This window comes from Typopeltis vanoorti, chromosome 2, assembly GCF_054136105.1.
Source record: "Typopeltis vanoorti isolate ZY-2024b chromosome 2, IOZ_Tvanoo_1.0, whole genome shotgun sequence".
Classification (NCBI taxonomy): Eukaryota; Metazoa; Arthropoda; class Arachnida; order Uropygi; family Thelyphonidae; genus Typopeltis; species Typopeltis vanoorti.
Window position 1 is genome coordinate 72,452,206 of NC_143550.1, and position 72,089 is coordinate 72,524,294.

General features: G+C 34.7%; 1 protein-coding gene and 1 long non-coding RNA gene across 2 annotated transcripts; both read left to right on the forward strand.

The window, feature by feature from the left end:
- The first annotated feature begins 15,162 nt into the window (after positions 1–15,162).
- On the forward strand, positions 15,163–53,127 carry LOC150109165 (major facilitator superfamily domain-containing protein 6-like). The gene is made up of 4 exons (XM_090401769.1): positions 15,163–15,180; positions 26,032–26,150; positions 44,554–44,662; positions 51,590–53,127. The coding sequence occupies exons 2-4, from the start codon at positions 26,058–26,060 to the stop codon at positions 53,125–53,127; spliced, it is 1,740 nt and encodes a 579-aa protein (XP_090257895.1). The 5' UTR covers positions 15,163–15,180; positions 26,032–26,057.
- A 3,382-nt stretch (positions 53,128–56,509) lies between these two features.
- On the forward strand, positions 56,510–58,847 carry LOC150109166 (uncharacterized). The gene is made up of 2 exons (XR_016550046.1): positions 56,510–56,617; positions 58,684–58,847. It is a non-coding gene; the product is annotated as an uncharacterized LOC150109166 (long non-coding RNA).
- The last annotated feature ends 13,242 nt before the right edge of the window (positions 58,848–72,089 follow it).

Genomic DNA, 72,089 nt, shown 5'->3' on the forward strand with positions numbered 1-72,089 from the left:
CACTTACATGTGGAGCTACTTTATGATATATAAATGATATAGTCATTTATAGATATGATTTCCCTAGCATTCTAAGTATACTACACTATTATTTGCTAACGATCAAATTGTATTCGCGACATGAGAAGCTGATGTACAAAGATCAGTAAAATAGTAAAGGTTTTCAACGGCCACCTAACCTAAATTTCATGTTACGAAGAAGAAGAAAAATCATGTCTTCTTGCATTATGTTATGTATACAGTTTAAGGATGACAACCGCTATTGTTACTTGTTTCTCAATGACGAATGATGCAGTATTAAAAGACGAATTACCATATAATTAACGGAAGATTCTTCCGTCGTCTTCCAACGCTTCTTGTATAATGTTGTGAACAACTACCTTACAAATTATAGGTTCTTTCTCAGATTGTATCTGCAGACGTACATTGTTATTTCGGAGGAGTATTCCTGGGAAAAATGAGATATATTTTAGATCATCATTTTTAAACGTTTGATTTCATAAAGGAGATTGTTGCAACTGTAGAAATAGAGGAATTTACTGTAACTTTCAAAAGAATTCTATTGTCGTATAGTCAAGAGCTCTATAAACTGCAAGTGAAGGTATTTCTGATATTAGTTTGTATGCTTTCTTAATAACTATAGTATTATATGAGTATTATGTATAAGAACAATTTAAAGAGAAGAGTTTACAAATATATTGTTTTTGAATGAAAAGTATTGACACTATAAAACTGCAAAAGTGTTGGAGGAGATTATAAGAGTACCATATTCGTCATCGTGTTGCAAGATTGCGGCAATCCTATGTCAGAAAGTTGCATCTTTTATCTGTGAATTCTCTGGGGGGCACATAAAAAATTTAAATTGTATGGTTTAGTATCTCTCAGGGAAAAAAGAGAAATATCATATCCTTTCTAAAAATAGTGGCCACAATAAACATTTTAAGGTTCTTTTCTTCATAACGGTAAATACGGATGACCTTACGATCTATTCCGGTCTTATTTTTAATGTAATATCCTCCTTTGGGGTTTACCTCAGTCTTCTTTTCCCAGTTAGTTTATATTAGCTGTTTAGGATATCGGGTGTTGGCAATTTCGTTTACTTGTTGCATCAATTTTTTTACATTGATTTTGTTTTTATTTTTGTATTATTATTATTTTTTTAATTTTTAATTCTTTTAAAACATCTTTGTTTCTTTCTTTCTTTTTTGTTTTGTCTAATAATCTGTATTTTGCAGTTTTTTTCTCATGAATCTCATGTCACTTGTTTTTATTCTTTGTTTTTCTTGTTTTCGCATTGCCCAGATTTCGCTGATATATAATAATGCAAGTGCTGTTAAAGTACTGTATATTTTTAAGCGTGCCTCTTTCTTTACAACATTCGGATTGGGCTTTCAATTTATCAGGCCTATAACCTGTAAAGATTATTATTGTTTTAAATTTCATGCATTTCTATCATTCATATGATATGATATATCAAATTAAGGCAAATCAAAATTATTTTTCTGTTCTGTTATTTTATTATTAATAATCCTTTTTTTCTAACTGGAGTTTGTTCGCCAAATGTCATTATTTTAGATTTATGTAAACTAGCAATGCGAATTAAAAACTTTTTTGAAAACAACCAATGCTAGAAACATATCGATATTTTCATTCCTGACTCTTCTACTATAATATTTAAATTTTATATCGCTCTTTGTCCGCAAATAATAGCTTCTTATTTTATTATTCCGAGAAATTTCTATATCTAGATCATTGAAGTGTTCTACAACACAGGATGATGGAAGTTGCGTTTCCAAACGAGCGAGACTCCGATCTTTCAAGATGCATTTAATCCAAAATGCACCTGGTTTTCATACATATTAAGCATAATGGTATTAAATAAAATATTCAGTACGTATAAAACAAATAACTATTAAAGTAGTTGTTCTTTATTTTAACGATTAATATTTTAATAGTTATTTGTTTTATAAGTATTGAATATTTTATTTAATACTCTTATGTAACGAGATCTGCAGCAGCAGACTCGCCAGTCCTCTTGTGATTGCGGAACTCACAGCGGTTCAGCCACCCAAAAGTTCCCGCAAAACGTGTTGGTTGTTTTCATGTTTCTTCAGATCTTCATACACATCTTTTGCCTTCTTTTGTATGACTGCCCCAGACCAAGGCGTATTCTGATGCTCGATCCATATATCCAACATCCTTTCCATTTTCTCAACTGCAAGACATTTAAGATTTCGTTACTGTGGTCATGCTGAGATTCGTGGACGACTGAGGGCACTTCCCCGTCTGCCAAACCGATTCAGAATTTTTAACTTCACTGGTGGGATTTCCTAGGCCTTTTCTACACCTGGTCTTCATTCATATTCTCTTTTTATCACTTAGTTAGTTCCTTTAATTTTTCTCTTAACAGACATCTTACTCAAAGGGCGCAGACGATTTTATATACATATATATATATATATATATATATATATATATATATATATATATATATATATATATATATATATATATATATATATATATATATATATATATATATATATATATATATATATATTTTTTTTTTTACGGATATAGACAATACTGTATAGATCAATAAGGCAGTAATTAGGACACAAAATAGGCAGTCCTTTATATACATAAAATACACAAAATAAATATCCAAAAGTGTTAGAGCTGTCTTAAAAAGACTTAGGACATCCATGTCTTATATATGGATGTCCTAAGTCTAATATTATATGTCTAATACCTAATATTATACACTGTTTTTCATACATTTTCGAATTTATTTTTATTTCGTTATTTTTGCTTATACTCAATATTACTCTAGTAAAATATTAGGTACATTTATTATTTGTAATATATATCAAACAATACATGTCATTTTTACTTTATCAAGTGGTTTTTCATAATCAATAAAGAAAAGACGACTTTCTAAATTAAACTCTACATCAAATAAAAGATATAATTATATTTTCTTTATAAGTAATGTTTTTTAAAAAAAGCTGCATTCACTCTAGAGCACCCTTTTCTAAATCCATTCTAATCCATTGACATTCTAATAATATTTTTTCACAGTATATTTAAAATTTTTCATTAATTATGCTACCAATATTTTGTAGCATGTATTCAATAAACTAATACCTCTGCAAATAGCAGGTTTTCTTTTATTCCAGTTTTTAATATAGATATTACTATATTTGTATACCTTTCTATTCGAATTTGTCCATTTGAATAGATTTTATTTAAAATTTTTAATAATCTCTGATGAACTTTTTTTTCCCAGCAAATTTATAAAGCTCACAGTCTACCTCCTTCTTTTGCTGATTTACCATTTTTATTTTCACTTAGATTGTCCTTTAATTCTTATATTGTTATTATATCATTTAAAGCATTTGGAAGTTTTTGATGTTAGCATTATCTGTACAAAGATCTGTAAAGTAATCCAAGCATTCTCTTAAATCTATTTCGCAATGTATATATGCAAATTCTGTAATATCTGTATTGATGTGTTTTAGTGTTTTATACGCATTTGTACATGTCATTTTCTAGATATGATACACATTGTTCCCGGCTTTCTTTGTGTCTCTCTCTCTGGTTTCTCTTTTGGACATTGATCGTCTTCTTTATATTCAATTTCATCTTCTTGTTTTTGCTATTTAACCATCGTTTAAAGGTCAGCTTGTTATATTCGATTATTGTTTTAATTCAATGTCCGATATACGTAAAGTTTTATACCTGTGATATTTTTATATGTCCCTAAATTTTTATATGCTGCTAATGCAATAATTTGTTTTATCTTATACAATTCTTTCTCGGTGTATTCATTTTCTTGTATTTTTTCTAAATAGTTTCTTTATTAATCCTAAATTAATCCTTCGTTGGTATAAATTTCTTATACTTAAATTGCACAGTAGTCTTACTTGGTAATTAGATTTTGTTTCTCTATTTATTTATTTTTTATTTTTTTTTTGTTTTGTAACCAATTTTGGAAAACTTTAATTTTGCGTAGATTAAATAATGATCAGTATCTATATTTCTACTCCGCTCTTGATATTAACATCTAAAAAGAAGTCCGCTGAATTTTTTCATTGCTATAAAGTTGTTTATCATTAATTTGTATCCCCTTGCACTCAAGAAATCAATCGAAACCGGATGGAAAACATGAATTCGTTTTGTAATGCTTATGACATATGCACAGAAATCCAATAACTTTCTGATGTGAGATTCCAGCAATATTAAGATTTGAGTTTTTGCCAGGGTAAGATTTCGTTCTGTGAGAAGAACGAAATCGTTTGAAACAGCCGTCAGGTCAGTGAAAATCATAACGAAACCTACTAATAGAAATCTGGTGAACATCTGTCGTCCTTTTAAATAAAGCATAAACTTTGCAACTGTGGTGGCAAAGTTTGTACGCTCATATAAGCTCACTGATCATTCCAGAAACTTTATAGTTTCAACTAAAAGAAAGAACCAAAAGGCTTTAGTACGCGATGCAAAAATTATATAAGTGGATATTAAATCCAAGCGTTTATATTTTCGCCTTTTGTTAGTGTATTTTAATAAAGTTTCACTGACCTGACAGTCTTTTCGATCTGAATGGTTCTCCTCAGAGACCAGGCACTGTATAAGTATAAGGCCTCTCCAAAAATTAGGCGATCCCCAGACCACTCCCTACAGTTGACCGAAGGATCTTCCAACTGAGAAAAACCGCTTATATTCCGAGGAAAAGCATTCACCGACACGGCCCCGATAGAGGCAATACAGAAAACACTATCCCCGCAGACCTCAAATTGCTCTCTTAAAGCATAGTATATAAGTAAAATCCTTTATAAAAACTAAGCGATCCCCCCAGATCACTCTAAACGAGTGACCGTCCAACTCAGCTTTGGTTGCACTCAGTGACAGGCTGACAATATCACAGAACCGCTCATATTTCATGGAAAAGCAAACGGGGACTTGTCAGCGGACTATACAAGTAAAGATCCTTCTAAAATAAGCCGATCCCACAGACCACTTCCTACGAATGAATGTCTAGCTCAGCGTTGGTTCCGCTCAGTGATGGACTAACCCCGGTGACTCAAATTGCGCTCTGAAAGCAAAGCCTTCAGAAAGTAGAAAACTCTCATTCACTAACAAAGAACTTGAACTTGAACTTGAACTTAATTGGTTGATGGACTGAGTCCTTGACTCTTTATCCCTTCATCTGGATTTTAGATTGTGGGTGATGAGATTATTGTGGGTAATTTACCCGCTCATTGTGAGCATTGAGGCTGTATCAGCTTTCTCTTGCGATGGAGGATTTCGGTTTTTTATGTTTGAAACGATCTGAGGGCTTGTAGTCCTCTGCCTGTCGAACTAACTGATTTGGGTGATTATCTGTGATTGTGAAGAATTTCTCTGCAATGTTTGTCATGTAGGTCTTAATATCTGGAAGATTGGCTTCTTGATGTAACTGGATGTTTCTGATGAACCATGGGGCATTAAATGCCATTCTTAGGCATTTATTCTGTATTATCTGAAGTCTGTTGATGTTGCTTTTAGTCGTGTGACCCCAGGTTGGAGAGGCATAAGTTAGTTGCGGTCTGATTACCGATTTGAAAAGTAAGATTTTGTTGCTTATGCTTAGGAAGCTGTTCCTGTTCAAAAGTGGATATAGCTGTGCTATAGTCTGACTTGCCTTAGTGGTAACACTATCCATATGTGACTTGAAGTTTAGACGTCTATCAAGATGAATTCCCAGATATTTGGTAGAATTGCGCCAAGGGATGATTTTACCAAACATTTGTATGCTTGTATTCGGTTCTGCCTTACGTCTGGTGAAAAGTACTGCAGAGCTTTTGTTTGGATTAATTGCGATACGCCACTTGGTGTACCAATCCTCCAATTCATTGACTGCTCTCTGCAGCTTGATTGTGGCCAGGTGTGGACGGAGGGATCTGGCTATAATGATTGTATCGTCGGCATACAGAGCGGTGATAGCTGGAGACAGGTTGGGGAGATCTGCTATGTACAGGGTGTTCGGGATAAATTTGACAGTTTCGTAAGGAAAAAGAAAATCTTCTTTGTATCTATTAAATTTAATGAATTGACAAAAAAACATTACAGGCAGAGTTAATTACAATACTATCAACAAGATTTACTCAAAATAACCACCATTAGCATCGATCACAGCTTCAATTCTGCTTCGGAACCTCGAACAAGCTGATGCTACAGTCTCCCTGGGAAGGGCCGCAAAAACTGTTTTAATTTTATCCATTAACTGGGCTTTTGTATTACTGGAAGTGCGATTGGTGTCTTTTTCAACTGCGCCCCATACAAAATAATCCATGGGGTTAAGGTCTGGGGAGTTTGGAGGCCAAACATTTGGACTGGTGAAGTCGTAGAAATTTTCAGACAACCATTTTTGACTTTTCCCAGAGGTGTGGCAAGGGGCCGAATCCTGCTGCCATACATACGGCCTACCATTGGCTACCCTTGTTATCCAGGGCTTGACTACAGTTAGCAACTCCACGAACAAAGCCCGAATTCCAATGCCAGGGTTCTTCAACACCTGTTCCTGCAGATTTGCGAGGAATTCTGCTGTACGAACGCAATCAGATCGTCTGCTAGGGATCTTTCTTCTTGCTACATCCTCGTAGTCACCATTGCAAGTCTCTAGTTCATGCCTGATTGTTTTTACTGTATTCAGGGAGCATTGGGCAGCAGTCGTAATATCCTTATTTTGATGGCGGGCACGAATCATCATGATACAAGTTATTCTCTTCCATGATTCAGGTGGGTTCCAGCTATCCATCCTTTCTGACATCTTGTATATGAATGAAGAAGGGTCCAAACTTTTAAATGAAGAGAAGTGTGTGTTAATACATGTAACTTACGGAAAAATATAATTAATTATAAATATGTCAAATTTATCCCGAACACCCTGTATACGGAGAAGAGTAGAGGAGATAGTAGAGAGCCTTGAGGTACTCCGGCCGTGATTCTACTCTCCGTGGATCTGATACCGTTGAGTTTTATTTTAAATTTTCTGTTGTGTAGATATGATTTGATAAGTAGCACTAGTGGCAATGGAATGCCAACTTCGTGTAGTTTAAAAATTAGTCCATGATGCCATACTCTATCAAATGCCTGAGTGATGTCTAGAAAAACTGCGCCAGTGTGTTGGTGCCATTCACACCCTTGGGTTATATGTTCGATAACTCTGTAAATTTGTAGCGTTGTGGAGTGATATTTCCTAAAGCCGAATTGTTCATCTTGAATTATATGGTTGATATCTGTTGCCTCTTGAAGCCGTGTGAGAATAGCACGTTCGGCTATCTTACCTATGCATGAAAGAAGGCTGATTGGTCTGTAATTTACAGGAAACTGTGTATTTTTCCCAGGTTTGGGAATTAGGAAAACGTCGGCAATTTTCCATCGTTGTGGGAAATAATTTAGCCGGAAGATGGCATTAATGATGGCTACTAGATGCATAACCCCTTTGCGAGGAAGTAACTTGAGTACCTTATTTGTTATTCCATCTGGACCTGGAGCCTTTTTGTTATTTAGTTTTCTTAAAATCTCATATACTTCTGTTGGTGATACGGATTTGTTATTGGATTGGAATGAGCCATTTTGAGTTTTTTTACGCACTTGGGTGTGAATTTTACTTATGAAATTTATATCTGTATTGATATAATCGGGGCTGCATTGTTTTTCTAAACTGTCAGCAAATGCTTCAGCTTTTTCCTCGTCGTTGTAGACAACATTAGATTCACCTTGGATTGGAGGAAATGTAAAACGCTTTGAACGGAGTGATTTCATCATTTTCCATATTGATTGATCCTCTGTGTTTAATTGGAGAATTTTGTTATTCCAGAGTTGGTTACGGTGGTCCTTTAGGGCATATCGAACCTGGTTTGTTGTTCTATTGACTGCTTGTTTATCCGCTGGGTCCATTGTTCTCTGATATTGTCTTCTTAATCTGTTTTTCTCTTGGATAAGACGTTTTATATCCTGTGGAAGTTTATTTGATGGTGTACATTTGGTTATATTTGTTACCTGCGTTATAGCTGTCAGTAGTTGTTTTTCAAGATTCTTCACTGCTTTTTCTACATCTTCAGCAGATGTTATATGCGGTATTGGACCAAGGTTTTCCTGGAAGGCCGAGGGAAGTTGTTTCCAATTTATAAATGCGGTGGTGTTTTCTGTTATATCTTGTATGGTGCCTAGTTGTAATATGATGGGGTTATGATCAGAACTTAAGTCGTTGATTGCTTGTATCTGATAGCTGTGCGCTATGTTTTTTAATATAGCTATATCTAGTACATCAGGACGACCGGTAGCTCCATAATGTGTGGGTTCAGTGGGTCCTATTACTGTTATATTTCTTGAAGTGGTGTAAGAGTTGAGTATTCTTCCATTAATATTTGAGTTTCTGCTATTCCAGACTGAGTGTTTGGCATTAAGATCTCTGGCTATAATCACTGCTCTGCCTGTATTTAGTATCACCTCTAAGTCAGATTCAAGGAGTTTTTTATTTGGGGGGTTGTAGGCTGCATATATCGTAATGCTGCTTGTATTTTCCATATGTATTTCTATTCCTGTAGTTTCCATGTGTTCTGTTTGGGGTTCTGCTATTGAATTATGTTTTATGTTACTTTTCACAAAGATGGCAGTGCCTCCACCTCTAGCAAAGCATCTGTCTGTTCGGTAAGTGCTATAACTATTGATTCTGATTTTGTCACTTGGACGAAGATGTGTTTCATTTATGAGGATGATGTCTGCTTGAGTTTCTGCTGCAAACTCCTGCAGCTCCTGTAATTTGAAAGATAGACCATTTGCATTCCATGAAACAATTTGTAATGATTTCGGTTTTCTTTTAGATTTATCCATTAAGAATTTCCATAAAGAGTGATTGTGTGTGCCTTAAGATGATATCTTTGGCTTCTTGAGTTGGGTTGGTTTGTTGGAGTTCAGCAAGCATTTCACCTAAGTGGCTTGTTATGTTCAGTAGGATAGGTTTGTTGGTTTGCTGTGACTGCTTTGGTTTTGGGTCTTTTTGGAAGGTCGATCTTGTAACTTCAGCATACGATCTTCCATCCGTTGTGGAGACTATGGTTTGATGGGAAGACGCTTGTTCTTGAAGAGGTTTACTGGTTTTGAGTTGTAATTTTTGGTTTTGAGGAAATGCTATACAGCCCCTATAGTTTGCAGGGTGTGGTCCTCCGCAGTTTGCACACTTTGCTGGAAGTGTACGAGGTTTATGGCATTCATTTGATGCATGTTTGCCACCACATTTAACGCAACGAAATTCAGCCTTGCAGCATCGTTGGGCATGCCCAATCTTCTGGCATCTATGGCACTGGGTTGTAGTTGATTTGTGTTTCAATGCCTCAACTTTTATGACTAGATCACAGATGGTTTGGAGATTGTATATATGATTTTGGTCTTTGCTTATTTCCACTAGAATTACGGGATAGGGTGTTTTATCAGCTCTCCGCATTCGGCTGACTTTAATTGGGCTAAATCCCTTAAGTTGGAGGTCTGCAGTGAGGTCTTCTATTTGTAATGTTTCAGTTACTCCCCTTAACACTACTTTAAAATTTTTTTCACTGTTGAGTGCAAAAGTGTGATATGGCAAGTTGTTGTTGTCTAGAAGTTTGGTCATTTTTCTGTAATCTGATGATGTTTTAGGTTGTATGCGAATCCCTTCTTCTGTGTTTGTGGCTTTAATGAAGGTGATATCTGAAGATTTCAGTGTGGATGCAACGGACGTCCAGTGCTCCTTGGCCCTTAGGACGACTGGGGGTACCCTTTCTTTAATTACATTATCTGGTTCTATCTCCACTGTTTTGGGTGTATCTGCAGTAGAGGAGATTTTCCTTTTCTTTTTGACTGTTTGAAATTCTGTGTTGGTTTCCACAAACTGCGGAGTATTATCCTGAGATGCAGCATTCTCTGTATTCGTGGAGTGACTTGATTCTGGTTCAGTCAACATACTTCCTTCATTAGAATCATCCATCCTATCTTCTGTGACTGCTGTAGGGGGGAATGTATCTAACAGCTTTACTTTCCCTGGCCAGTTGTCGCTCAAAAGTTTTCCTAATCTTAGGAATTCTTTGTAAACTTCTTCAAATATGCCTTCATTGAGAGGTTTTGTCATGATTAACAGAAGGCAACAACTCTATTAAAATAAAGTTTGAGAAGTGGGACCTAGAGCCCAATATAAATATCCCGTAGATCAAGTCGATCTACCAGCAAAGGTAGTAAATGTTTCACAGAATGAAGAACACTTACCTCTATATATAAATATCCAGTAGATCAAATCGATCTACCAGCATCAGTAGCAAATATTTTACAAAATAAACTTTTCTTCAGAAAATCATAACGACTATTAAAATCACTGATCACATATATAAACACTTGGCAACCGCCATTACGCCACTCTGTCCTCTATCTTAGCAGAAAGAAAGAAAAACACTACCAAAGAACTTTGAAATATCAGAGAAATGTATTTTTCGTAGGCGAAAGGTCGGTCGGTGCGTAAAGGTATTTACTAAAATAAAGAGCCCAAAGGCTTCATTTCGGGAATGCAAAATTATATTAGTAAAGTGGATATTAGATCCAGCATTATTTCAAAGAGGAATGTAGAAACTATGAAAGTTTCTTAAAGTAAGTTGATCAGAGTGCTCACGAGGATACACTCCCTGTCATTAACCAGTTGCCTTAGCGTGGACTACTTAGAAGACATAGGCGCCTATAAGTATCTCTATTTTCGTTCTTTTTAGTCCATTTTGATAAGGTTTCATTGGCCTGACAGCTGTTTCCAACTAAATGGTTCTCCTCAGAGACCAGGTTAAAGTAAACCAAAGTAATGGCCTCTCTAAAAATTAGGCTATCCCCAGACCACTCCCTACGAGTGACCGAAAGATCGTCCAGTGGAAAAATTAAATACTAACAAAATACTGACAAAATAACAAAATAAGGATGTAATATACACTTTACTTATACAATTTTTGCATCACTGATCTGAATCCGTTTGGCTATTTATTTTAGTAAATCCTTTTACGCATCGATCGAGAGCTCCTCTACGAAAAATACATCTCTCTGACATCTCGAGTTCCTTAGTACTGAACGAAAGTTTAGTACTAAGGAACTCGAGATGTCAGAGAGATTTAAGGTCTCTGCCTGGTATCGAAGGAGATCCAACCAGTTCGAAACCGCTGTCAGGCCAGTGAAACCTTATCAAAATAAACTAAGGAAAGACGAAAATATAGACTCTTGGGCGGCGCCTACTGTATGTCTTCTGAGTGGTCGGCGCTAAGGCAAACTGGTGAATTTCAGAGAGTGTATTTCCGTAAGTTCTCTATTTAACTTATTTTACGAAACTTTCATAGTTTTTACTTTCCGCTTTGAAATAATGCTGGATCTAATATTCGCTTTACTTATATAATTTGTAGTTACAATATAACTGACAAAGAAATTTTAAAAAATAATGGATATTTTAACTTCTCTGAATAGTATTGCATAAAAAGGAAGCATTTACGCCTTTTGGTGAAAATATTAAGATGCACGTTAACTCTTCTTTATCTACCAATTTTGTATTGCTGCTGAAATCAACAAAAATAATGAGAAAATATAACATACTAAATTTTCCTCAAATATAGAATCTTTCTGTTTCTCTTGTTACCTTTTTTCCCGTTTATTTTACAAAGCATGTTTGTGAGAAGGAGTAGAATGGGCACTATTCTATATTGGCGTTATTTGATTTCTTAGAGGAAAATGGGATTTCCTTTCTGAAGACTGCCTAATTAGATTTTGAAATTTATAATTTTCTTCCGTTTTTGGTTTGATTTTTTTTTATTTGGCAGACAGTTACGATTTATTTGATAACTATATACGTATAACTGATATATAAGGCCCTTAAAATACTGCATTTATTCTCAAGATTAACTCCGGTGAGTCTATGAAACACTGAAGTATTCTCTTCGATCTTGTTAGATTTCAACATGATGAAGTTAAAATCGTTGTGGAACTGAATAATTTCGTACTCAGAGATGTGTACGAAATTATTACTCTTATTAAATCTTACCTTGAATATAATTAACGTAGAGAGAATTAAATATTAAATCCCTGCAGTAGGTGAAGCGAATACTATCTAAACAAAGCAGCTGACGAATAATTTCAGTTAAGAAAAAGAAGAAATGTAGATCAATAAAATTTAACTTTTCAATATTGAAATAAAATTTCAATAACACTTAACTTTTTAAGATCGAACAGTGCTAGAAGTTCGGAAGATGAATTAACATATCGAATGACGATTGTGAGTCTCTCGTTTACAGTGTCCTGCAGATATGTTCTCCATAAATAGAAATAAATACAATTCGATTCTTATTCTTAACGGTGCTAAGACAATCTACGGAATTTACTCTTCTCCTCGTTTACCACGAAATCCTTCTATATGTGATAATAGGAACAGTCATTTCAATTGCAGGGTGATCAAAATTAAAGTACCCCTGTTTCAGCCCTTATGGAGCGTCAACCAGTGATCAAAATGCTGGGAAACTTTGCAGGAATACATTGGGAGTCAACCGTAAGCAATATCTGAAAAAAAGCGAAAGTAGTTAAAAAATTCACCACCAATGGCGTTCTAATCACCAAATGCATGGAATTTGCATACCCCGCAACTGGGCAGGTGTCAGGAAGGTTTAAGAAGATGGACACGGGATTTTTTTTTCTGCATGCTGGATGTTAATACCGTCCACAATCAAAGCACTAATCTTGCTCCAGTGCGCTGCTTTGTTCATGATGTCGTACTACTTAAATTATTGCACTCCGCGAATTTTGTCGCATAAACAAATAAGGTTCAGTATCTCCATGCGCTCTGCAATGAATGATTAATATTTTTGCAGAAACGGGATCGTTGGGTGTTCACTCAATTAGTTCACAAGCGAAGTTGCTACTGCCGTTGTGGATTAGGTTACGAATAACAGCGCTGGTACCTGCATTGCACGTGCTGTATCAAGACACACATAAATATGCCTTACAACTCTGTGGAAAATTCTACGGAAGATTCTACATTTCTCCCCATTGAGGATAATTCTGATACTGAAGTTGCGCCTTCAGGACCTTGAAAGTCGACTGATATTCACTTTAGCATTCCTTAATCAAGTGGAGTTGAACCCTGCGTGGCCGTCGATGATTTTATGGGGGGGGGATGAGGCTCGGTTGCACCTCATGGGAGCGCTGTGAATAACACAATTGCCTGGTATGGGCTACGCAAAAATGCACGCAATCCAACAAATTCCGTTGCATTCATTCCAAGTTGCTGTCTGGTGCGAGTTTACAGCTTCGTCTATTGCTGGACCATTCTTCTTTGAGGACATTCGCCAATCTGGTCCTGTGACCTATTCAGTTACTGTACTGCTGAGAGGTATTGCGATATGATAAAGCTGCAACAGCGCCTGTGCATGGATACAGTCATGTTCATGCAGGATGGGACCCCTCCGCATTGATCTGTACAGATAGTTCTGTACAAAATATTTCCTGGAAGATAAGTGTTCAGCTGAGCGTTTCCCACTTGCATAACCGCCTTTAACCCAATTTCTCAAAGAAAGGGTTTATTAAGATCATCCTGATAACTTGTCAGTGCTGAAAGACAGCATTACGCAGAATGTGCGCAACATTAGCTCTGCTGATGAAGACACTGTGCAAAGGATGCAGTTTATCATACCAGGAAGGGCAGCACACAGAGTAGCCCGTGAATGTACAATGGAAGTGAATAAAATGTGTTATTTATGCATGGGTCGGTTTACTCCTTATGCACACAAAAAATTACTACGTCTAGATTCGGTACGTCATACAGAGATCCCTAACGGTATATTTTGGAACTACATATAGTTCTAGCTTTACAAATTCCCCGCTTTACGAATTTTTATCTTTACGAATTTTTTGGACTGGAATTTTTATTTTAAACTGTGCTCGGCGAAGCGGATTAGGGGCGTGTACTTTGAACGATTTAGTAAATTTTCCCGCGAAATGAATAAAGCTTCTGCTTACTGTTGAGCTATTTTAAACGAAAAGAAGCGAAATTCAACGAAGCAGATGACACTCAAGGCGTTCTTTGAAAAAAGAAAAAAAAAAGATGCACCCAAGCTTCTTAGTACATCTCATACTACCTCGACGGCTGCCGATTCACTCGGTGATAGAGAAATGAACTAATTGCTTTTTTTTTTTTCAAATTTAATTACAATTTTTCGATGTTTAGGAACAGTGTTGTAAAATATATTACAAGACTGTTCCAAAACAGTTTGTAAAATATATTTTCCTAAGAAGAAAATGACATTTCTGTCGGTTTTTGTTGTTGTTTTTCGGGAATTTACAGCTACAACGTTTTGCAATTAGCTGATCTGTAAACGAAAAGAAGCGTTTTGCAATTAGCTGATCTGTAGTACTTAAATGGTAAGTACGCATCATTGCTTTCTGTCGATTGACTGTTTCGTTAGAGCACCTTTCAGTACAGTTCATGTAAAGCTGCTCGTGATTTAATTACCTTCTGGTTTCCAACAAGGATCTATTCAGGTAGGTGTACGACTGAACTAGAAATATATTCTTGCTTCTTTCTGAGGATTCTTTGCCATTTTGAACTGTCATACATATACTGCTTTACAACCTACCACACGATCTATAATAATGTTATCGAACACTAAATTGTGAGCTGTGGGGGTTTCATAAAATAAACAACATATTTCGATCGCATTCATCACACTCTCTTCAAAAAGGATCGCAACACCTTTGAAGTCAGTGATTGCCTCATTTCATTTCATCTATCATTAATAGTATTGTTATAATTAATTTGTAATTATTATAATGGTAATTATAAGCATCTTTCTCTCTCTGTAGGTTCCTAGTTTCTCTTATTGAATGGCAATTTGTTGATCGTGTCCGTAATGTTAAGGATAGGGATGACTTCCTTAGTGAGTGTTATACTGACATGTATAAATATACTTACAGTACTCCTTGTGTATTGTTAGGCATTTCGTTGATCAGGTGCCAGGATTCCTTTATGTTCCGCTCTGAGCTGTTGTTGATTTGTTTCTATAATAGTTCCTTGTTGCGTTTCTAATCTGTGTTGTTAAGCTATTCCGTAGTCTTTTGTATTCTGCTTGCAAAGCTGCACTGTTAGGCGAACTCGTAAGTTGTTTCCATAGGGCATATTTTCTTTGTATATATGTTGATATGTTTTCCGTTATACATGAATTCTGTCTGGTTTGGGAGGTAGTGTTATTTTTATTGTTGCTTTACTATTTTTATTAAATATAAGTTTAAGATTAGTTACATACAGTATCAGCAGAGAATTATTATCATTAATACTATTATGCTGTTGTATTCTCAGTGAGTTTTAAGGCTTCTGGTTCAGTATGCAACTGTAGTCCTATCCCTATGACTTTAACAGATCTTTAAGGCCCACAACCTAACAAGGATTCTTGGATTTCGTAATCGAAGTACGAGGATAGGATGGTCACCACTATGCCTCTAAGTATTCCTGGCTGTATGCTTATATGTTCACGAGGCCGGTTTGCCCTGCTTGCGGGATGAAAAACCTCAGATAAACTGGCGGAAAATACCCTGCTGTCCACGCCCAAGGCCGACTAATTTGGCTATGGCTGAGGAAGATCCTTTAGCTCCTCACGTCGGCGACGAGAATCGAACCTAGGACACCCCTTCCCCAGGCATATGGTTGCGAAGCGCAAAGCCACTAAGCTAACCGCGCGGACATATGCAACTGTAGTGCAATGGCATAATGATCTGCCAGGTTACGCATTATGACGGCTGCTAATAGCTGTTTGGAGTGACTCGTGCATTTAAGTGGTCAATACAGCATGAGGTGATTGTGTTTTCAGCTATCTCTTCTCGTGTATACGAGTAGATAGGGTTATGTTATATGCTGATCTTGGTTGTGTGCTGTTGATATTTAGGTTCACAATGTTTATATTCATGTCACCTATTATTATTAGGTATTCTGAGACGCCTTCTTCTGTAGTAGAAACCCATACGTTTAATTTATCAAGAAATTTTATGGTGCGCTTAAACTGGGCGGTATTTTTTATTTATTTTTTATTTTTATTTTTTATTTCGCTGCATATATTTCCAGAACATTCTAATTTATAGTTTAATTCTTTTACTTTTATGTTTACTTGCTAAATATTATTATTGCACCGCTTCGTTTTGTTTGTCTGCAGTGTTTGTGTCGTTGGAAGTTTGGCAATGGTAACTCGTTGTATCTTCGTTCGCTGTGGATGCTTCTGTTAATACTAAAATGTCTTTGTTCTCTCTATCTTCCTTCAGATAAGTGTCAATGTTAGTCAGTATTTTTGAATACTCCTGATGTTGATATGAAGAATAAATAGTCCTTTTTTTTGAGGAGGAGTTAGAATGTTACAATTGTTTTACTGAGGGATGCTTATCTCTGCTTGATGGTATGTGCTCATGCAGGTTGGTATGTTTTTCCCTTCTTTAAGTGTTTAATGTGGCAGCCTGTTCAGATCTTCTAAGGATTTTATTTTATTCGGATTGTCTTCAATTCTTGTATCTTTTTAAGGAATATTTTGCTGTCACTTATCCATATAAACTGGTCATTTTTTTTCCTTTTTTTACTTTCCTTGTATGGTAGAATAGACTAGACGAAGCCATTTGGTTCGATTCCCATCAGTGACGTGAGGAACCTTCACCTGGTCTCTTTCGACGAAAGGTGACTTTTAGGATCATGTACGGAAGTAGGTTTTTTTTCCCCTCTGGAAACTCGAGTTTTTCATCCCTACAGAACGGGCACACTGGTTTCGTGAACACACACGGCTACAATCACAAATATACTTATGGTAAAGAAGGCAACGGGAAACCCCCTTGTGTCATATCTCCTTAGTAATCAGTTGCAACACTATCAAAGAGAGGTGGTAATAAGATTAGGATTAGGTGTTAAGTACTCGTCAGATAAATTGGGGGTGCAGGTCGCAGGTTCTTTTCAGATACTTGGCTACTGGATTTTTGCTTGGCTACTAGAACTGAGGTTTAAATAAAAAAACTTTAATTACACTACTAGTTTCGTCTGAACTTAGACTTCATCAGATGTGAGATAAACATACGAATATCAGTAACCAATCTAAATGAATTGGATTTTTAAAACACAGAGTAACGTATCTGACACTGTAAAGAATAAAGGCTTGAGTTTAAATAAAGCAATGAACTCTGACTGTATCATTATGCACATGAGTGCGTTTAAGGTCTCGAGAGCGCCAATATTGAATGGTAGATCTGTGAGAGTCTAGCAGGCTGTTGCTTAGGTTGTTATTAATATGGATGGAATTGATAACTATTTCCTTAGACTCAAACATTCTTGTCTCTAACTCATCATGACATCGGTGTATGTTGACAGTTTCATCCCAGAGTATCTGATGTGGCAAACCTTCATTATTTGAGTTCCTTCAAAATAACCCATGATTTGACAAAGCACTGGCTCGAATTCTGTTGCAGGTAATGTCTCTCTGGTGTTCTTCTAACCAGAGATCGATAGATTTCTCCGTTTGTCCGAAGTATGGCTTACTACAGTCGAAAGGAATCTTATAAACACCCGGAAATTTAAGATTATTGTGTTTAGTTTTAGGACGACTTAAGATGGAACGAAATTTAGGTAGGGATGTGAAGAACATCTTGATATTATATTTCTTTAGAATTTTAGCCAATTTTGAAGATAAAGAACTGACTGATATATGGCAAGGAATGCTGCTCTTAGAAGTAGCGGTGTCTTCATACTGTCGTGGATTGAGGGTTGACCAGTAATCTGTCTATAGTTTTCTTAGAGTATCTATTACGTTGAGATGTAACTTGAAGATGATTAAGTTCATTATAAAGTTCCTCCTCGTCCAACAGAACCGACCAAACTCGGTAACCTAGAGTGGAGATGATACCCAACATCTGTGGAGGAAAATGGTGTGAGTCAGCATGAAGGTACCTGTCTGTATGTGTCGGTTTACTGAAAATAGAAAATTTGAGATGTTCAGCCGTCTAGGTTACTCTGCTATCTAAGAAAGCGATAGAGCCATCAACCTCCAATGCAGATGTGAACTTATTATTCGGGTGTATATCATTCGCATGTTCTTGAAAGAGTTTGTGGCTATCTAGACCATTGTCCGAGATAAGGAAAACATCATTGATGCAGCGAAGCCATACTTTGGTTTTAGGGGAGAAGATGAAATTGCTTTTTCTTCAAAATTCTCTAGATAAATGTCGCAAAGAACAGGAGACAAAGGATTTCCCATCGCCAGTCCTGAATTCTGTTTATAAATCGAGTCTTCAAATTTAAAATAACCTGAGTTAACGCAGTCCGACAGTAATTTGAAACTTTGTTCTTTAAAAGAGTAAGAACTTCTTAAGTGGGGACATTAGTGAATAGACTACGTCAAAACTAGCCGTAATATCCGATTCAGTGGCTTGAAAGTTTTTAAGTTTTGATATAAAGTCTGTTGTGTTTTTAATAAAGGAAGTAGAATTTCCAGTAAAACATTTCAGAGAAGATTCGAGAAATTTTGACCGGTTATAAGTCGCGCAGTCAATACCCTCTACTATAGGTCGAAGAAAAATATTCTCTTTATAAATTTTAGGAAGACTATATAGTCGTGGGATTAGAGGATGTGGTGATCGGAGGTAAAGGCGTACATTTCTAGGCAATTCCGATGTCGTTCTTAGTAGATTACTGGTGCGGTTGTGGAGTTCTCTGGGATCGCTATCAAGAAGTGAACAGGAATTAGAACGTAATAATTCAAAGATCTGGTGGTAATCCTTTTTGTTCAGGATTACTGTGTCATTACATTTGTCTGCTGGAAGGATAACGATGCCTTGGTTATTCTTTAAATGTTCGAAAGCCTGTCGTTCAGAAAGTAGAATGTTATCCGACGGAGGTCTAGCATTGTTAATGGCAAAAATTGACTCATTTCGGAGTAAGTTTGCGTCCTTGGTGGAAGGAGAGAAGAAGCCATTTTAATCTTTGTGAGAAACAATTCCTTAGGAATAGATTTCGGTGTAACAACAAAATTCAGTCATTTATTTCAGCGGGTGAGAAGTTATGCGCAGATTTATTTATAACCACTTTGTTTTGAATGAGGAATGGTTTGGTAAAAGAAGATTGTTCTTGTTTTCTATTTAGAAAATTGAATTTTCTAATTAGTTTTTGTTTTTGTCGTTTATATATATATATATATATATATATATATGTTATTACTTAGACTTATATATATATATATATATATATATATATATATATATATATATATATATATATATATATATATATATATATATATATAAGTCTAAGTAATAATATACACATTTGTGTGCATTTATATATAGTACAAATTGTGTAAATATGAAATATTATAAATAAAAATAAGATATTATTATTATTATTTAATCACATAATTGATACGCAGTCAAAACACGATTTAAACAAAATTATTTAAGCAACAATTTGACTGGTGATACAGAACAAATCAGAGTAGCCTGTGAGGTAGCATCGTAAAATATGGACTGTTCCAAATAATGCTATTTTTTGTTGGTCATATGTGGTTACGTAGTTGATGTTTATTTGTTTATTTGTAAATAGTTGAATAGCGTCTTTGAAATTGCGCCAAGTGCACCGATAACTATTAGGATGACTTTGGTGTGTTCATGCCACAGTCGGCCAACTTTGATTGCCAAATCTCGATATTTATTAATTTTTTTCTGTTAATGTTTTTATCATTGGGTGCTGCAATATCAATCATCCGGACCTGTTGAAGTTCGATACTTGTGATATCAGGTCTATTTTGTTCCAAATGCCGATCAGTTTGTATTCTAAAGTCCCAGAGAATTTTTGCTTCTTCGTTTTCCATTACAGTCTCTATTTTATGCTGCCCCAAGTTATCAGATGCAGGAAAGACCATATTTTTTGCATACATGCCAATGAATTATTTTGGCCACTTGATCATGGCGGTATGTATAGTCAGTTTGAGCCATTGTGCTGCAGGAACTGATTAGATGTTCTACAGTCTCATCTTTCTGATCGCATAATCTGCATTAACTGTTATATTGATGTTCAAAATTTTTGCTTTGATTGCATTAGTTTGTAATGCCTGTTCTTGAGCTGCTAGTATAAAGTCTTCTGTTTCTTTTTATGATATATCCATATTGTATCCATTGCGACGTCTTGTTCACGTCAATTTTTTCCTCAGTATATCTAAGAAATTGGCAATGCAAAAGATGTTTTTTCTAGCGCATACATCTGTTATTTTGCTGTTCTTTCTGTAATGGTATTGTTTCCTGTGGCTTTCAGAAGACTCTCTTGTGTAACTGCTTGAAGTATTTGCTCAGATCTATTGTTGATATCACTTTTTAAGCTAATTTCTCCTTCTTCTTCATCTTCTCCTTCGTCCTCTTCTTCTTCTTCTTCTTCTTTTTCGTCCTCTTCGTCTTCTTCTCCGTCCTCTTCTTCTACTTCTTCTTCGTCCTCTTCTTCTGCTTCTTCTCCTCTTCTTCTTCTTCTTCTACTCTTCTTCTTCTTCTACTCTTCTTCTTCTTCTTCCTCGTCCTCTTCTCCTTCTTCTTCTTCTTCTTCTTCTTCTTCCCTTCTTCTACTTCTTCTTCTTCTACTTCTACTTCTTCTTCTTCTTCTTCTTCTTCTTCTTCTTCTTCTTCTTCTTCTTCTTCTTCTACTTCTTCTTCTTCTTCTTCTACTTCTTCTTCTTCTTCTTCTACTTCTTCTTCTTCTTCTTCTTCTTCTTCTTCTTCTTCTACTTCTTCTTCTTCTTCTTCTTCTACTTCTACTTCTTCTTCTTCTTCTTCTTCTTCTACTTCTTCTTCTTCTTCTTCTTCTTCTTCTTCTTCTTCTTCTTCTTCTTCTTCTACTTCTACTTCTTCTTCTTCTTCTTCTTCTACTTCTACTTCTTCTTCTTCTTCTTCTTCTTCTACTTCTTCTTCTTCTTCTTCTTCTTCTTCTTCGCCTCTTCTTCTACTTATTCTTCTTCTTCTTCTACTTATTCTTCGTCCTCTTCTTCTTTCTTCTTCTTCTTCTACTTCTTGTTCTTCTACTTATTCTTCGTCCTCTTCTTCTTTCTTCTTCTTCTTCTACTTCTTGTTCTTCTTCTTCTTCTCCGTCCTCTTCTTCTTTCTTCTTCTTCTTCTACTTCTTGTTCTTCTTCTTCTTCTTCGTCCTCTTCTTCTTCTCCTTCGTCCTCTTCTTCTACTTCTTCTTCTTCTTCTTCTTCTTCTTCTTCTACAATCTCTTTCGAGTAGAGAATGTCACTGGTTTTTAATATTCCTAGTTATTTATATTGTTCGTCAGATGAAATTACTTTTATATATTTCTCTTCATCAAAATAACAATTTCTAGTGCATTAACGTTTCCTCGCTTAGTAAATAAAATTGCGCATTCTTCTAAACCAAATTCCATTTTGATGTCCTAACTGAAAATACGAACTGTGTTCAATAAAGAGTCTATTTGCTGGGCCCATTTTCCATATAACTTCAAGCCATCCATATACAATAGATGGGAAATTTTAATATTACATTTAAGAATTTCATATTAAAGTTTTGTTTTGTTCAGAATCATAGATAAAAGTATCAAAGAAATATTGAAGTGCAATGGTGACAAGAAATCTCCTTGAAAAATTCCACGTTTAGTGATATCTCCGAATATTTCATTATTCACTATTAAAGTTGTTTTCCATGATTACATAGCATTGGTCAGAAAGGAACATATGCTTTTGCTAATTCCAAATATTTTTAGTGATTTAGGATCTAGTAGTATGGGAGGGAATGGAATGCTTTTTTATGGTCTATCCATGCCATGTTTAAGTTCGTTTTTCGTCTTTTTGAATTTCTGAGGATCATTTTATTAATAAGGATTTGGTCTTTTGTTCCTGTACATTTTTCAAAATTGCCTTTTTGTTCAGTCGGATAAATCTGATTATCAGATACGTACTGGCATATGGAATTTGCTATAATTGCAGTGAATGCAGTGAACAGCTTCAGTATAGTTGGTAGCATGTTATTAAGCGATAGTTACGGGTCTGCACCTTATCTTTCATGAAGAGAAAAGTGCGCCCAGATATCATCCAGTCTTCCACTGAGCCTGACTGCAACAGATAATTAAAATGTTCTACCATTTGATCATGTAGACTGGTTAGACGCTTTAACCAAAATCCGTGTAGTTCATCTTTGCCAGGTGCAATAGAGTTTTTTTTAATTTTCTAGCTTGTGCTCTGACCACTTCTTTAGCGATAATGACATTTTGCATTTGTTTTTGTTTCATTTCTTATTCTATCTCCTTAACCAATGAGGAATCTTTATTGTGTTCAATAGAATTATCCCAGATTGTCTTCCAAAATTTGAGTGTTTTTCTAGTGAATGATTGTTTACATTTGTATTTCTCTAGAGAGACTGAAAGAACTGATGTTAGTTCTGTCGAAATTGCATATTGGTTTATTCTTGCTTCATATCTTTGAATTTTCTGTGAAGTCGCTATAATTCTTTGTTTTATCTGTTCAGTAACTTCAGCAATTGTTTTGTTGCCCAAATTACATGCGTTAATCAGTTTGCTTTTTGATATTATTATTTTTCAGCTATTCTTCTTTAAAACTGTTTAAGTTGCTCAAATCAGCTCGTTTGTTTGTTGAATTTTTCTTCTAAATTGATTTTCCAAGATGCAGATTGTTGCATCCACGGCTTTTGCTCTTGCGGTTTGCAAGCAAGATTCACTTTAATGATATAGGCTGTGCTGTATAGGAGCTGATTTGTTTCCTTTATGCTGTTGGTTGTGATGATTTCAATTACAGAATTTACGTCTAAGAGGAGCTGTTTTAAGTTAGATTTATGTAAAGCTTTTAATGGTGGTAGTCTTATACAGACATTATGGAGTTTATATGTTCCAATATCCTTGACTCCATTTTACACTGCATTTCTGTTAAAACATTCTGAGGTATGTCGTCAACTTGATGCTGATAACTGAATTGAATTCCAAAGTTTGATCTAGCCTCCTGACGATTTGCTGTTAGCGCAGTTGTTGGATTAAAATGTAACTCTTGCAACTCAAGTTCAGTAAATAGTTTGTTACTGAAAATGAAATTCTTTTGGTCCATAAGTCTTTGTTCTTCTATTGCAGATTCTGGAAATTTTCATTTCCCATTTAAATGCATACGCTTTCTAAAATATCATTTTTTCTGGTGTTGATCTGTAAAAACATTTGATAACTTCTATGTTTTCTTCTGCAGTCCATTTTTTAAGTTTGGTTTCTTAAAAGTCACTGAAAAGATTGTAAGAAACCAAATTCGGTGTGCATCTCTTCTTCCATTTTTTCAAAAAAAGGAAGAAGAGATGCATATCGAATCAGTCGACGCCCAGGTCATCAAGCACTGCGTTAGATGTTGGGGATCTTGGGCATGAGGAGACAAGGAGAGCTGGGTCCTGTAGCCCACTTGTCGCCTGATGCCTAAGATTCCCAACATCTAACGCTGTTCTTGATGATCTGGGCATCGAATGATTCGGTATGCATCTCCTCTTCCTTTTCACCATTAAGATGGCGGATGGAACACTGTTACTCTGGCTCTTCAGTTGAGACCTGTCTGACAAGGGTAACCCTGCTGGCAGCTATGCCACCGCCAGAATAGCTCTCCTTGCTGGGCAATCATTTTATACTTTTGGATTAATATTTAAATAGTATCGATGAACTCAGTTCCTTAAACCGAAAATATTTTGGCTTATAGAACTGATTTCGTCTTTTCTTGGTTAATTGAACTACTTTTTCTCTTAAATGTTCAGGCGATGTAGTTTCTGGAAGACCGTCTGTAAAATAGAACTAACGGTTGATTTTAAGTTTCATTATTATAATTACTTATGTATAATATATGCTGCAGTTGGAGCTGATATGGAATTGCTAAGGAACAACATTCCAGTATTTTCTGGAAAATTAGTCTCTTATCACAATAGTGTAATGTCTAAGAGATAGAAGATATTTGTTGTAGGAAAAAAGGCATTGGTTGTTATAGGTTGAGGGATTTAAAAGAGGAGGTAGTACTAAGTAATTTTGCATTCTAGAGCAGTTGTTGTTTTCAACTGCCTTTTTTGTGATAGCTTAGTTTTTTTCATTAAATTATTGTGGTTCAGAAACATAGCAAGATATTCCGTTTCTCAGTACAGACTCACCTAGGGATTTGTCGATGATTTTCCTAGTTTATGAAGGTAATATGCCTGCTTTTAAGTAGTGCGTTTTAAAGAGTAATTTCCGGCTATTTGTTGAAAAAAACGAAGGTCATTCGGACGTATAAACGGCAAACAGAAATTCGGATATGCGAATCTTGTCCAGATTGGTCAGTGGTGTTGGAAAAGGAAAGTCAATTCAAATTGAAGACATTAAGGTCACATAATAAGAAGACGTCACTATTTGGATAGCTGGCTTGCAGAATGTCGAGTGTGATGGATAGGAAACTGAAGAAATCAAAGTAGATTTTGGTATCTGGAGAGCGGTCAACTGCAGATGAATAATTAATAATTAATGGAACAAAGGATCCTTCGGCCACAGGATATCATCAACGGGAAGAAATAATTTAGGCATTCTCTGGGGTCTAATGTCGGATCTCAGCAAGGTACCTGTGCATCCCTTGCGGCAAAAGCAATCATGAAGTGTGTAATTTGGCGTGGAAGGTGAAATGAGGTTGAAGAAGAAGATGCAGTTTGCATTTCTAAGAAGGGTGCGAGTCGAGATGACTACAACTCCTCTGTACTAGATGACTGTAAGTAACGATATCTGACATTTATGTTGGCCATTTTGCTACGGTTGTTGACTCATTGAAACAAGTTTTCGAGATAGATTGATTTGTCGCAGTGACTCTGTTAGTGTCACTGCGCAGTAACATATTTACGGTGCATTTCAGTGTTCATTCAGTGTTAGATGAAAGGACAGATATGATCTTATAAGGAGAGGAGATATACTCTCGGTGTGATACAGAGAGCAACCCAGACTGCTTGTCATATCATGGCTCAAAGAGTGTGTCTCACCTACCACTACTCGTTCTCTCGCTCCAGGTTCGACCTCACAACCCATCTTGTAGTGGGATTATGCGCAAGCTGAGTGGACGGACTAGACTCGTTACTGACAGATACGGGACCGTAAGTTATCTCTAACGTCGAAGTGGAGGAGGTTTTGGATTCCTTAGTATGCTTAGTACGTCCGTGAAGAATATCACTCACACTCCATGAAGAATTGAAGTGCGCATTGGTAGCGGAAGCAACACACACACACACACACACACACACACACACACACACACACACACACACACACACACACACACACACACACACACACACACACACACACACACACACACACACACACACACACACGTATAAATCCCCTTAGTATATAGTGCAGTATATAATTAAACTAACGCATTCATTATTAGTTTGATTAATGGCCTCTAAAACATTTGACTATATAATTAAACTAACGCATTCATTATTAGTTTGATTAATGGCCTCTAAAACGTGTGACTTTAATATAAGTCACACGTTTGCTTTAAAAGATAGAAATAAAATGAATATTAATTGAACTGTTAACATGCATAACATTTATACTGAATCTTTGTAGCACAGGAAAATGTAATAATAACAATAACAATAATTATAATGAGTTAAAGTAAATAAAAGAAGAGTAAGTATATAAAGTAATATAAATAATAAAGTAATAAATATAAATATTAATAAAGTAATAAATATAATAAGAGGAAATGTGTATAAAAGTCAAAAGGCTATTTTTCTGGCAACCTTAATAATAATGAAGGGCTTACTGGTAGATAAACATCAAAGGATTTGTATCCCCTTCATTATTATTAAGGTTGCCAGAAAAATAGCCTTTTGGCTTTTATTCTATGTTATAATACACAGGCACACCTTTATGGCATTCGTATAGTGAAGGTATATAAGATCTTTTCACTTAAACCTTCTTATCTTATCTTCCAGGTATACATACTGATGAGTTCCAGTTCATGATCCAGTTTGTGAGGAGTGCCCGATCCGATCCAGCGAATCTGAAAGAGAGCTGCATGTTCCAGTCCTGCTGCCAGAAGCTTCCAGCCTTGGTGAGAACTTTTTTTTTAGTTATAGTTATTTTTGTCCTTTCTTTTTGCCTTATGCCTGCTTGTAGTCTTCCGCCTCTACCTAGTGTAGCAGGAGATTTCTGCAAACAGGGAACGCTTGGCCTTCTGTTAAAGGTCTATCCACTTTTCTGGGACTTAATTCCTATTGAGATATTTTTCTCTCTTCCAAATGACTTCATTTCTGCCTTGAGTGAAGACCCTCGGTATTGAGGCAGGCGTCAACGTACCGAAGTGGACGTTAACTAGAGCTCTCGCCGAAATAGTAGGGGAACAAAAGATATTTGGTTTTACCCCTTATGGAGCAGGTACTAGGTAGTTGTGAAAGACCAGGAATAAGTTAACGGAGGTGTAGAATGTGAAGGAAAAAAGATCTATCCCTTCGCAGTAGGAAGCCTACTGAAGACACTACGAATAGAAAGGTTCCCTGTAGAATATCTCGAGGAAGGGAGTGAGATCATAAAAAAGGTTTTCTCAAAATAGCGAGACGTACGGGACGTCAAAATAACCAACGATGCCAACTACCCCGACTAGAAGACTGGCGAGGTGACCCTCCTTATGGAGATGAAGGCAGGCCGAGGTCCCCAACTTTGTATTTCTAGGCTCTGCCAGGGTAGTAGTCAACTACCCTGGTGTAAGAAAGCAATGTTTTCGGTGCGGATCACTCGAACACTTAGGCGGAGACTGCTCCAAGAACAAATGCAGGAACTGCATGGCGGCAGGACATGCCCTAGCTCAAGGTGAGGCACCTTGCCTGAAATGTGGAAATACAACCCACACAGTAGATGTTTGTCCCAACAGGACACAAGCAGAACGAATAGCAGGTGCTATATCGCCAAACCCAGCAACCACCCTAGTAAATAAACCTGAATCCGCAAAAAAGGACGACATTCTAGCTATAGGCTAAACAGCAGAGGAGCCTAAAACAACGGAGCCTAAAATAACGGAGCCGGAAGAGTCTCCAGTCATATAACCCCCAGCTATCGTGACAGTCATCATCATCATCATCATCATCCTCATCATACGTATCAAGGATTTAGGCCTAGTATGGCCTGTTCCGGCCTTAGAAGTCATCGTTGAATCGTTTAAGAGTACGTCCTGGTTTTCTTTTTCCTAATGGCTTGTACTAAGGCTTGTTTTGGTAATCTTTCTGTTTTCATTCTTTGAACGTGTTCCATCCATCTATGTTTATATTTTTTAATTTATTGAATTACTGGTTCTTGGTTTAATTCTTTCATAATATCTTCGTTTCTTTTGTGATCAAATAGGGTATACTTTGCAGTTTTTCAAATAAACTTCATTTCTGCTGTTGTTAATCTTTGTTTGTCTTTTTGTTTTATTGTCCAGATTTCGCTTCCATACATTAAGACCGGTAGGGATAATGTATTGTATACTTTTAGCCTGGTTTGTGTTTGAACTAGGTTTGGTTTAAATATAAAGTTAATTACTACTGTTATTTTTAATTATTTTGCAATTTTTATGTTTATATCTTTTTCATTTTCATAAGTGATCATACATCCTAGGTTGTTAAATGAATTCACCTGTTCTAAGATCTTGTTATCTAATACTATTTTAGTTCTTGCTGGATATTTTCCTTTAAAGGCCATAGTTTTTGATTTTTCCGTTGATATTATCATACCATAATCTTTGGATATCTCATTTAGATTTAAAATAGCTTTCTGTAAGTTATCTTCAGAATTTGTAATTATTATTTGGTCGTCTGCAAAGAGGAAAGTGTTTAAGTTAACTGTAGGTGAAAGTTTAATTCCTTGATGTAAATTTTTACTCCATATTATTATTATTTCATTTAAGTAGATATTAAAAAGAGTTGCTGAGAGGGGACATCCCTGTCGAACCCCTTGGTTTATCTCTCTTGTATATGATAGCTCATGATTTAATCTTATTTGTATTTGATTATTTTCATATATACTTGTGACAGTTTTTAGGATATTATTTAGTATTTGTCTTTCTTTTAATATGTTAAATAATATGTTTCTTTTAACTTTGTCAAATGCTTTTTCAAAGTCAATAAATGCAATATGTGTTTCTAAATTATATTCTCTTTTCTCTATTATTAATTTTAGGCAGAAGGCTGGGTCTATACATGATCGTCCTTTTCTAAATCCATTTTGTACCTCTAGAATAAAGTTTTCTGAATATTTCATTAGTTTGTTATTTAAGATTCTGCTGTATATTTTGTAACATGAATTTAGCATACTGATACCTCTATAGTTTTTAGGGTCATCTCTATTACCTTTCTTAAAGATAGGAATCACAATTGCTTTTTTCCATTCTATTGGGGGGATACCAGTTGAGTAAATTTTATTTAAAAATTATAAGAGTCTTCCTTTGAATCTTGTTTCTGCGTATTTATATAGTTCTGAACCTAGCTTATCTTCTCCAGGTGATTTTCCGTTTCTTGTTTCTTTCAGGCTGATTTCTAATTCTTCTTCAGTTATTTCCTTTTCATTTTCATTAAATGTTTGCCAGTTGTCTTTTTTAAAATATTTGTCTGTCCACAGTTCTGTGTAGTAATTTAGAAATTCTTCTAATTTCAATTCAGTGTTTAATTTTATGTTTTCTTTGGTATCTGCATTTAGGTGTTTTAAAATCTTGTATACATTGGGTCTTATTTTATATAAATCCTGTTCTAAATTAGAAACAATTTATTCCATGATTCTATGTCTTTTTCTGACTTCTCTTTTAGCTATGGCTCTTATTCTTTTATATTCTATTTCATCTTCTAATCTTTTACTGCTTAACCATTTGTGATAGGGTTCTTTTTTCTTTTTGATTATTTCTTTGATTGTATCATCCCAGAGCTTCAGTTTTTTTCTTTTATTGAATTTTTTGGTCTTTCCTAAGCTTTCATTTGCTGCTGCATTTAGTATCGTTTTCATATTAAGCGATTCTATTTCTATTTCTTCATTTTGTTTTATTTTATCTAGATACTGGTTAATTCTTTGTTCATATAGCCATTGTACATTTGTGTCATTCAATAGTCTAGTTTTATAAACAAATGTTTCAATTTTTCTTTCTGTTCTTGTTACTTGTAGCCATTTAGGTGGTAATCTTAATTTTATTTTAACAAGGAAGTGGTCACTGCTTATTTCATATCCTCTGTGAACTCTAACTTCTAGTGAAAATTTTGATGTCTTTTCATTTAATATGAAGTAATCTAATATTGATTTCCAACCTCTTGTTGCCCAAGTATATTTATGTATGTCTTTATGTTTATAGAAGGAATTCATTATTTTTAGGTTATTATAAACTACAAAGTCAATCAATTTCTTACCATTTCTGTTTAGAGTGTGTTCTCCATGTATTCCTATATTATTATTAATTTTCGTGCTTCCAATTCTTGCATTTAAGTCTCCTGCTAAAATTATGTAATCATTTTTATTTATTTTATTATATATGTTTTGTAGCTGATTATAAAAACCAATATTATCCTGTTCTCTTCCTTCTTATGGGGCATATAAACTAATTATTGTTAAATAGCCTCTATCTATTTTTATTCTAGCTTCTATTATTCTTTGATTCCATAATTTATAATGCTTTAACTGTTTTGAAAGGGAGTTTTGAATCCAAATCATGACTCCTGCTTGTGCTCTTTGGTCTCCACTGTCGACTCCACTGTATATCACATTAAAAGTTTCAGTTCTCATAGTTCCTTTTAATTTCTTTTTTGTTTCAGTGATTACTGCTATTTTAAAATTTCTTTCATTTAATAACTGGTCTAATTCTATTGCTTTATATGCCATTCCTCTTACATTCTAGTTTGCTATGTGTATTATATTTTGTCCTTTCCATTTTCGTTTTCCCTTTTCCATTCCAGGGTCGTTTCCCATAGATTCAATCCGATTATCTTTTTCTGTCAGCTTACAAGTATGGTTATGTTCTCCATGTCAGGGGACTAGCCTGACGATGGAATAGTTCAGTGGTAGGGCTTCTACCTTAAGGCTTCTGAACTCGCCTTCTTCCGAATTTAAACCCGTAGGAGGAATAGGGTATATTGAAGGGGAAAGGGTAGATTATAGAAGAAATATAGTAAGGTTTATAGAGAGGACATAGTTGTAAGGCCAGAAACGAAAAGATCCCATGGCCCTCGAGTACTCTAATAGCACAAGGGTCATAAAGTAAGAAGAGTTGGCTGATAAGGCCTTATAGGAAAGATTAAAGTAAGTGGGTCTTCCTCAAAGTAGAAGAAGGAGAGGATAGATCCAGCTAGGGGTCCATGGGAGTGCCGCTTCCCTTACAATCAAGATGATTGCCCCTTATGGCCCTGTTGGTCCACGAGTCCTTATTCAGTATATTCGGACCACCCCACCATATATATATATATATATATACACACACACGCACGCGCATGTACATACACACACACATGGTGGGCTCCCCTATCCGCCACCCAGGGGACGCGCTCTCTAGGGGTTACAGGGTCCCCTGAGAATGACAGTAACAACAGGAAATCAAGCCGCCACCACGAAAAACTCAGAATGGAAAATAAAGAAGAAAAAAACATAACGCAAGGAAAACTCGCATCGAGACGGAAACGACTACAGAAGTAGAAGAAATGGAAGCCAGCAACAACTCAGAAAAAACACCAATCAGCCTTGAAGAAGGAGAAACGTAGAGAACAAAACCAGATAACAGATGCCCAGAACAAGTATCTGACTCTGAGGAAGAGGAAGAAAGAGAGATCAGAATAGAAAACCAAGAAGAGACTGAGGAATCAAGAAAAGGCAATATTACCCCAAACGAGGAATCTGAGGAAGAATCCATCCCCGCCGTGACGCCCAAAGGGTTCTAATGCGCTTAATCCCAGAAGATTCTGAGGTAATCCTCCAAAGGGCTGTAGACAAAATTGGGGCACCTATACCCCTCCTTACAGTTCCTGAGACCATAAGCTTCGAATGGGAAGACCTCTATATAGAAAGATTAATTGAACTAAACCCAGCACAGATAAAAGGAATCCCTGAACTAAACGAAGAAACGGAAAGCAGGCTATATAAAGCTCTTCACCAAATAATAAATGGCCGGGAAAAAACAGTAGCTTCTCAAATCTTACAGAAACATACAACAAAAAAAAAGAGTAAGGACAAACTAAAAACTTGTCCTCCTTTCGGAATCAACTAAATACTTAATTCTATTGTACAACTTATTGGTTTTCTAGTCCACTAAGGAGGGGATAGACCTGAGAACCCGGGCTGGAAAGGCTTACGTCGAGGCGGTGCAGCTCCTTGTGGGCTGCATCACTCGGGCCGGGTTCTTCCCCCAACTCTCGGTTCTCTGGTTGATAAAGTCCACCTCAATACGGATCTCATTACTGCAGGTTTTTTTTCAGTTGTAAGGCATTGTTTAAGAATAATCTAAGTTCCAAATTTTAACAAACATTTTTATTTTTTTAGGAGTTACGTGATGACGTCTCCAGACACCTTTATTAATGTAGTATTAATCTAAAGTTATGTTTTTCGGGTAAAGTGAAGTGAAAATTTTAAGTTTTTTTTGGAACAGGTGTAAGGAGATTATGTTTTACAGACCTTTTAGCCACAACCTTTGAGTTATACAGCTAAACAGGTTGACTGTGGCCTCTTTTTACCTCCTGCTATTCTACTCTACCTTTCTTTAACTCCCCTATTACCACCTGCTGACGCTCAGCAATCTTTATATCCAAAGGCCGATGATGAAAGACATGAACTCCCATTCTACCTACTCACTTATGAGGCCTCAAAAAAGGTTGAAACCGGTCTGGGTAGTGAACTCTCCTCATAATGTAATTACAGTATTACATCCCCTAGGGGCTGTGTTTTTACATCATGAGAAAATATCAAGGATAGTGAGGGAGCTTGCTCCACCTTTGATACGAGTTGCCTTGGTGTTGTACTACCAAGTGGTTACTTACACTTGGATTTGCCGATAGTTTTTCGGTATAAAACTCATAGATCGTAGTCCTAGTTTTTAGAGTTTCGCTTACTGGCAGATAAACATCAAAGGATTTGTATCCCCTTCATTAGTAAATGTGTATATATAATTATTGTTACACATGGTTACGTTAAACAATTATGATTATGTAGTATTTTGCATATACTGACCGCTGAATTTGAAACCTTTGTGCAGATAGTCGTAAAAGCCACTTACTCTTCGTATTGCAAAACACCACTTAGAAACTTGCGTCACCACTAAGCAATATGTAAGATTGCGGCTGGTGAGTGATAGTCAAAAGCGACCTTCACAATGGGGAAAAACAAACGACATTTAAGAGTTCGATGAAGGGCTTATTGTGGGTTTCCATTTATCTAGAGTCACTATTTTGAACAACAGCAGAGCTAACTCTCAAAAGGTGGAATATCCCGGAAGTTTAATCAATACAAAAATAACTCGCGTTACTTCTCTAAGAGGCTTTCTCAGAGAACATGACAAATTCTCATAGAACTGTGGTTCTATGAGAAGTTGTCAGAAACATGATCTTCTTCGTCGTCTGATAAGGCTGGTACGTTCAAACAGTACTTCCAGTGTGTAGAAATTCACCAAAGGATTTAATGAAGGCCGTCACCGGCCCATGTCTCAAGGCACTATGCACAGGGAATTTAAGAAGACCGATATTTGTAAAGATAACTACTAACAACCGAAAAGTATGTAGGTTTTGTCAAGAACATCATGATTGGACAATGGAAGAGTGGTAAAAAAGTCATGTAGTCCGACCAGTCACTTACACTTGTTCTGACTCGAAGGTAGGCAGAGATTTTGGCGGGAAACCCACGAAGCTATGAATCCCGGTTACCTATTAAACGCAATTCAAGGTTTTGGATGTTGGTGTTATGATGTGGCACATTTTCTGTTATTAATACCTTTTACAGAAAAAAAAAACAGAACTATATCTCTTGTAAATATGTAATCATATGCAAATCAAATGTGTTGAAAATATGTAATCACAATATTTAATTATAAATTTAATAATAAAATGATTGCATTAAAAATATGTAATCAATGTATTTATCATATGTAATCAAATCCATGTAATCCATGTATGTAATGTATCATATATAATTCAAATATGCAATCACAATATGTAATCACAATTTTAATTAAAAATGTATGTAATTTATATATTATAAAATATCAGAAAATTATTATTATTATTATTGTTATTATTATGATGATTACATACGCAGACGACATGACCATAGTATCCATTCACAACAACGCAAATATCGCTTACTCAAATATGCAACACGACATCAATCATATCACTAACTGGTTAACCGAAAACAGTATATATATAAACCCTGGAATAACTAAGCTAATGATATTTCAAAAATCTACAAACCCTGCACATTTATCCTCCTATACACGAAGCCTAATGGTTATGCGCTTCGCAACAATATGCCTGCGGAAGGAGTGTCCTAGGTTCGATTCCCGTCAGTGACGTGAGGAGCTGAAGGATCTTCCTCAGCCATAGCCAAGTTAGCCAGTCTTGGGCGTTGACAGCAGGGTTTTTCCCCAATTTATTCTGGGGTTTTTCATCCCGCAAAGCAGACAAACTGGCTTTGAGAACTTAACACTACAGGCCATAGGATATACCGGGGTATAGGGCTGACCACCTTATCCTGTAAACGGATTGAGGTCCGATGATCAATGGACCCTCGACACCGCAAGGTAAAAGAGGGTATAAAGAAGAAAATGAGATGAGTAAAATCGAATACTAGAGAAGTAAATTTTTAAAATGTCAAGGAAATCCCAGAAAAGAATGGAAGTTTGTGAATAAATTAATCGGCAAAGATATGCACAAACAAACCCTCTCCATACTTAAAGATATCGATAGGAATAGAGAAAATAGAGACAAAGGATTAACTGAGGAATTTAATAATCACATTGCAGCGGTCAATGAAAGCATTCTGAAAAATTCTAAAACACCTTTCAGAATTCCACTCCCAAGAGAATTGAAAACTCCATATATCTTTTCCGCACTTGTGAAAACATAATCAAAAGTATTTTGGCTAGCCTAAAAACAGCCAAAACTTCAGGATACGACATTAACATTAGCATTGTGAAAGAATGCCAAATGTACATTATGTAACCCCTAATGTACATATTTAACTTATCACTGATGGTAGGCACGTTTCCATCTGATTTTAGAAAGAACGTAATTGTATCTATTTATAAAAAGGGAAACAAAAATAACTCGAAAAATTACAACGCGATCTCTCTTATATCGGTCTTTTCGAAAATATTAGAGAATTTGATAAAAATTAGATATGAAATTTTTGGAGAAAAACAACTTCTTTGTTTATCTTTTCAGTTTGAGCTCAGACTGAAGTTTAGAAGAGAACATGCTTTACCGAACCTCACAAACACAGTTTACACCTACCTTAATGAACATAAACTAACATTAACAGTTATTGCAGGACAAATTAAAATTGCAACTGTGAGGAAATATAAAAAGTCAGTGCAATAATTTATTTGAATTAATTGTAATTTAATTGGTAGCAATTTAAGCTGGAAACCGCATATTACCGATGTCGTAAATAAAGAACTTTCAATGAACATTTAATAAAAAAATTAGAAGTCATAGGAATACGAGGTACTGTCCTAAACTGGTTCAAAAATTACTTAAATGCTAGATCACAAATTGTAAAAATAAACAACAGCGTTTGCAGCTCCAAAGTCTTAGGATTTTATTTAATATTTATATCAATGACTTCTGTAATCTTAAACTAAACAGTAAAATAAATACTTTTGTAGATCGTACAGTACTGGGTTTTTCTTTAGACACCGCCAAAAAAATGCAAACCATAGTGAATGATGATCTTTTAAAAGTAAAAAATCGGTTCCAGTCAAACAAACTCAGTCTGAATGTCTCAAAAACTAAATATGTAAATTTTAATTTGCGAAATACAACTGGCAAAATGAACTTCACTGCACAATTAATTTTGCATGATTGTTATTGCAGGACAAATTCAAATTGCAACTGTGAGGAAATAGAAAAAGTCAGTGGAATAACTTATTTGGGATTAAAAATTGATAGTAATTTAAGCTTGAAAACCGTATATTATCTAAATAAAGTAAGGATTATGTTAAACAGACTTTACTAACCAAACAGATTCTTAAATTTAAATATACTAAAAACATTAAATTCTGCCAGGATTCAAAGCACACTACAATATGGTATATTAAGTTGTGGAGGAATTTATCACACTACACTGAAATCTTTAGTCTCTGCTCAGAATAAAGTAATTAAAACCTTGACTAGAAACAAATATAAGGATACTGCAATGTGTAATAAATACACCTAACTAAACATGCTATCCCTTAGATATTTACAGGCCTACAGGCGTTAAATATCTTTATTCATAAAAAAACGACAACGAATACAGTAGACATAATGGCCTAAAATATATAGTTCCTAAAGCAAATGAAGAAGCAATACACAAACAGTATACTTATTTAACGCCAAAAATATTCAACACACTACCTTTAAATTAAGAAATGAAACTAACCCAAACAAATACGAAACTCGAATAAAAGAATATTGATTTTCACACAGGAATGAGGAAGCTCTGTTCAGAATAATGATATAAATGATTGGTTTTTGCATATTGTATTATAAAGATCCTATGTCAGGTGTAAAATGTAAAAAAAAAATGGTATTTAAGTCCTTTGTTTTATTTTGTTCCTAATTAATGTTATGCAACTCTATACATATTAGAATATCTCCTGCGATTATTTCTTCTTGGAAGGGAGTTTAAAAGTAATTTATTTATTATTTGTAAGCTTCCTATTATAGTACAAAATGTTGAACAATCATATACGTAACCTAAGAGCAACAGCTCATCCAGGTTACTATACGCATAAAGTTACAAAAATTTATGTAATGCATTTTCATCATGTACACTTATGTACAGTCATATAAATATACATATTACATATTACTATAATATAATTTCATAATAAAATCGCAGGAGACATGCTAATATATATACTGAAAAAGTTGCATAACAATTAATTAGGAACAAAATAAAACAAAGCAGTTAAATAGCATTTCAATTTTACGTTTTACACATAAGACTGGATCTTTGAATACAAATAAGCTAAAAAATAATACTATATACAATTATTTGAATATAGAGCTTCCTCATTTCTGTGGGGAAACGAATACCCTTTGATTAGAGTTTTGTATTTGTTTGGGTTAGTTTCATTTCTTATTGTTAAAGGTAGTGTGTTGAATACATTTGGCTAAGTATTGTGTATTGCTTCCTTATTTGCTTTTGGAACTATATATTTTAGGCCTTATGTCTACTGAGAAAGCATATTGTTTTATATTTACGTATTCGATGTCGTATTTTATGAATAATTGAGATATTAACTCCCTAATCATGCCAGGAGGGTAACAGCAATAGCCGAGCCTCAGTTAGAACTTCATTGGATACAGCATTGCCATCCATTACCCTCCCAGGGTATTAATCACCTCATCTCCCGTTTTCATGAAGAATAGTAGCCTATAGATGTATAAATATCTGAGGAATAGTATGTTTAGTGTGGTGTATTTATTGTACATTGAAGTATCCTTATATTTGTTTCTAGTTAATATTTTAATTACTTTATTCTGAGCCGAGACTAGAGGTTTCAGCGTAGTGCGATACATTCCTCCACAACTTAATATATCATATTGTAGTGTGCTTTGAATCCAGGCAGAATATAATATTTTTAGCATATTTAAACTTAAGAATCTGCTTAGGTAGTAAAGTCTGTTTAACATAATCCTTACTTTATTTACGACATCGGTAATATGCGGTTTACAGCTTATACTATCAATTTTGAATCCCAACTAAGTTAATATACTGACTTTTTCTATTTCTCGCAGTTGCAATTTGAATTTTTCATGCAATTCCAATCATGCAAAATTAATTGTGCAGTGAAGTTCATTTTAAAAGATCACCATTCACTGTGGTTTGCATTTGTTTGGCTGTGTCTGTAGAGAAACCTAGTACTCTACCATCTGCAAAAGTATTTATTTTACTGTTTAGTTTAAGATTACAGAAGTCATTGATATAAATATTAAATAAAATTAGTCCCAAGACAGATCCTTTGGAAAACTGCAGTCTACTATTTTGGAGCTGCTATAGCTGTTGTTTATTTCTGAAATTTGTGATCTGGCATTTAACTAACTTTTGAACAAGTTTAGCGCATTACCCCATATTCCAATAACTGTGCTATCAATTTTTGTTATTAAAATTTCATGTGATACAGAGTGAAAAGCTTTCTGTATATCTAGAAACATTGCTAATGTTCGTTTATGAAGGGAGGTATAAAGTCTATTTGTGAAGTTCAGTAAAGCGTGTTCTGTGCTAAACGTTTGCCTGAACCCAAATTGGTTCATTGAAAATAAGTTGTTTTTTTCCAAAAATTTCACGAGTCTAATTTTTTACCAATTTCTGTAATATTTTAAAAAAGACCGGTAGAAGGGAGTTCGGTCTGTAATTTTTTTTTGTTTTTTTGTTTCCCTTTTTATAAATAGGTACAATTATGACTTTCTTAAAATCTGTCGGAAACAAGTCTGCCATCAGTGATAACTTAAAAATGTATGTTAGGTGTTCCATAATGTACATTTGGCAGTCTTTCACTATAGTTTTCTAAATACCATCATCGTATTCTCAAGTTTTGGTTGTTTTTAGCCTAGCTACAACAATTTTCATTTCGTTTTCAGAAGTGTGGAAAAGATATATGGAGTTATCAAGTCTCTTGAAAGAGTAATTCTGAGGGGTGGGTTTAGCATTTTTCAGAATGCTTTCACTGACCGTGGCAAAATGGTTATTGAATCCGTCAGCTAATTCTCTGTCTCCATTTTCTCTTTTTCTATGGATATCTTTAAGTATGGGGAGGTTTTCTTTGTGTGTATCTTTGCCGATTAATTTATTCACAAACTTCCATTGTTTTCTGAAGTTTCCTTGGCATTTTAGGAATTCATTTCTGTAGTATTCGTTTCTACTTTCTTTTAATTTATGATATAGTAGATTGCTATAGTATTGAAACTGTGTTCATAATATTGATTGTGCGGAGCTAAAATAATAGACAAAACGAAAGAAAACAACCCTGATTTCCTGTGTAATCCAAGGCTTTTTTTTTCTTAATTTTTCTATTATTTTAACTTTAATCGAGACTTGTTTTTTATTGTTCAATATTGCAATAAATTTATGATACGAGAACAACATTTGTTTCCGTCGTATAAATCTTCCCAGGAGACAGTGATCAAGCTACGTTTCAATACTCTGGAGTCAATAATTGTTTTGTAGGGAATGTTTTCGGTTGTACTGTCTCTGTGCTATACATGCAAACGAATTAATACCGATTGAAAAGTGAACCGCGAGAGGTTGGCGCTGAACTACTGCTTGAAGTTTTGTTTCCACTTGAAGTTCTCCCGAATACATGATGTAGACACATTCTACCGCCATTGATTCTCTCGTGGGGACATTAATATATAGTTCGAGTCCATGCATGGCAAGTAGATCTAAATAATCTTCAGACAATCCGCTAATCTTCAGCAAGTCAGTATTCATATCCTCAATTACGAGAACATTGTCACATTTGATCTCATCTTTTATAAAGTTGGACTCAGTGTAACAATGCGACAAATATACAGCCTTTATATATATGTTACGATGTTCTAAATATAAACTGCCATTTTCAGCTGTTTTCAGTTTTGTTAGTAATGTTATTAACGGATATGGAATTTCGGATAAAGACAATTACTCCTCCAGATTTGTTATAATTTCTACATTGATAATATTTTTTTAATGCGCTTAATTGGTACAAATCAATTTCTTCGTCTTTAATCCAGATTTATGTTAATATCAGGACATCTAGCCGATAGCTTAAATTGTCTAGTAGTAATTCAATGCGCTCTAATTTATCTCGAACACTTCTTATATTTACATGCAAAATTTTCAAGGTTCTTACAGTGCCTGAGGATACAATTTTTCTTAATTCTACTGAATCATGAAAAATTACACATTTATGAAAAGGGACATCACAGTTATTATTCTCATCTGTCATTGTTGTTCGAAATTAGTTATTATTCTCGCTGTTTCTCGGAGTTTAGACAAGTTCTCTTCGCATGTGATTCGCCATATTTTAGATGTATCGTCTCTTCTCATGAAAGCTTTTCCCTGTTTGACCCAGAGATATTTGCAGTTTACTTCTTTACATTTCTTGGAAATAAATAGTAGGTATCTTAGGTTTCCAATCAAGTGCTCGTTTAAATATATTTCACATATCAGTTGTAGTTAGTCTATATTTGATACTTTTATTTCTGTCCAGCCATTTGTCTCTGATCGTTTTACTTTTAAATTTTATAATGACAGGCATTGGTTGAATCTGTTATACTTATATTGTCTTGGTTACTAATCTCTGGAATGCACGGTCATCACCCTTGGCAGAAGTTTCCGGTGAGCATTGGTAAGAACTGGAATGGTGTCCGTCGTGTAACAAAGAGTTGAAACACTGAGTACGTCTTTGTTGTTCGCCAAGTTTGCAATAAAAGCATTTCCAATTTTGCTTCCTGTCTTTGGAGAGCTTTTTAAATTGGCTTTCGTTAAGACCGTCAGTATAAAAATGATAACTACTTTTGCACTTATCTGCACAATTCATAATAGATGTAACATCAATACATGCATCTTCACAACTTTGCAGCGGATTCCCATTATGTTAGAGTTTAGTGATAAACGTTAAACCTGTTCTTTGTTCTTGGTACTGTACTCACCTTGTATATTAGCCCAATGGCGACCGTTGAATCACAGCAAGTTGGATGGGCAATCTTTTAAAACTACTTGCAGAGGTTAACTTTCATAGAGCTGATCATTACAGTTCCTGGTAGAGCGGTTTACAGGCCACACTTGGAGTAATACAATAACAACGTTATTTTGAAACAGGTTACTAATTTAGAAGTAATAATACTCCGTATACTACGGAACACTGTTTCACAGATCAATAATTTCAAAGTACTTACAGTAACTGAGGATAAAGTTTCTAATTTCTACTGACTCATGACATATTACACATTTACGAAAAGTGACATCGCAGTTTTTTATTCTCATCTGTCATTGTTGTTCGTAATTAATTATTACTCTCGCTGTTTTCTCGGGGTTTAGAGAAGTCCTCTTCGCACCTGATTCTCCATGTTTTAGATGTATCATCTCTTCTCATGAAACTTTTGTCCTGTTTCACCCAGAGATATTTGTAGATGACTTCTTTACGTTTCTTGGAAATAAATTGTAGGCGGTTTAGGTTTCCATTTTATTATGTTATTATATTATAATAATAAATGATATGTATATTATATCGATGTACCGGATGTGGCTATTAAATAACTGGACTGGTTGCAAAAATGTGGTTTACTATTCCAATTGTACAACTTAATTGTTTTCCCCTTCAACATACTCCCGTCATTTATCTATAGACTGGTGCCTATGAATTTTCCATTGTTAGAAGCAGTGCTGCAAGTCATCAAGTGTTGTCTGCTTCATTAGCGCTGCTGTTGTCTTTTTTACCTCATCCACTGACTGAAAATGGATCCCTTCAATGCGGATTTCAACTTTGGAAAAAGGCAAAAGTCGCATGGAGCTAAGTCCTGCGTGCAAGATGGATGGTCCAACACTGGGATCTTCTTATCAGCCAGATGCTACTTTACAGACAGTGCACTGTGGGCTAGAGCGTTGTCCTGATGGATAATCCAAGCATTGTTCTTCCACGTATCAGGTCTCTTCTTCCTCACTCGTACTCTCAGCTTGGATATATATATATGCCTGTTTGCTTACTTGGGAAATGGAGAAGTTTAAATAGCTTGGTATCTTTAACATTTATTACACCCAAGGTAAAATACTTTTATATATATATATATACGTGGAAGTGTTCCAGTGCATCGATTGTCTCTTTGTTTTTTGGTCGTACCGGAAAAGTCAAGTCTTATCACATGTAATGACACGTGGATTTTTATCCACGTAATATCATCCATCAGTGGATGAGGTAAAGAAGAAAACGTTTGTAACTGTAGCAGATAACACCTGATGACTGACTTGCAAAAGCCTCTCATGGCTAGAGCTGATTGAGTTTGGTGTTCTTGATCCACATGATATCGATTGTTTTCTCAGCAGCTACAAATTTATTCTCTTCCTTTCAAGTAAAATTACCTTAAAATTTTCCGTATTTTCTAGAGGAGATCAATTCTCTTAAGCACGTCATTCTCTCTCTCTCTCTCTCTCTCTCTCTCACACACACACACACACACACACACACACACACACACACACACACACACACACACACACACACACACACACACACACACACACACACACACACACACACACACACACACACACACACACACACACACACACACACACACACACACACACACACACACACCTACTGTTTCTGCTCTGTATCTTTTGTAGTGCTCGCGGTCATTGCTCCACTGAACTGGTAACCATCATTACTTCATTTTTCCGACTGCTGACCTTGAATGGCTTAGTTTGCCAACAACTGGCCGAATAGATAGGCCTGCAACATATCATCCTATCACAACGTCTCTTTCAAAATCGCACTCATTTCACCCGAACACATCATATTCCTCTAATTTATACCTGGTACAAACAAGTGACTCGTTACGTTGCACGATGCACTTTACCCCTGTGGGTGTTCGTTGACTTCTTTCAAAGCAGTTTATAAGTAAATGTACTTTGCACGACAATAACAGTTTCTGCATTTATCATTATAAAAATATCTCTTCTATAAAATAATCTGTGCTTCTTCGAAGAACACTTGCTCACATTTTTCTCCAGTACTTGGCGGCCAGAACCTCAGTAGTGTTTATATTGAAAAACAGAACTAAATATTCTTTTCAAGCATCATAGCATTTCACACTCATGAATTGACTTATTGAATATTTATTATTTACTGCTTGTTACTAGTTATTGCGTATTATTTACCGACCTGCTGGTCGAGCGGTTAATGTGCTCATTCTCCACCCAAAAGTGCTGTGGGTTGGACTCACGCCTTGGACACTTGACGTGAGTGTGACTGACATTAAGTCGGATATGAATTGGATTTCCCGTTGCCAGAATGTCACCTCCCCGTGTATTGGAAGATTGAGTTCGGAAGTTTTGGATTATGCATTCAAAATATATTAATTATAATAAAGAAAGAAAGAAGATGAAAAATCAGTAGCCTCCCCAACGTACGAATGTATAGCTTAACAACATTTATTGAATGAGTAAAAAAAAAAAATCAGCTAACGCCTTTCTGTTCCCGTATAGGGAGTAGGCGAGGCCGTTTTTCAGCCCTATCTAACTTTTGGAGACTGAGTGGGCAGTTCAATCTCCACTGGTAGCCAATCAGAGATAGCTGTCCCAAGACTATCACTAATAAATCGACACGCAGTGAAGAAGGTGGCTAGTAAGTGCCGCCATCTGGTGGGCTCTAACCCTAACACAATATTTTTAATGTCTGAAAAATAGTGTGAGTTCGTGGCCGATTTTCTTGAGTTTATGGGACGAAAAACTCGCGTTTCCAGGAGAAAAAACCCGCTAGCCCGTTCCAGAGATCGACTAACTCTGGAACCCGGAAAAGGCTTAGAAAAAGTTCCTCTAGTCGGCGACTAGAATCCAACACTTTTCGTCGTGCGGTCAAGCGCTGTAGAGTGCAAACGCCACTTCTACTGAGCTACACAAAAAAAAAAAAAAATATTTTTGCTTCATGAAAGTAAACTTTTATAGTATAAGACTCGAAATCGACTTTTTAACGATTGCCACTTACTTGAGTACTTCTTATTTGATTTCAAATCGTGTTTATACAATGGCTGTCTTGAACATGATACTTACCCTGATAAGAACAGATATTATGCAAACAGAATTTGAATTTGAACACACATATGTTCAGTTAATTTGTCTTGCATTCAAAGCAGTGTGATAAAAGTGCTTATCGTAAATTCTTTCAAAAACTGTGTTGAGATGTGTTTAGTTACTGCGCAATAAGGCCAAGTAACTATATTTAAAAGTCAGCATGTACAGAAGGATGAGGTGGGGAAACAGCGAAATTATTATGACTGGCATATTTTTGAGAATAAAAGATCAGAACAGCGGGATAGGAAAATAGAGAATTTTCATTATAGACAATATCAGAAATAGAAAAATTTCTTTACCTTTTCTTCTGGTATTTTCAAGAAAAACTTGACTGATTTTTAAAGTTAATTATTTTATATCGCAAAAACATGGAAAGAAACTGATTTAAGCAAAAGAGTGCTGAATTTCAAACAAGAGTGAGTGATTTGTTTTTTCGTTTATTATTTTTATTATTTATCTATGCTATGCGCGTGTTATACATGCATTTAGATAAATTTTGATAATTGTTGCTTTTTCATTATTCATATTAATACATAATTTCACTTATTAATCATATCCTACACATCTCGAAATTCAGTTCTCTAGGCTAAACTGGAAAAAAAAACAGAAATAACTATGTAGGACAATGTTTTGATATTTGGGTTCATTCTGTTGAAGTGATAACGTGTGCTATCAGAAGCATCGCAGATTCTAATGCGCGCTGGTTTTTCTTGGTGAACAATCAAGCCGGTTGTCTCACCTTCCATTGAAGACAACTCTTCGCATCCTTGACTGAATTTGAACCGAACTCATGCAAAGCAAACACTATAATCGTTACGGACTTTGGTAAGGAGGGATATATATTTCAGTAACTGACATTCAAAAATCATTCACGACCATTTCCTTATCCTGTTGCTCTATCCTTCCATTCCATTATTTTGGTATGCGACTTATACAGTTTAGTTTCATTTTCTGTCGGTATTTATTTATTACATTTATAGCTTACTTTCTCTCTTAATTCAAAGTTGTTGTTGTTGTTTTTGCCTTGTATTTCGTATCGTCTGTAGTGATTCTACTGTCACTATATTATTCTGCATCCTTTTATTGAGAGATTCTGAATTTTAATTTCTAGAAATGAGAAAGACTGAACTCTAACACGTTGTTCAGAATGATCATTTAACACACACACACACACACACACACACACACACACACACACACACACACACACACACACACACACACACACACACACACACACACACACACACACACACACACACACACACACACACACACTATTATAAAACCTTGCATACTGTGAAGTTAAATTTTAGGTAATTCAATGTGAAGAGCATTATTAATATACCGTAGCTATTTTTCTGTTTAAAATTTTAATACCTCTTAAATGTTTACATAAGTTTGATACATTAAAAAGTGTTTGGTAATTAATCGATATTCAAATAAATGTGAGTTTCTTTTTCTTTTTTTTTTTCTTTTTCTAATTGTAGGAATCTGCAATGCATTCTGATCAGAAAAAAAGTCGTTTGAATTGGAATTATTTCAGACCTAACAAGAATCTGATACCTGTGAAGATTATTTTGTTCTGCTGGTTTGCAGGTAAGGTTACTCTCATACGTACACACTTAAAATATCTTTCAGAAATGTATTTAATAAGAAATGAATTGATTTTGAATAGCAAATCTTTATGTTGCAACAAGTTCAATTTATCGTGATCTCATCAAGTCTTTTAGAAATTAAAAAAAAAAATTGTATTCTGGTTCATGGGTTTTATTAGGTATAGTTTTGTTACGATATGTGTTATTATTTTTTTTTAGAAAAAAAACACTAACAGTTGTAAGTTTTAATTTTCACAAAAACTCAAAATTTTAGTAAAACATTTCTTTTAATAAATGTTTTTACTTAAATCCAGCTTCAAAACTTATTATGGAAATCAAACTGGAAATCTTGGAGATAAGTGCAAGAAATCCGATCCATTTCCTAATCATTTTAACATATAATCACATTAATTGTAACAGTTTATAACAATCCTTTGTTGTTGATGGTCGTTTACCCATATCATATACATATATGATATGTATAAACAGTATATATATAATAAAATGATAAAGAACTAAATAATAATAATAATAATAATAATAATAATAATAATAATTATTATTATTATTATTATTATTATTATTATTATCGGATCGGATCGGAATTCTTGCACTTATCTGCAAGATGTCCAGTTTGATTTCCATAATAAGTTTTGAAGCTGGGTTTAAGTAAAAACATTTATTAAAAGAAATGTTTTACTAAATTTGTTTTACTAAAAAGAGGATCTAGCAAACTCATTCAACCATGCCTTCACAAACAATATCACACAACTCAAAAAAGACAAACTACCAACGATCAACAAAAACTACCGACTCAATTCAACATATAATTTGTCATCAACAAACGATGTATTTCCGACCCGTAACAAAACAGGATCTGAAAGAAGAACTCTTACAAGTAAAACCAAAGACCACTCCATGAATAGAGAAATTAAGACTCATAGACCTTTTAACACACTTTAAACAAATAAATCCAATACTTTTCAGAATCCTGAACATAATATTCTACACTGACATTATTTCACAATAACTAAAGACTGCAATAATTACTCCAATTTGCATACATGGTACTTACATACATACAAGAAACGATACTCAGAACTACATCCCAATAGCTACCCTACCAGTCATCTCAACAATTCTAGAAAAATAAACACACACCAGACTACAGAACTATTTACAGAGTTACAGCATCATTTCACAAAACCAATACGGCTTTCAGAAAACAAAAAGCACCATCACATTATTAGAAGACATCGCCGATGCAATAAACAAAGCTCTCTACAAAAACAAGTACGCCATCCTTGTACTGCTGGACCTAACCAAAGCATTTGATACACTTGAACATGACATACTACTCAGCAAACTATACTCAATAGGTATAAGAGGAACACTGCATACATGGTTCAAGAACTACCTCTCAAACAGAACAAAAGTAACAAAATAGGTACATGTCAGAGTCGGGGTATACAAATAAAATACGGTGTACCACGAGGTGCCATATTATCACCCACTCAATTCAGCATATAATTAACGATGTTCATAACATATCCATAAGAAGTCAACTATTTCAGTACGCAGATGACACTGCACTATTAGCAATCCACATGGCTCTCTGCAAAGCACAAGACCTTAATAACATATCCATAAGAAGTCAAATATTTCAGTACGCAGATGACACTGCACTCTTCACATAAGCTAACCCAAGCTTCGAAGTAGGTGGGATTAAATCGCCTCACTCAACCACACGTAATCCTTATAACCAAAGAAGCAGATTATATAATAAAACAGTTAGTAAAGTATACAACAACAAAGAAGATACTGAAGATATTGATTACTATGTGACATCATTGATATAATACTCGTATGTAACATGAAAAAAATAATGTAATAAATTTTTCTTATAATTAAAAAAATTATATAAACAAAAAAATTATTATACAAAAAATTCTGGATAATCTTCATTGTTAACATTAGAAGAATATGTGTTGTAAATACATAATATAGAGGCAGAAAATACTATTAAAAATGTTAGTTGAAATCAATGTAGAAAATGCAGCACTTAGAACTGAATTCTGTAAAATTATAAGTTGTAATGCCACTCAAGATGTCTATTGTGTGTGTAAATATTTTAGCAATTAATAAATTACTATTACTATTAAAAATATATATATATATATATATATATTATTATTATTATTATTATTATTAAAAATACAAACTTATTTAATACTGACCATTTTACAAACACCATATATTATGGCCTACCAGTTTCGCCAGCAAACTGTCACTAGTAAATGCAAATTGAAAGGTACATAAAAACGTTGTAAACAAACTAGTAGCTACGCGTGACAGAGACTGAAAGGACATTGTTCTTATTCATTATCATATATACATGTTTGTTGTAAATGTGTAATGTGATTACTGGCTAGCTGCAGTTCAGATGGATTTAGAGAGAGGGTCAGGTTTTTCCACGAACTGTTTAGGATTGCACTCTGATTTCTGTTCAGGTTTCCGCCGGTTATAAACATTATTGCGGCTTCCTTGAATAAACGATGTCTGTAGTCGTCATCCAGATATGGCATGGAGCTGTTTTGCCACTCTATCGTGTGGTTAGACGTACAGAAATGATGTGCTAAGCCGGAAGAGATACTTCTGTTGTGGTTTACATCACCAACATGTTCTTTTTGTCTGATTTCCAAACTCCGTGAAGTTTGCCCGATGTAGCCAAAATCACAGGAACAAGGAATGTATTATACTCCTGGATATTTGTAGAATGCCACTTTATCTTTTGGGGATCCTAAAACATGTCTGGTGCTGGTGGTTGGTGGTTGCTTTGAAGACAACTCTGATGTTGTAGGCTCTTAGCATTCAGGCTACGTGATAGGAAATTGACTTGAAGAGCTTGGAGCTTAATTCTTCTTGTCTGGGGTTGTCACCGTATAGATATTGTTTGATGATGTTTGGAGGATATCCATTTTGTGATAATGTGTTGGCTATTAGTGAGAGTTCAGTCCGTGTATCCTCCTCTTCTGATATTAACTTTCTGGCCCTATGTTTCTACATGTGGATAATGCTCAGTTTGCGTGTCTTGTGATGGTATGAAGTATAATGAAAATATCTACCAGTATCTGTGGGTTTATAATTAATGTCTTCATTATACTTCAAACCATCACAAGACAAACAAACTGAGCATTATCCATATGTTGAAGCATAGGGCCAGAAAGTTTATATCAGAAGAAGAGGATACACGGGCTGAACCCTCACTAATAGCCAAATTATCAGAAAATGAATATCCTCCAAACATCATCAAAAATATCTATACGGTGACAACCCCAGACAAGAAGAATCAACCACCCAGCACATTTCTACTATAGTAGAAATGTGCTGGGAGCTTTGTCTTGTCTTGATTCTTCTTGCTACGTCTAACCACACGCTGAACAGAGTGGCAAAACAGCTCCATGCCATATCTGGATGAGGACTACAGACATCGTTTATTGAAGGAATCCGCAATAGTGTTAATAACTGGCGGAAACCTCAGAAGAAATCAGGGTGCAACCCTAAACATTTCTTGGAAAAACCTGAACTTCTCTCTAAATCCATCTGAACTACAGCTAGCCAGTAATCACACTACACATTTACAACAAACACGCATACGTGATAATGAATACGTCCTTTCAGTCTCTGTCACGCGAAAGTGTAACCTTAGTTACTAGTTTGTTTACAACATTTTTACTATTTCCTTTCAATTTGCATTTACTAGTTTTTATGTCTTTCCGTAAACGCCTTGAAAAAGCTAGACAGTTTGCTAGCGAAACTGGTAGGTTATAAGGTAAGATTTTTGTAAAATTTTCAGTATTAAATAAGTTTGCATTTTGAATTATTAAACGACCAGATATGTTTATTATTATTATTATTATTATTATTATTATTATTATTATTATTATTATTATTATTATTATAACGAAACACTGGTTTATATTGATAGCACTGTTCAACTATACCTTGACAAACATAGACTTACTAATCCTGGCTAAAATTACAATAAATGGCTCAGAAGCTTATGCATAAATATTAATGGCTACCAGTCCTACACCTTATGTAAACCGAACAAAAGTGAAGCGGCATCATAGCATTTATCAAAGGAAAATACACAGTGACGGAAAAACAAACTCGTCCCGAACTTGCAGAAACACTAATTTTGGAAATCACAAAAGATGACAAATATGCGTCATACACACGATAAACATAACATACAGGACTCCAGATAATAATCAACTCAGAATACTGCATGAATTAGAAATGGCTAAGAGGCATTGAACCCAGTACAACACATCGGCTCATCCTAACAGAGGACATTAACATAAATACTCGTAACCATGCTTCCTCATCCACTAATACATTCCTTGATATATTGAGTCCGTACTACACAAACCCTACAATTCACTAACATAATCACACATATACCTGTCCGCGCATTTAGCCTAGTGACTATGTGCTTTGGAACCATATGCCTGGGGAAGGAGTGTCCTAGGTTCGATTCTCGTGGACAACGTAAGGAGCTTAAGGATCTTCCTCAGCCATAGCCAAGTTAGCCGGACGTGGACAGCAGGGATTTTCTCTCCAGTTTATCTGGGTTTTCCATCACGAAAGCAGGCAAATCGGCCCTGTGAACACACATGGATACAGTCAGGAATACTTAAGGCAGTCCCTCCAGCCATAGGTCTGAAGTGTCAGCTATGCCGGTCCCGAGCCAGGATAAAAATAGGGAGGGGGGGGGATTGAGGTCGTGAGCCCCGTAACGGGGGCTCACGGCCGTTGAATCACCATAAGAAATGGATGAAATGAATGAACATATATCTAATCAGTAATTAACACCAAAATCGCTAATTATAACTTTGTCTCAGTTTCGTTTTATTAAGCCGCCTTCTCAACACGACAAAACTCTATAAAATTCAATCCTATTAAAGAGCTTTGTAGACAGCCCTACTAAAATACAAACTAGAGTTGCCTACCCAAAATAAATGGCCCTGTAACTTTATACGAGGACTTCCAACTAATGTTCACAGACATGTACAAAAAAAAAAAACGTAACAAAGCCTACACAAACGACGCGACAAACAGACAATAACTCATGGATAAATGGCGACATTCTAAACAGTATTACTGTAAAAGAAAATCTACGAAAAAAACTAGAAAAACTCACCAGTGACACTCATTTACAAACATTATAAAAAAGCACAAAAAATCAACTAACAACAGAAATTCATTGGAGAAAAAGATGCTACTACTTTCAAAAAATTTGTAATTATAATGACAATATGAAGCAAACATTGGCTACACTTAAAATTACTAACTCGAAAAAAGAAAAATTCAGCACTAGATTTTATTGTAAAAAGCTTCGGTCAGGATATGAACCAATAGGTTCATATCTTGACCGAAACTTTTTCCAATAAAATCTAGTGGAATAAAACCTAGTGCAATAAAGCTTTTTGCAATAAAACCAACCAAAAAAAATGCATTCAACTCGCCTTCACAAACAATATCACATAACTAAAAAAAAGAAAAATCTACCAATGATCAATATAAAATTATGAACACAAAGTGAACACCAAACTATGCATTTTCCACCTGTAACAAAACAGGAACTAAAGGAAGCGCTCCTACAGTTAAAACCAAAGATGACTCCTGGAATAGTCAAAATAACACTCATAGACCTTTGAACAAAAAATCGATTACTTTTGAGACTCGTGAACATAATATTCGAAAATAGCATTATTCCACAACAACTATAAACTGCGATAATTACGACAATTTACAAACATGACAAAAGAAATGATACACAGATCTACAAACCAATAACTAACCTATCAGTCATTTCCAAAATTCTTGAGAAAATAAGACACACACTAGACTACAGAACTATTTACAAAAGTACAACATCATCTCACAAAACCAATACGGTTTTCAGAAAAGAAAAAGCACCTTCACCTTATTAGAAGATATGGCCGACTGAATAAAAAACTTTCTCGATAAAACCAAGTACATTGTCACTTCTTGATTTAATCAAAGCTTTTGATACATTTCTACATGATACGTATACTGCTGACAAAATTATACTCATTCGGAATAAGAGGAACACTGCGACAAATATGAATGAATGCTTCCACAAGGACATGAGCCATCACGAAAGAAAAGCTATCATTGAAAGCAAGTGATCGATTTCTGGTCTCTATGGGCTCATAAAAATCAGGTATGCGAAGAAGAATACAAGTAGTAATACTTCGGTATGAGCACTTAAAGCACAAAGCGAAATGTTTGCTGGATATAAACATTTTGGATAAGAATTATCCTAAACGTTGTATCCAATAACTAGTGTATCGTATCGAACGTTGTCTTAAAGTTTATAATTATTATTTTTTACTTTCTTTCGTTGAAATAAAAAGTAAATTAATTTTTTTGTGCTCTTCCACGTTTTTATCGAAGACAGTTTAACTGATATTCTTAATGCAATCACAACAGATTCTTACTGAGTTTGAGTAAAATCAGAACTTGAGAAAACGTTTGCGAAAATCAAAGGAAAACTATGCAACTGGTATATTCGGGAAACCTGAAGATGGGTATCCGAAATAAAGAAAAACTAGTTCAAAAATTCGTGACCTTGTATACCTTTTTATTTCTTTTTTTACTTTGTTTAGGAACTGGTTCAGCTTTCAGAACCGAAGGATCCAGAATCAAGATGTGAATACACTTAATACTAAGTATCAGTAATTAATATTCCCCTATACTATGTGTATATAAATATTGATTTTTCATATTTTCTTGGCTTTATTATAAACAAGCGGTACTCTTCAGATATTTCAATGTCTATAAATCAAATGCAAATAATTGAAACTTTTTTTTTTTTTTTTTTTTTTTTTTACAATAGCAACGGCTAGTTTCGGACCTTACCTGAACTTGCACTTGAAACGGAAAGGCATCACTGTCGGCGAAGCAACTGCCATACTAACGTTCATTCCTGTGCCTACCTTACTGGGTCCACCTCTAGCAGGAATTGTTGCTGATAAAATTGGAAGACACAAATTGGTTCTCTTACTCTTCTTAGTCATAAGCATGGCCATTACAGTAGCGTTGCTGTTCATTCCTTCAGTTCCGCCGCCCGTTTGTGAAAACAATTCAGTAGATTTCATTTGGACAAAGTCTCAAATGCCTTACTTAACTGGAACCGGTGCAAAATGTTCATTTGATTCAAATATTACAATGTCATTGAGGTTATCTAAGTGCGAGTTACAGTGTGGCTATTCAACAGACGGTCTCGTGGCATTTAAGGACATCTGCTTAGGAAATAATTCCCATACATTTTGTGATTACGTCGCAGAGGTTAATAGAACAACACTCATCGGGAATATTTTCAGCAAGACACCAGTAATTGATGAACATTCAGAAGACAGCACATGTTTGTATGCGATGGAAATAATGCCGGAAGCCAAAGTGAATGCTTCTGATGTACGATATCTGATGTCTTTCACTTTACAACACAATTGTACCGTCTCGTGTAGAGCTGATTCAGCCGATCTCCAAAAGGATATCATGGACAAACTCTTCCCTGCAAAATGTATATATTCGTGGCATGATAGAATGATTACTGTAGTATTATCCTTCATTCTATATCTTTCATACGTGATGTGTGCAGCAGTATGCTTCAGATTACTGGAAGTAGCCACTCTGATGATGACCAAGAAATACGGTGGCGACTTTGGACGGGAAAGATTGTGGGCATCGCTGGCTACAGTAATTGCTTCACCGTTGTCTGGATATTTAAATGATGTTGTCAGTAAACGTAGTGGTCACAATGAATACTTTCCGGCTTTCTGCTTATTTAATGGGCTGGTGCTTGTCACATTAATAACGACGATTATCCTCAAACTTGAGATCGTACCACCATCTAGGAAGATGACGCATAAAGCTTTGCATGTCTTGAAAAATCCAGAAGCTATGATGTTGGCGGTTGGACTGCTGTTTGTCGGTGCAACTCGTGGATTTGTTGGATCATTCACGTCATGGTTTCTTGTTGACTTGAATTGTCCCAAATACATTATTGGGTTACGGAACACTGTGGCAGGATTATTGGCAATTCCTTTGCTGTTAGCCAGCAAATTCTTGATAAAGAAATTTGGAAGAATCACTTTCGTTTTCCTTGGTTTCTTTGCATTCTGTCTTCGTTCCATTGGATATTCCCTCCTTGTGAATCCAGCCTGGGTTTTATTAGTTGAAACTCTCAAACCAATTACTTATCAGCTATTCTGGGTTGCGGTGGTCACCTATGGAGCTGAACTTTCTCCTGAGGGTATGCTGGCAACTGTTGATTCTATGTTTGGATCGATTTATCATGGAGTGGGTAAGATTTGCTTTTTTTCAGACTTTGGTATTTTAATCATTAAACGAGATTCAGATAGCTTCGCTTAATGATAACGTTTTTTTAACAATTTTCGTAGTTAAAAAAAATTAATTACATAAATATGCACAGAAAAGTTCCTTAAGTTATAGAAATCTTATAGCATCCTTCTCTTCACTTAAATATTTAGGAAACATTTGCCAGTTGATTGTTTTAGATGATCATCAGTGTAACCAAATTTCAAGTGGTCCATATTATCAATAATTGGCTCCCATCTGGCATGTAGTTTCTTCAGATAACTTATCCGTCTATTATTTAAAAGTTGTACTATTCTAGGTACCTCTGAATGTTTGTCTGGTTTGCTAGGGAATGTGATCAGCTTGCAATTTTGTACTGATTTGTACGAAAGTTTGGAATGCTCAGTTTCAGACGAGATTTCTTTTCCTGTTTTTTTTATTTTTATTTTCCCGATATGCTGATATTTGAAACATTTACTTTAAATTTGCAGAACAGGATTTCTCCTCTACATCTTTTTTTCCCAGCATAAACATCATAACTCATACCCACCTCGAATTTTGTAATATGAATATCTAATTGTAGCCAACTAAAAATAGAGAAAATATAAGCAAATTGTTCAATACGTCTTCCTCCTTCAAAGGAAAGGAGATAGCGCTCTTTTCGTTCCAATTTTATTTATTTATTTTTAATGTTATTGAGATCGAGAGGAAACCGTTTCCACTTGTCATAATTTCCGGTATTTAATCGCATTCACGTATAAGCTAGATAAGGGTTGAAGCCTCCTAATCTTAATTAGTATTTATCTATGTACTAGTGGGTATTCTACCGTATATTTTGCTGAGATAAACTGTAATTATAATCGAGCTGCTGTCTAACAGTCACTCGTCTGCTTAGCAAGCGTCACTTAGTTCTTCTAGCTAAGGTGACGTAATTTGTTATCAAAAGTTATGAAATTGCGTCAACTTCACCACTTTCTAAAATTTATCTTAGACTTAGATAAACATAAACGTTTTTCTAATGCTTAGATTTTGGTCTTTTGATATTTTTATGTCGAGAAAAAATGTTTGATTATACTCTCAGATACTCCCAGATTATCTTAGATACTTTTATTGGAGTAAGTGATATACTATCGAATATTTTCACTACATTGAGAAAAACACTGATACACGCATTCCAAATCATTATTTATCCAATTACGATGAGGAGTTCAATACATGATATTCACATGGTCATTTCTTTTTCTTTTAACCCTTATACACTAAAACTTGTCCTATAGCTGAATTTTACAAACATTTGAAAGACTTAGAAGCTTTTTTTTGTAATCAATAAACAGAAAACTTTGATCAACTGAACGATTTCTGTGACAAGTAATTTTAATCTGGTTTTAGATCTTCGACTTCTTTTAAGGTTTCAACGAGTTTCAGATTGTTGCCAAATAGGAACATATTTGCCAAAAGGCTTAATAAAAGATTAATATATATGGTTTAAATTTTATTCAGCAAGTAAAATGGATGCATTGGCTACTATGACACTCCTAACAGGCCACTTTCATTAAAATAATAAATATCTTCACTGGAATATTTTTTCTCTTTCCTTACCTATCAACATATTTCGAGGACAAGCACCAATTGCCTCATTTGGCCTTTTAGCTATTTTGCATTGTAAATGAAAATAACAACAATATAATTTTTTATTCGAGTCGAAGGAAACAACAATAAACCACTTTAGATATCATATTGCTTAGCTTTTGCTATAATTCTAAAATTTATTTTATACTGCGATAAACAACAATTTAAAATATGCATTCAACAGACTATCAATCTCTTTATTGTCTCAGAAACGTGTACACGAAAAACTTCTCAAAGAGAATAAGACTCCACGGTTTGTTATTAAAATAGTACATTTTTTCGGTATACTAAGATACTCCATAAGTTGCGCATTTCCACAACAACCGGAATTTTTATATATGCTTCCTCTATTCCTCTTGTGTGTCCTTGTGTAATGGTACTCCACTCCGGACAGGCATTTGATTACATTTGTTATCTGAGATTTTCTCAAATATTTCTTGATTACTTTAACTTTAGATTTCAATATGATAATTTGAAATCAATCTCACGAACATCACAACATCTGGCTTTCTGACTCTCCTGATGATATCAGTTTATCATCGACTGTGTGGGATGTGGAATAACCATGTCGCTATTATTAATGATAAATTTTGTTATTTCAACTGACTTTGTGTTTGAAAATGCAAAATATACAAGAAATTCAAGATAAAAAATAATAAATGTTTATTAAATATTTTAATAAAATGAATATATTTCACTTAATGTGATGTCGACGATAATTCTTTAAAGCATACGACGGTTAAAGAATAGTTAATAAATTTTAATTCTGAAATACGATAGAAAAGCAATTTATACTGTAAGTTAGAAATAGTAAAAAGAATAGATTCGCCTTCCAAACATGGCTGAACCATTCATTTCCCTTACTTCTTCTAACAAGAGAATGTTATATCTCTGAAACAGGTTTGGTTTCGTATTTTTTCGCTACGTACATTCATACAGTTTATTTTGTTTGTGAAATACTCAAAAATCATTTTCAGTACTTTCCTTTCAAATGTCATGAGTTTTTTAATTACTTTCCTTTGTTTCTGACCAGGTTTCACAACGTCAAGTTAATATCTGGTATAATTAGCTTAAGTTGAGTTTTACTTTGGAATTTTTTTCCCATAATGTTCTTGATTTTAGGAGTTGTAAGATTGAAAAATATCTGCGACCACAGGCACTGGTATTCTCAGCCACATCCTCTATCTGCTGATACACATCGAACCTGTTAATGTTGACGCATAGATTATTCAGTCATATAGATCCTATAAATGCAGCTATGTTTAGTTCTTTTCCTGGTTTATATCAAGATCTACAATCATACTTGTCCTGGTTAAATTATTTCTAATTTATTACCATACATATATTAGTTTATAAATTTTTCAGTAATTAAATGAAGAAAGGAGAATATCTAGTTGTTTGGATACACGATAAAGTAAATCTACCAAATAAATAAGTTATAAATAAATAAAATACATTATTTAAATTTTATTCAAATTAAATATTTAAATATTTATACATTGACACTTTACATATGATCATTTACAATTTTGTACAGTGATATTTTTACTTTTTTGGGGAATTGGAAATATTATATTTGTTTGATTGAATCGAAACTCTATTTTTATACTAATATCGTATTATCAAAATCGGTTTACGTTAATAGGATTTTGAAACTTTCTCATGAAAAGTTTGAGGAGGACGAGGAGATTATTTAAGTTCTCTCGATTCAAATAATTATGAAAGTATGCACCCTTTTGTCTTTTAGGACGTGGCATGGGAAGTTTAGTAGGAGGAAGCATCATGGGTCTGTATGGCCCTCGGATTTCATTTCGAATTATGGGGATGGTAGCAGGAATAAGTGGAATTATATACATTGTGGGATACAATTATGTCTTACCAATCTTCAAAAGAAACCAAGAAAGAAAAGGAAAAGGTAAGCAAATAAATTTGTTTGTTTGTAAAGTGTCTTCTATCTGTCTATTCTATATACGAAAGTTTATTCCTAGTTTTTTAGGGAATGCGTAATCTCAAATGAATATTAGTTAGACGAGTTCCTTTTCATTATATACGTCATCGTAATAAACATCTTTTTTTGTTTTGTTTTTTGTGAAAGATTTTCACTTTTCTGAGAAGAATGTATTTGGAGAGTTTAGGCGTGTCTTTGCCTCTTGTTGTGAAGAAGAATACCGAGTTCAGAACTATCTAAAGGTTTTCATTCTGCAGTTGAAAACTTGCCATCAGAAATGTTTTTTCCATACTTGAAAATCTGATTTCCTAAAATTATTTACCATCCTGAGAACACAAAATTTCAAACGATGTATTACTACTTTTTAATACATTACTACTTTTGGTTGCTTTAACACACCAACTATACCGCTCTTTTGTTGGAAGTTTTATTTTTAGTAAATTGTTATCTAGTAAAGTGATTCTTTTGGATTTTTTCATCATAATATTTATTAATTAAATATTTCAATGAATAATCACTTTTAATGATAGATTATAGACCATATCGTCTACTGGAGATAAATAGTAATATACTACAGAACCGATTCGTTTAGTAATATATAATAATACTAATTTTAATATTCATTTTATCTTAGAGCTAATACAGTTGTGTGGATACATGGCATAAGTTTAGCAAAATTTTCTCAATATCATAGATTCATTTGAAAAGAACAGCGTTTTAAAGATTTTGAGAGCAAAACTGCTTCCTCTCAGCTATATTGGGATGGTAAATGATAGGTTAAATTATATTTAAGTGGAATGGCTGTTGTCAAAATAACAAAAACGTACCTTACTAATAAATGTTTGTATTTAGACCTACGTTATTCATGAATACTTCGAACTTTGTATTGCTTATCATAATGGAGTCGAGAAAGTATCTTGCTTCGCATTACTATTTCTAGCTAGCACTTGTTCTGTGCAAGTGTTTAATTGCTTTCATTTTAAAGATTGAACCATTATGTGAATTTCATGACTTGCTCACAATTTAGTCTTAGTAATCTGCTTCTCCACAAGAGCTTGATACTGAGTTAATTGGCATATAATGATATCACCCCCATGAGATCCATAAGGCATCTTATGAAACCAATATAATACTACTGTTGCAATGTATTTTTGTTTGTTATTCGAGTGTATTCTCCCTTCCTGTTTCTCTGTTTTGGAACAAAAAAAGAGAGATTCCGGGAGGGGGGAAACCTTCCACATCCGTATGAGGAAAGATAACTCACTTTCAGTTGAAAAGTCCTAATGAAGGTTGTGGATCAGATGCGAAACAATAGGCTTAATCTATACCGAGTGAACTACGGAGACCCTATTTACTTAATTTATTCATTAAATTTCTTATATTGTTGCTATGTTATCTGTAATCAAGTCTTCTTGTTTCTGATTTATGTAATAAACATTAAACTTCCACTTCTCACTAGGATCCCTTTCTTCAATGTTTTTCTTTGTTCTTTCTTGGTCAATTCCATGGGAAGTCAGGCTACGTTTCGTTTTGATGTTTTACCATTTTATTTTTACATTGGTGGAGCAACTACCAACCTTGCTCGTCCCTTCTTCTCACACCATTTGTCTGAGCATGCTTAGTTCACCTTCATATCCTGGGTGATTAGTCTAGCAATTCATCCTACTGCCACACTTCTCTGCATTGCCCGATTCATTTTCAGGTAGTAAGTTGGATTGAAGAGTTCAGTAAATCCAATCCAAAAATATAATAAATCGATATCATTTATTATTATTATCTATACCTATGACATGTAATGATATCATTTCTTTACTGTGTCATGAAATTAGTTTTGCTACAAAATACATAGAACTTTATAAAAAGCCCTAATAGGGTTGTGATAACTTGGAAAAATAGCGACTCTTTTCATTACATAATAACAGTACTTTTCTAGAGTGCTTCTGAATCCCATGATATAACAATAATACACTACATTTAATTAGTTTGGGGCTCTCAACACTGAATTGATTGATAGTTATGAATTTCTATTACAGATACAATGGAAGGCATTAATTTCACTCTCGTTTCGCAGATGGAAGCAGATGAATTAAAAAATCAACATTAACTTGAATGCTGCAAATCTTCGATTAGTTCTACAACAAAGCTCAGTTGGGGGTTTGGAATGTTGGATATTTTTGTAACAACTTTTTTCAGAAAGTTTGTATGTGATAAACTTCTTCAGGGATCCTTTTCCTGAAAGTTTGTTAGTAACAATTTGTAACAAGCAAAACTAAATGGAAATGGTTTTGATGTACACTATACAATAATGTTTTATCTAGGAGTCTATATTTACTATTACTGCATGAGAATTTTAGATTTAAATAAACTGTGTTAATATTGTATTTGTATATGTGTTTGTCATTGCAACCAATTCAAGTACTTTATATTGCATTTTCGTGTTAATTAATTAAATCTAGTTTTATCAGGCCTCAAACTGCAAATTTACTTTTTGCAGTGAACGCTATACCGAAATGCCCAAGTTTATCAAGCAATCTGCAAACAAAATTTTCTAGAAATATGACGTCACAGGAGGCTAGGAGTTTAGTAGTTTCAGTCTTCAAATGTGTACCACGTTAGCTGATTAAGAGAGACGCTTTACCAATTGGTAATTAATTACTAAAGGATGGACACTTTCTTTTATTAATAATCGTTAGTATTAGCATCAAGTCTAACCATATACCGATACATTTATGTACTCGATTAGTTGAGAGAAATATATTTGTAAGGAATACTTAATAATTGAAATAATTACTTCTTTTTTTTTTTCTGAATAAGAGTACACGTGGGTGGAACTAGAGTTTTTTGGTTTTTGAATTTTAAATTTGAATATTATAGCAAAATCGTCCCCCCCTATTTCCTTCTAAAACGAGCCTCCTGGAGACACTTTACTATATTCATCCTAATACAGTGAACAATGGCATTAAGGTATCGTTTCTTTTATTTATCGCAATAATTGGTTAAAACCTTAATAATACTTTTAATATTGCATCAATATCGGGTCGTATAAATTTGGAATATTACATAATTCAAGTTATTTAATAGAAAAAAAAATGTAAATAAAAGTGTGAAATATATTACGATTGTAATGAAATAATTCAGGATGTACTCGCTTCTGGATAACAAAACAAAGAAAAGAAAAAGAGAAAAAAATGAAATCATCACTTATCCTTTTTTTTTCCTGCGAAAACCTACCGATCTGCTTTATCTCACTCAAATTCTCAACATATACACCCGTGTATTTCTTTTCCGCTGCTGTGATCATCTCCTGTACTTTATCAATTCGGTGTTAACACGTCGCACAACCGTGATACACCTACACACACACACACACATGATATCAACTTTAAGGATGATAATGTCAAAATAATGTTGTATAAAGCAATGACAAGGTTAAATATTTTTGAAAGATAACTGTATTCGGAATGAAGAATAACGTGATAGTAGCAATTAACGACGAAATTATTATATGGTAAGTAGTTCCGGTATCCTCATCGTACAGCCTCACCGTAATACGAATATCGTTTTACTCACAGCAGAGAAAGACATTTTATAGGTATCATGCATACTAATACATATTCGTCAGAAATGGAAAACTTACTTAATTGCAAAGACATATAGTTTATTGAGCGCTGACTGGATATGACAAGGCCACAAAAAAAACCTAATTATGTGAAACAGACCTGTTCAACTAGGCCCAGGAAATTCCGGATCATCCAATGTCCAAGCATCCTGTAATTTTATAAAGTTTTGGTATACCAGAAATATACACAAGGCTGGCGATCCTTTACGCTTCATTGCGAATGCTAATCAATGATACACGTCAATCCTTTCTAAATATGTGTAGCAAAATTACTAGCTCCATATTATAACAAATGATTTGGCGTGAAATATTCAGCTGTTTGCTAATGATGCGAAACTGGGAAGAGCGATAGTAAGTGACGATGATGTACAGATCCTGTAGAGTCTGCTAGTTTAATGGGGGCAAGTGTAAGGTGATGCACTTTGAGAAATATAAATCACAAGCTGCGTTTTATACTGATGGAAATGAACTGCAAGAAACAGTAGGCAAGGGACTTAAGATAAATACAGGTAGTTGACTTGTAGACGTCATATTGCAATGGTAGCTCAAACAGAACACCAGTCTGAACGTGTTGTTTAAGAACGCACTAACAATAATGGGTAGATAGGTTATTATTCTCCTTCTAAAGTTTTAATTAGGTGACATCTGGAGCACTGCGTGCAGATCACGCGAATTTCAAGCTGGTGAAGAAGTGGTGGAGAGGATACAGTGTCGAATGACAAAGATTGTTGCAGAATTATAGAGTGCGTCCTATTAGAATAGCTTGAAGGTCTGTGGACATAAAAAAAAAAAACTAGCTGATAGGAGAAAAAAAAGAGACGTGATAGAAGCATATGGTTTATTAAAGAGGCTTATAGAATTAACACGCAGGACTTCTTAGTACATGGAAGTAAGGGAGAGAATGAGGGGTCACATATGGAAATTGTGTAAGAGTGTGTTTAGTTTATTTATTCATATGGAGTTTGCTCCCTTTTCTCCCCCGTCCCTATTGGGGCGAGTTAAGCCCCCCTCATGGGGGGTTAAGTATTTGTGGCTGTAGATCCGTTTGTTCAGAAGGCCGGTTTGCCTGCTTGCGGGATGAAAAACCCCAGATAAACTGGCGGAAAAAACCCTACCGCCCACGCCCAAGACCGGCTAACTTGGCTATGGCTGAGGAAGATCCTTAAGTTCCTCACGTTGGCGACAGGAATCGAACCAAGGACACTCCTTCCCCAGGCACATGGTTGCAAAGCACAAAGCCACTAGGCTAACCGTCGGACAGTGGGTTTAGTAAGGATATTAAGACTAGATTCTTTCAGAGTGGTGAATGGATGGAATGGGTTGCCAGATGGTTGCGAAGACGTCATGGTTGTATCTAATCATCATCATATCTACCCGTCCATCCTATCCAAGGACCAGTTGAGTCCCCTAGCTGTAAGCCTTCCCCCTACAGGGAAGGCTTACAGCTAATTAATGCAACCGGTTCGCCACTCCTTGCTGCATCCCCTAAGGGCAGTATTTCTGACTGCCTTATTCAAAACAGAATAATGAGATCATTCGTTTATGACAAATATCCATGATTGTTTTTGTTATTGCTGGCGGGTTGGTTGGCCGAGTGTAAGCGTATCCGCCCTCCGGAGGGCCAAGGGCATGGGTATTTGTGATTTTCCTACTAACCAATTACGATATCTGCTGCTGTAACCTGTGTCTTGGTGCAGTACGACCTTTGATGACTTTGTACCATAAAAATCAAATAAAAAATTGAAAATTGTTATTGCACTGAACTATTTTGTTTGTTTGGGTGGCGTTTTTGTTGTTTTCCGAGAAGCTTCTGCTGAGCAACAATAATAATATTAATAATATGCTGGGAAAAAGAGTCCTACAACTATTTCTTCTACTTCAGTCCGTCATATCCTGTATTCTATGCAAGAAGTCTCTCTAAATATCACAAAGTGTTTAAACACTACATAGGCAATAAAATTTGTATTTTTTTTTCATTTTGCTGATAAAAATTATGAGCAGAAAGAGGATCTAGCAATGGGATCTTCTTCGCTTTTGTCGAACTTATTCGTGAAACTGTTCCGGGAACAAGTTTTAAGAAGTAGTATTTAAATTAAAAAAAAAATCGGTGTTTTTTTTATAGAAAGACATCTTTATCATTTCACCTGGATCTATAATTAAAAAAATCCACCATAATTTATAAGTCATTTTAAACATCTTATCTACTAGGAATTACAATGTAATATTTGAACTGAATTGTTTGGGGAAAAATTTATTTATTTGTGCTATTAATCTTGCAGAAAACGGGCGCATATAATATAATCCTTGAGTGTAATCCTTTTACAAAATATGTTCAAAGCTAAAACTATAAAATCACTCTACAACATCACCTCAGTGATGTTGTAGAGTGATTTTATAGTTTTTCTTCGGGAAGGTTGGATTTTACCGCCTTTAGATGAAAAATGTCTTATGAAAGTTCTTCGTGTCCTTGAGGATTAGAGACTTGGTTTCTGGACTCATAGGACAACTCTAATACCCAGTGTGCTGTGGATGCTAATTAATGCTTCATGAAATAAAGGCAGTCTTCACATTTTTGCAAAATTTTTACATCACATTCTTTACTTAAAATACTGGAATTTTTTTTAAAGAAAATTTACTGCCTGGTGGTGTTCTGCTATAACGAACGGGCCAGTCTCTCTGGAGAGATCGCCATGGCAGAATACAAAGATCTCCAGAAGAATCAGCTGATCAAACATTTTTACTTCATCGACTTAGAATATAATGAACATTATACTCTTCACAATAACAATATTTCTCGTGTACGATATTTAATAAGTACACATAATTGTTGAACTAATTATCCGTTTATTCATATCCATTTGCCTCAAAATATTGTCATTGTGCATGTTTACATTATCATAATTACGGATACCTTGTTTATGTTTTTCCAAAATATGTCATAGAAACCAAGTTGGACAGGTGATAAGCCCTAAGGACCTACATGTATCGTATTTAGTTTCATCATTCGAACTAGTTGTTTGATCAGAAATAAACTAGAATATTCCGATTTGTAGAAGTCCGCTTAATGTGACAGTGATTTTCTGTCTTTCTGATGTTAATAATACAAAAATATAAAATATAAAAATCTAAAATTAACAAAAATTCTCTTACACTTTAACACTGGTTTTATTTAAAAAAAAATTCACACATATACATAACTCTTCGCAATAGAATTCAGTGCTGTAGTATGACAGACTTTTACAATTCCACAATATATTCGAAAATTTCATTGAAAATGACCTGTTTTATTTTTCTGTTTGAATATAATATTTTTGTACTTATAGTAATGATATATCTGATGTCTCTTTGTTTATCAATGAATAAATAGAAACTGAGAATAATTTTAAAATTGTAACAGAGCTTATTGTACGAGATGATAAGAATAAATGTAGTTGGATAGAATTAAATATAAAGACAACCCAAATTCTCTTCTAGATAGCTTTAAGCGTTGGCAGTTCGTTATTTTATTGTTTACGTTATTAAGTAACACCCAAAACAAGCCGATATGATATTTATTAACTGGCTAATGCCTCGCTATATTTAAAACCAGCACTTTTTGAGTACAAACAGCTTGTCACCGTACGCATCCAAAGAGTTAGAGATGGGAACAAATGAAACTATAAAGGAAACAGTCCTGAGTTGAATTCCTCTAAGACTGAATAAAAATAAGTCGTTTTTCCGTTTAGAGTTGTTGGGTTGATCTTAAAAATGAATGTCTCCCAGAGGTCAAATAATTCACCTATCGGTATATAATTGTTGAGGTTAGCAGAAGGCTTTCTTCCGGTTGTTGAATCTAAAAATAGTCTCTCTGATTGATGACAACTTCTGTATAACAAAGGAGTTACCTTCCATCTTATTATATGTGAGAGGGTGTTCAGTGGTCTGCCAGTTTTGAATTGCTTTAATAATGATGATGGTTAATTATTTCTTCTATTTCCCAGGTTGATTTTAACAGATCATATTGTGTGTGTGTGTGTGTGTGTGTGTGTCGCGAGGCTTTTCGTCAGCCCTTGGATGTGACAGAGTATGTCTCATTAGTTGGCAATAAGAACTGCTAGTTAGTTTTTGATCAGTTTCTTGGTGTCAGGTTTTGTCTTTCTGATGTTAATAATACAAAAACATAAAATATAAAAATCTAAAATTAATAGAAATTCTATTACACTATAACATTGGTTTTATTACAAAAAAAAATATATACATAAATAACGCTTCGCAATAGAATTCAGTGCTGTACTATGAGAGAATTTTACACTTCCACAATATTTTATTTTTGTACAGAAATTGTTCTTAATTGTTAAGAACAATCGCAACTGAAAATCAAAAAAAAAAACTAATGTTCACTCTATTGCCATATAAATACATTTTTACGGCATCAGCGCGATAAATATGAGAACACGTTCAGAGTTCGCGATGTAGTGCGACAGTTTCTACTAACACTTGGTATTTGCACTCGTAATTTTTTTTTTCAAACTGATTGTTGTTTCTTCTCTATTCTACTTTCAAAATTCAGTTTAGCTACATATTCTATCCAGAATAACTAATCAAAATAAATAAATAAATTGTGTGTGAATTCAATATGACTTAAAAAAAATATATATATATATATATACGGTCTTTACTTAAATTTGCATAACACATCAACAACACTAAGGTGTTCATTTAAACTTACACATTTTATTTCAGTGAAATATTATTTATAAAATGTATTTACTGAATCTAACATACAGAAAATAAATAAAGTGAAAAATAACTCTATTTTTTGTTCCTTAATCTTCTTATTGCTAAATTTGCACTGTTGTTCAAAAGGAATGATTTCCCGGGATTGCGAAATTGCCATCATGTGGTTTTCGAGAATGTGATATTCATCTAAAAGTTTATTCATTTGTGATCGTGGGAATTTGTGACTGCAGTAAAATTGAGGGTTACATTTTTATTTTTTTGAAAACCAATACATATATTTTTGAGCATTGATATAAGCACAAAATCTTTCATTATGTTTCCAAAAACCATACCAATATACTCTGAAGTAGGGCAACCCAGATAATTTAAATCAACAACAGTCTACCTATTAAAACGTTAATGTTTTTGATTTTACTCTTCCTTTAGCGAATATTCTTTCTTAAGGAAAATAGCACGAGATAATCTCGTGCTATTTTCCTTAAGAAAGAAAATTTCAAAGACTTTTGTGGTTCACTCATTATTTTACTTTGCTGGACACATAACAGTACAAAACAATACAATAGTTGCAGTAACTATTCTATTGTTTTATGGGATGAACGCTTGCAGTAACTGAAAAGGCACTCGAAAAAACTGTAATGTTTTTTCCTTATAATACTGTTTACCACACCCTGCCCTGACCATTCCTTCAAAAATGAAACTTTTGCACAGATGACTCACGGACATGTTTTTACATCCTGGTGTATATAATTTTCATGTGATTTTTATCTTACTTTGTGACATCATAGGGCAAACCTTATCTCTGTGGCTCGAATGGTGTTCTATATTATTTATCCTTATTATGTTAAGAATTTTTATCATGAAACAGTGTTTTTGATGTAAAAGCATGTGATTAATTCTGTCACTCATGTGCCCGAAAGTTTTGGGATGAAAAAAAAAATCATTAGGTGGTGGAGGTGAAAGTGTAGTCGAGAGGATGACAGTGGTCTTCCCTGCAATGCTCACCCACCCTACACCTCACCCCATCCCCCTCTCTTCCAGAAGATGTCTCTCATTCAAGGAGAGATGAGCTAGTTTGTGGTTTGCCGACATCTTTTAGTGAAGTCGCCTCCAACTGATAATGATAACTTCGGAGCAAAAAAAAAAATTTTTTTTTCTTTCTTCAGGAAAATAGCATGAAACAAGACTCTTCACATAGTTCTAAAAGGATGGAAACGAATTATTATTTTAGAAGACACGTAGATTGTAATGTATTTATCTAGGACCACTTAGGAAAAGTTACACAGGAAGTGGTCTGATATCCTCGGCTACATGCAAAGAAGTGTTAAACTGAATTTTAAAAGTAAACTAAAGAAAAACAACCCGATTTGAAAAAAAAAAGTAGAACCATATCAAAACTCCGCATCGAGAGATGCAAATTTTCAAGTCACAGACGAATATTAGTCATGAAAAGACACGTTGAGTTTTACGCCCACCACCGTAGGAAAAAATATAGTTTCAGCAACAGAGCGTAACACAGAAACTTAAAGGAAGAAGACTCAATAACGTTTTAAATGTTTCAAAATGTATAATGTTTGGAAGATTGTAACATAGAAATTGAAAAAGTATACTACAGAGCTAATATTCTTTTGAAATAATAAGAAATAACTATTTATTTGTGATGGCAAAAGAATTTTCTCATAAGAAATTGGTTATGGAGAGATCCAAACCCAAACACAGGATATCACACATAGTCACGACAAAATTGCGTTTCCAATTCAACTGTATGATGTCACTTTGGACAGAAACCATGGGTAAAACATAGCATGACCACCAGTGTGAATGAAATTAACAAAGAGTTCCAAATGGAGAGAAATTTAAAGGAACAATAGTCGCTAGTTTTTCAGGTTATTTACAGTAATTTCGTTCTTTCAACCCTTGTGGTTTGTGTGGGGGTTGTGCTGTGAATATATGGTTATAATTCAACTATTTAGGAATATCTATGTGCCTTAAGAAGACCCATTCTGGAGAGAATGTTTGTTAATCTAAATTATCATTAGAATTTTTCTAGACTACATACAAAGTTATTGTAATACATTTAAATCTCCGTTTATTTATTTTTTTAAAAAATGCCTTTTGGTTTTTCATTCAAAAAATAACTCCTTTTGCTCTCTAAATATTGCCGCTATCTGTTGACTCCAAACTAAAAATTCCAATAGGCAAAAAGTTTTGTAATAAAGATAACAATAATTAGAAAAAGTCAAGAAGTTTAAGATATTAAATTTTAGGCAATCAAAATATTCGGATGGGTTGTGTATATTGGAAAAATAAGTGTGTGTTTGAGTTGACAGCAAATGATAGCTTATTATTAATTATTCAGGAAAGGTCTAAATTCTGCCACCATCTCATGACTCTAAACTAAAAATTCCCATACTCATTAACAGTAATGAAATACCACAAACCTATATTGGAAAATTCGTACTGCCAACCATAGACAACTAAAAACACAACGTGACGGCAATGACGGATGTGTGTCAAGCTGGGAAATTCCAAGATTCAATACTCTATGTTATCTCTAACCATCACCCACAATCCCATATATGAAAAAACAAACTACGTGATGTCACTGACACATATGTTCCCAGAAAATACCAAACTCATAACGTCAAGACTCCTTATCTCCAACCATTACCCACAATTCTATATATGCAGACCAAACACACAACAGGATGTAACTGACAGATGGGGCTCCAGCGAAATTCCAGACATTTCATACTCTATCATCTCTAACTATCACTCACAATTCCATATGCAAACCATTTACTTATCTACATCTCATAACAATACACAACCATGACAACGATTTCCCCCATTTATCCTACTCCTATTTATTCAAAGTGTCCCACCAATCACGACACGAATCCTTATCTACTACTATAACTTCCTTTTCCATTCAAATCAATAATGTCACTTATTTACAACTATCAAATTATGTCACTTATCTACAGCTGATAACAACATACATCCATGACACTGACGTCGCTTTCCCCATTTATCCTACCCTTCTTTGGTTTACAGTGTCCCACCAATCACGTCACGAATCTTTATCTCTAACCATCACCTACAATTCCATATGCAAACAAAACAAATGACCTGATGTCAATGACACATCTGCCCCACAGAAAAATTCCAAAAATTCCACATTCATGTTGTCATGCACAAAATCACACACACAATGATGTCATGATCTTATCAGCCAATCATGTCACGATTCCTTATCTTATCATGAACTTTATCTTGTTCAAAGTGGCCAGTATACTACTAGCCTGTGTAGCTCAGTCAGCATAGACGAAACCCTTTGATTAGAAAGGCCTAGGTTGGATTCCCGTCAGTGACGTGACTATCCTTTATCTGCTCTCTTTCGACTATGGTTGTTCATTGGTTGGGTAGAAGAGAAATATCACGATAAGAACGAAGAGGAATCTATTGACTTTTTGCAAGCCAACTTTCTGAAGCTGCATGTGAAAGAAGGAACTCGAGGTCAGCGAATGTTGGATTTGTTCATAGCATCAAAAGGAGTCTATCTTAAGAATATGATTTTATTAGGAAGTATTTAGTTATATTGATGTTCAATTAGAACAGGTTATATGCTGAAGTACAAATCCGGAAAAGGTGATCAACTTAGGAGAACACTAGTCTCATGGTATCAGTTACTGAATGGTAAAAATATCAGGAATGTATGGGAATCTTTGAAAAAGTGCTTAAATGAGGCAGTAACTGAACGGTGTTCGAAGAATAAATAGGCACGAGTGAAATGGATGTGGAATCTTATTACGCAAGAGATCCACGAGAAGAAGGTGGTGTGGAAAGAATATCATGAGAATAAGAGTGAGAGAAGTTATAAAATATATACAGCTCAGGTCAGAAAATTAAACAAGTATTGTGTGGAAAGCTAAATTGGAGTATGAAAAGAAATTGACCATGAAATCTAAAGGCAATCCAAAAAATGTTTATCTTTATGTCTCAAGCAAAAGAATGAATGAATGTGGAAGAATAACTTTATTGAATGCAGATGGCAGTGTCAGGAGCTAATGAGATTGTTTAATTAATGAGTGCTCACGTTGCTAAGATTATATCAACCAGGTGTATGTAACATAGTGCACAGTGCTACTGCTACATTGGATGAAGAGGTAGAGGCTCATGAAATGAGGTTGAAGAACTGTTGCATAACATGGATAGAATTTGTCTATATGGACAGAGGGAAAATCAGCCCGTGTGCTAAAGGAATGGTCAGCCGAATTGGCTAGGCCTTTCACATGGGTGTATAATTTGAGTCTCAGCTCAGGAATGATACCACAGGAATGGAAGGAATGTATGATAGTTTTATTGTACTACCGACCTATCAATATCTCTGGTGGAGTAGGGAAGGTTAGATTTAAATTTTAAACTTAAATTATTTAATATCAGAATATATCCCTAAAGTTCGAAGAATAAATACAGTAGGATGGAAATGGATATGTAATATTATTAAGCAAGAGATTCGTAAGAAAAAGATAATGTGGAAAGAATACTGTGGTTATAAGAATAATGTCAGTTATGAAACATAACCGAAGAGTTACAACTGTTGTATAAAAAGTTGAGTATGAAAGGAAATTGGCTCTGCAAACTAAAGACAATCCAAAAGAGTTTTATCGTAATGCTGCATTTAAAAGAAATAATGAATATAAAAAAATAACTCCACTGAATGCAGTTGTTATGAGAAGGAGTAGCTCGTGCATAGGCACTGCGGATCTACAGCATCCCCAGGTTTTTTCTCTCTATATATATATTTATTAATTTATTTATATTTGCTTTAAATATGTAATTTTATCATCAACAATCCTATACAATACTCTTATTTAGTATAAAAATAATAAAGTCCATCTTGTAGCACTTAGTGGGGGGGGGAGAAGGACGCTAGCAGCGCTGTGTTTACCACAGTGTCATATTGCTACGCCCGCAAGCATATGCACGTCATAGTGAGATGCGAGCTATTAGCGTAATGCGGCACTGTCCGTCGTTCCAGTCACAGTTCCATTATGTAGTATGCGCCAGCAGTAAAGTGTTCGTAGTGCTTATCGTGTTTACTCCGTCTCTTTAAATATTTGGAAAAATTGTCCAAAAATTGTAAATCCATTCCTTTAATTACAATTAAAGCAACGGATTTTATTTTATTTAAATTAAATTAAATTATTTTAATTAAACATGAAAAAAATAAACAATTTTTTTCATGTTTAATTTTTTTAAATTTTTACCATAATTTTGATATTTTATCCAAACACGTATACACTGTACTTACAGTGTGTATGTATATTTCGAAAGTTGCAACACTCCCACGATTTCAAGTCACGAGTCGTCACTGGATATGCGTGAGAAAGAGAGAGAGAGAGAGAGAGAGAGAGAGAGATGCAGAAAGGTTGTTCACCTAATGAGTACCCATTCTGGTAAAAAACTAACGAATGCAACATTGAGCTCATTGCTGCCTCTTCACTGGATGAAGAAGCTCAGGTGTATGAACAGATGTACTAGAGCTTTTGCACAAAACGGATAAGAATTCGACTAAGGTGTTCAGCTGAACTAGATATTCCTTCGACCAGGCTACATAAGTTTAGTCTCTTGACTGGGTAGATTCCACAGTAGTGGAAAGAATGTATGGTAATTCCATTGCACAAAGGTGGTGCGAATACTGATGTATCCACCTGGCGACCTATCGGTAATTCTGGAGTGGCGGTGAAGATTTTGGAAACGTTGGTTAGGGCTGGCATGCGTTTACTAGAGGAAAGTCATGTTTGAACAACTTACTTGCATTCTATATGTGAAGATATATACACTATGATACTTTTGGAATTTGCTAAAACAGAGTATAGAACGGAACACTGTTGCATAAATTGGAGAATATGGGATTGGATTATAAAATATTGGTGAATAAGATGATGGCTTAATGAGATATCAAAAAGTGATATATGGTGGTGTGAGTCTGCGAGATATAAGGTAATCAGTGATGTACCACAAGGATCAGTCCTTGGCTCATTGTATATGTTATTAATATTGGGAAGAATTTGATAGGCGATATACGCTTCCTGCTGATGATGTACACATGGTAATAAGGAATGCAGCAGATATGCAGTACATGCAAAATGACTTGAATAGGATGGAATTGTGGGTATGTGAAAATAGCTATCGGTTCAATGTTATTAAATGTGTGTTAGAACAAACCGATCAGGCTAGGGATCTTGGAGTGTTAGTAGGCATGAAGCTGTAGTTCAAGTTCTTGCCTATATTGCAAAGTGTGCAAACAGTTGAGAGGATAATTTCAATGCTCAAACGAACCACGGATTGAAAAGATAAGGAAGTAATTTTGAAGCCTGTTTTCAAGGCCTTGATATGACCTCACTTGGATTATTCGGCTCAGGTCTGATCTCCTGGTTTCTGTGGGGATTCTAATAGAGTGGAGAGAGTTCAAAGGAGAGTGGTAAAATGATATAAAGATTGTAGAATACTGATTATGAAGACTGATTGAGAATTTGTAGACTGCAGGTGCTAGCAAACAGGGGAAGGAGGGGGTGTTATATGATTGAGAATTAGAAACTTCTGAAAGGGTCATATAGGATTTCAGTAGATGAAATCTTTCATTTTACGGAGAGTGGGGATAGGACGAGAGAGCATCCTTGGAAGTTGAAAATGAATGCCATTAAGAAGGGGTGAGGTGAGGTGAGAACTAAAGTTTTCTATCATAGAGTGGTGCGTGATTGGTATGGGCTGCTATTGGATGTTGTGTATGCAAACAGTGTCAGTCATTTCAAGAACAAATATGACAGCTGGCGCTGGTAGTGTGTAACCTCCCTCGCTGGAGATTACTCTTATATATATATTTATTTATTTTTAATAATATTTATTCTCCTTCAAAGAAATTACATGTGTACAAAGTGTGTGTGTGTGTGTGTGTGTGTGTGTGTGTGTGTGTGTGTGTGTGTGTGTGTGTGTGTGTGTGTGTGTGTGTGTGTGTGTGTGTGTGTGTGTGTGTGTGTGTGTGTGTGTGTGTGTACACAAAATCATCGCTGTAATACAAACATTGTTTCAATAGGT

Coding starts and splice junctions, on each gene's coding strand:
- LOC150109165 (XM_090401769.1), top strand. CDS start 26,058: ATGATCCAGTTTGTGAGGAGTGCCCGATCCGATCCAGCGAATCTGAAA. Junction 26,151..44,553: donor GCCAGAAGCTTCCAGCCTTG/GTGAGAACTTTT, acceptor TTCTAATTGTAG/GAATCTGCAATGCATTCTGA. Junction 44,663..51,589: donor TTTGTTCTGCTGGTTTGCAG/GTAAGGTTACTC, acceptor TTTTTACAATAG/CAACGGCTAGTTTCGGACCT.